General features: G+C 34.2%; 8 protein-coding genes and 1 long non-coding RNA gene across 13 annotated transcripts in view; 3 read left to right on the top strand and 6 right to left on the bottom strand.

Annotated features, from left to right (window-relative positions):
- The window catches only part of LOC111899798 (uncharacterized), a 2,275-nt gene extending 2,158 nt beyond the window's left edge, over positions 1-117 (bottom strand). For 2 of the 3 annotated variants that reach the window (XR_002853058.3, XR_008230343.1), the window contains exon 1: positions 1-117. This exon is cut by the window's left edge and continues 133 nt beyond it. The gene's annotated coding sequence lies outside the window, so the exon portion shown is untranslated. The other variant, XM_023895650.2, reaches the window with a different exon arrangement.
- Positions 118-7,173: 7,056 nt separating this feature from the next.
- LOC111899800 (probable E3 ubiquitin-protein ligase BAH1-like) lies at positions 7,174-9,278 on the top strand. Its single transcript, XM_023895654.3, has 5 exons — positions 7,174-7,539; positions 8,057-8,301; positions 8,395-8,649; positions 8,736-8,932; positions 9,012-9,278. Exons 1-5 carry the CDS (start codon positions 7,287-7,289, stop codon positions 9,115-9,117), a joined length of 1,056 nt encoding a protein of 351 aa, XP_023751422.1. The 5' UTR covers positions 7,174-7,286; the 3' UTR covers positions 9,118-9,278.
- Positions 9,279-27,897: 18,619 nt separating this feature from the next.
- On the bottom strand, positions 27,898-28,545 carry LOC111899914 (uncharacterized). Its single transcript, XR_002853072.3, has 2 exons — positions 28,172-28,545; positions 27,898-28,039 (listed from the first exon to the last, which is right to left on the bottom strand). It is a non-coding gene; the product is annotated as an uncharacterized LOC111899914 (long non-coding RNA).
- Positions 28,546-36,981: 8,436 nt separating this feature from the next.
- Positions 36,982-40,063, bottom strand: LOC111899801 (sucrose-phosphatase 2). The gene is made up of 8 exons (XM_023895655.3): positions 39,907-40,063; positions 38,888-38,971; positions 38,495-38,794; positions 38,313-38,414; positions 37,726-38,211; positions 37,448-37,634; positions 37,306-37,352; positions 36,982-37,233 (listed from the first exon to the last, which is right to left on the bottom strand). The coding sequence occupies exons 2-8, from the start codon at positions 38,945-38,947 to the stop codon at positions 37,141-37,143; spliced, it is 1,275 nt and encodes a 424-aa protein (XP_023751423.1). The 5' UTR covers positions 38,948-38,971; positions 39,907-40,063; the 3' UTR covers positions 36,982-37,140.
- A 2,184-nt stretch (positions 40,064-42,247) lies between these two features.
- LOC111899803 (calcium-dependent protein kinase 20) lies at positions 42,248-44,975 on the bottom strand. 2 transcript variants are annotated; one of them, XM_023895660.2, is made up of 7 exons: positions 43,809-44,973; positions 43,578-43,721; positions 43,356-43,508; positions 43,142-43,257; positions 42,899-43,066; positions 42,578-42,802; positions 42,248-42,496 (listed from the first exon to the last, which is right to left on the bottom strand). In XM_023895660.2, the coding sequence occupies exons 1-7, from the start codon at positions 44,470-44,472 to the stop codon at positions 42,422-42,424; spliced, it is 1,545 nt and encodes a 514-aa protein (XP_023751428.1). In that variant the 5' UTR covers positions 44,473-44,973; the 3' UTR covers positions 42,248-42,421. The 2 variants fall into 2 exon arrangements, with proteins under 2 accessions (XP_023751428.1, XP_023751429.1); XM_023895661.2 differs by lacking the exon at positions 42,248-42,496 and having other exon boundaries at positions 42,650-42,802; positions 42,895-43,066; positions 43,809-44,975.
- Positions 44,976-47,661: 2,686 nt separating this feature from the next.
- On the bottom strand, positions 47,662-49,889 carry LOC111899804 (myosin-binding protein 7). The gene is made up of 4 exons (XM_023895662.2): positions 49,677-49,889; positions 48,263-49,487; positions 48,117-48,160; positions 47,662-48,037 (listed from the first exon to the last, which is right to left on the bottom strand). Exons 2-4 carry the CDS (start codon positions 49,331-49,333, stop codon positions 47,926-47,928), a joined length of 1,227 nt encoding a protein of 408 aa, XP_023751430.1. The 5' UTR covers positions 49,334-49,487; positions 49,677-49,889; the 3' UTR covers positions 47,662-47,925.
- Positions 49,890-51,155: 1,266 nt separating this feature from the next.
- LOC111899802 (D-lactate dehydrogenase [cytochrome], mitochondrial) lies at positions 51,156-54,996 on the bottom strand. Of its 2 annotated transcripts, none has more exons than XM_023895658.2 (16): positions 54,498-54,996; positions 54,295-54,397; positions 53,954-54,103; positions 53,772-53,864; positions 53,577-53,691; positions 53,319-53,379; positions 52,947-53,045; positions 52,725-52,821; positions 52,578-52,652; positions 52,383-52,491; positions 52,203-52,312; positions 52,068-52,130; positions 51,878-51,957; positions 51,635-51,765; positions 51,504-51,547; positions 51,156-51,400 (listed from the first exon to the last, which is right to left on the bottom strand). In XM_023895658.2, exons 1-16 carry the CDS (start codon positions 54,773-54,775, stop codon positions 51,281-51,283), a joined length of 1,728 nt encoding a protein of 575 aa, XP_023751426.1. In that variant the 5' UTR covers positions 54,776-54,996; the 3' UTR covers positions 51,156-51,280. The 2 variants fall into 2 exon arrangements, with proteins under 2 accessions (XP_023751426.1, XP_023751427.1); XM_023895659.3 differs by having other exon boundaries at positions 54,295-54,394; positions 54,498-54,918.
- A 4,311-nt stretch (positions 54,997-59,307) lies between these two features.
- LOC128132106 (uncharacterized) lies at positions 59,308-60,149 on the top strand. The gene is made up of 2 exons (XM_052768147.1): positions 59,308-59,553; positions 59,760-60,149. The coding sequence occupies exons 1-2, from the start codon at positions 59,424-59,426 to the stop codon at positions 59,978-59,980; spliced, it is 351 nt and encodes a 116-aa protein (XP_052624107.1). The 5' UTR covers positions 59,308-59,423; the 3' UTR covers positions 59,981-60,149.
- A 4,923-nt stretch (positions 60,150-65,072) lies between these two features.
- Positions 65,073-66,300, top strand: LOC111899805 (uncharacterized). Its single transcript, XM_023895663.3, has one exon. The coding sequence runs from the start codon at positions 65,513-65,515 to the stop codon at positions 65,978-65,980; it is 468 nt and encodes a 155-aa protein (XP_023751431.1). The 5' UTR covers positions 65,073-65,512; the 3' UTR covers positions 65,981-66,300.
- Positions 66,301-71,569: the final 5,269 nt, after the last annotated feature.

Raw genomic sequence — 71,569 nt, 5'->3', positions numbered from 1 at the left:
GGGCACGACCGCACGAGCGTCTTATTTTTCATTCAGATATAACTTAGAGCTGGAGCATTCAGAGGTGGGTGAACGACTGAACAATTCAGAGATCATGGATTCAGATTTCAAAACCATTAAAAATTTTAGAGATAATGATTTAAATCAGCAAGCAGCTATATTCATTATACATATTTCGTCGTTTAACTATTTTTTGGTGTACAGTTAACAGTTAAACTTGTTTTTTTGTTTAAAACATAATATTATAATCGGTAAGAGAGGGTTTTTTCGCTTTTCCGGTGTCTTTTCAAACGAAGTATGGATTTTTCAGTCATCTTTTCCGGGAAAAATATATTTTTATGCGAGATAAGTTCTTAACACATTTTTCAGATTTCTTGTTTCTTTTTTTCTCTCTCTTTCTTATCTTATGTAGAGTTCTAAGATCTAGAACATAAATACAAACAAATTTCAAGCTTCAGATTTCAAGATTCATTTTAGATTTCAAAGCTTCATTTCATATTTCGAATAATAACATAAAAACCTAAATGATTTCAGAAATCAAGCTTTATTTCCTTTGTTTAGATTCATATTCGATTTTGAGGAACAAGAACCCACCTGTAATTAATTTTCGTTGGAGAACCAACATGAGGCTTCATTTTTCTTCTCCCCCATAAACACGCATATGAAAAACCCATAGATATCTCTGGTTAATGAAGGAAACCATCAATTTAGATTCGATTTTGGTGTTTTCAGTAAAAGGAAACATTGATTTAGGGCTTTTATGGGTTATACACACACAATGAACACAATAACAAGTTATGGGGTTTGTTTTTCATATTCGAGTTTGTTCTTCGTTTGTTCAGATTTAAGTTTTGATTTTTATTTTATTTTTTTATTTCTGATTTATGTACAAATGCAGCTTCGATTTTTCGATTCAGTGTGTGTATACCCGATGAGCACAATTGAACTAAAAAAAAACTTGAACTTCAAAACTTGAAAAACCTTTGAAAGCCTTGAATTTCAGAACTCGAAAATCTCTTGAAACCTTAGAAAATTGATATGAGTTTCAATTTATTGGACCTATGATGTAAAAACGATTTTAGAAATGGAGTTAAGGTAAGATGGTGTGTGTGTTTTCAAAGAAGTTTCAGGTTTGTTCCGGAGAAGGTGGCCGGAAAACTCACGTTTGTCGGGAAAGACAACGGAAACTGACAAAAACCCACTATACCCGGTCATACTTGTATAATGTACACGTTTCAACAAATTCAAGAGTTAATAAAACACTAAAAATAATTTAATGACCAAATATGAACAAAAGCTAAAATACCTTACTCTCTCAAGTTATTATCCCAAAATCTTAATAGAACCATATGGTGAAACAACACAAATCATTAAAAATAAACCCTTTACATTTGGATCTTACGCATGTAAGGTATCGTTAAGAGCATTGATTAGATAGGATTGGACTGAACTAGATAATATTAGATATAACAAATTATTTATATATCGTTTCGTAATACTATAACAAACAAAAACAAAATTTTAAAATTACTAAACTATCCTTCATACAAAATAGTATAAATAACTTGCCTAACAAATTTCAATAATTAACTAATACATCTATTATCTAATTGATCTAAAAGATCTGAAAATGATGCAAAATCAAAATTACACCAACATCCTATTAAAAATTAAAACCAAATCATTATCATACTATATTATAAAGGAAACATTTTTTTCTTTCATCACATTCATTTGAAATTCTCATGCATTTTTCCTTTCACCACATTCATTTGAAACTCTCATGACTTTTCATTTTTTTTCTAATAATAATTATAAGTTGGTTAATAAGATTAAATAAATATCAAATCTAAAGTGCAATCATATATAAACTAAATTTCAATATTAAAAGAATATCTTTATTTTTCCTTATAAAGTAATGTTTTTTTTTAACTTTTTACATATTATACTTAATGTATTAGTTTTAATATATATTTGGATGTAAACCATTATCATTTTAAAGCTACAACTTTTGAGCATTTTGTATAAAATATTTAAATTATAAACTTAAATATAACATTATGGGACCAGCTTAAATATAAATTTTAGTTTAACTTAAACAACCCAAATAATATTTTGTAAAAAGTTAAAAGTGATAAATTATAGTGTCTTTCTAATAATGATTATAATTTGGTTAATAAGGTTAAATATATATCAAACCTAAAGTGTAATTATAAATAAACTAGATTTTAATATTAAAATAGTATCTTTACTTCTACTTATAAAGTTATGTCTATAACTTTTAACATATTATACCTAATTTATTAGATTAAATATGTTGTTGTATGTAAACCAATATCAATTGAACGCTACAACTTTGGAACAGTTTGGACAAAATACTTAAACTGTTAATTTAAATATAATATTACAATGTCAACTTAAATATAAATTTCAGTTTCACTTAAAAAATCTAATGAATATTTTCTGAATAGTTAAAAATGATAAATTGTAGTGCTAAATGCAAAAACTAAATTATAATATCAATTTAACTAAAATATTTTTTAAATATATTTGTATAATCGTTAAAAGTTTTCAAATAAGTAGCTTAAAATAATTTACAATAACAATAGCTAAAAATAACTTTATATAAATGATTATATTGTTACCTTTAAAATCAAAAAACATTGTCAGATATTTTAAATAATTATAATGATAAAAATTAAAACGTTAAGAAAATAAATTAATTCTAACTAAAATATTTCCTAAAGATATTTGTATAATCGTTAATAGTTTTCAAATAAGTAGCTTAAAATAACTTACAATAACAATAGTTAAAAATAACTTTATATAAATGATTATATTGTTACCGTTAAAATCAAAAAATAATGTCTGATATTTTAAATAATTATAATGATAGAAATTAAAACGTTAAGAAAATAAATTAATTTTAACTAAAATATTTCCTAAAGATATTTGTATAGTCGTTAATAATTTTCAAATAAGTAGCTTAAAATAACTTACAATAACAATAGTTAAAAATAAATTTATATAAATGATTATATTGTTACCTTTAAAATCAAAAAACAATGTCTGATAATTTAAATAATTATAATGATAGAAATTAAAACGTTAACAAAATAAATTCATTCTAACTAAAATATTTCCTAAAGATATTTGTATAATCGTTAATGGTTTTCAAATAAGTAGCTTAAAATAACTTACAATAACAATAGTTAAAAACAACTCTATATAAATGATTATGTTGTTACCTTTAAAATCAAAAAACAATGTCTGATATTTTAAATAATTATAATGATAGAAATTAAAGCGTTAAGAAAATAAGTTTTAAAAATTTAATTGAAAATAACAAAAACTATAAATAACATTAAGTCATATATTATATTTAATTTTATTCATGAGTAACTCGCAGGTAGAAGTCATTCAAACAGTTGAAATTATATTTAATTTTATCATATAATTCAAGATAACCAATATATTATATCAATTTAGTATACGAATTATTATATCAAATTTAACAACAAGGTTATCGTTATATTTAAAAAAACATATATTTGTAAAGATTCCAACTATATAGGTGTTTCTGCGCAACGCGCGGGCATTCGCCTAGTATTTTCACCACATTCATTTGAAACTCCCATTCATTTTTCCTTTAACCACATTCATTTGAAACTCCCATGACTTTTCAATTTTTTCTAACAATGATTATAAGTTGGTTAATAAGCTTAAATAAATACAAAACCTAAAGTGTAATCATATATAAATTAAATTTTAATATTAAAAGAATATATTTTCTTCTACTTATAAAGTTATGTTTTTAACTTTTAATATATTATACTTAATTTATTAGGTCTAATATGTTGTTGTATGTAAACCATTATCATTTTAAAGCTACAACTTTTGAATAATTTGTATAAAATACTTAAATTGTTAATTTAAATATAACTTTACATGATAAACTTAAATATAAATTTTAGTTCAACTTAAACAACCTAAAGAATATTTTGTAAATAGTTAAAAGTGATAAATTGTAGTGTCATTCTAATAATGATTATAAGTTAGTTAATAAGGTTAAATAAGTATCAAACCTAAAGTGTAATCATAAATAAACTAAATTTTAGTATTAAAATAGTATTTTTACTTCTACTTATAAAGTTTTGTCTTTAACTTATAACATATTATACTTAATTTATTAGATTTAATATGTTGTTGTATGTAAATCATTCTCAATTTAAAGCTACAATTTTTGAACAGTTTGGACAGAATACTTAAATATAATGTTACAAGGTCAACTTCAATATAAATTTCAGTTCCACTTAAAAAACTCACAAAATATTTTGTGAATAGTTAAAAAAAAGTGATAAATAGTGGTGCTAAATTCAAAAACTAAATTGTAATGTCAATTTAACTAAAAGATTTCCTAAATATATATTTTATAATCGTTAAAAGTTTTCAAATAAGTAGCTTAAAATAACTTACAATAACAATAGTTAAAAATAGCTCTATATACATGATTATATTGTTACATTTAAAATAAAAAAAATTATTTGATATTTTAAATAATTACAATGATAGAAATTAAAATGTTAAGCAAATAAATTTTAAAAAAATTAATTAATAATAACAACTATAAATAACATTAAACCATATATTATATTTAATTTTATTCATGAAGACCCCGCAGATAGATGGTATTCAAAAGATTGAGACTGTGCAGTTTTAATAGATGTATATTAATATAATTCAAAATAATCAATATATTATATCAACTTAGTATACAAATTATTATATCAATTTAATAGCAACATTATTGTTATATTTAAAAAAACATATATTTGTAAATATTTCAGCTATATAGATGCTTCTGCGCAACGCGCGGACATTCGCCTAGTAGAATATAAATCATGACTTGAGAGATGAAAGACCTAATTGAAAACTAAATGGTTGGTGACAAGTGAACATACCCATCTTTATTGTTTTTGTTTTTTTTCTTACCGGCTCAACATTTACTTTAATCTTCACCTTTTTCGAATTCATTCATTTTTTCGTTTAAAAACTAAAAACTCCATTAAGTAGAGCTTCACATGAATTCTTGCTAATTCGTCATCTACATCCTTCTCGATCATCTTGTGTACAACCATAAAATAACCTTTCTTGAAGGGATCCCTACATGTATAGAAAATGAGAAAGACATTGCGATTCACGATCACGATTTCGCCTTCTAGTATTACTAGTAATGAAAGATGTTTTTTGTCGGAGAGTGGCAATCTTCATTGTTATTTCTCCTCACAAAAAGGGTAAGTAGACTTTAGATTCATGATAAGTAGCTCGCCTGTTCCAAGAGCACATTTTGAAAGGGCTTCATTGTGGTGTAGATGGAGAAGGAGGGTCACAAACGACAGTAACTGTGTTAGTCTCACCAGGGAAGGGTTGTAGAGCTTCATCACATAAGAGATGGGGTTACCGGGGAAGGTGAAAGGGAAGGGGTGGGTTGTAGAAAGGAGGCGTTGTTTTCTTCGTCATTTTTCTTTGTCCATATGTGTTCCATTTATTTGGGTGGAACTAAAAGTTTAACTATTAGTCTCATCAGACTTGGTCCAATATCATCCTTGTTCTCGTCTCATGCATCCTAAACGCCTCTAAAAAGTAGTTTATTTTTTTCTATTCCGTCTAATTCTACTCACCAAACGCTACCTAAAGGAACAATAACATATTCAATAACAAAGTTATGAATTATAATTTCATCTTAAATGAGGTCTAAATGACATGTTTTAATTGGATTAATAGTAGAGTTAGGATTAAGTGATATTTGACTATGGTACACTTAATTATATAATTCTTATGAGATATGTTGCTTTTCATGACTTTAAAACACATTGTGATAGAGAAGATATCCAAACCCCATATCAGGTGACACTTAGTTCTCGCGGTCGATGTGGGTTACTAGTGTATGTCTCTTCTCCCAAATATTATAAGGTTTAACATCCCCATCGAACACATTAACCAATAACCTAGCTCTGATACTATTTGTAACATCCCATATAGCACATACCCAAGGGTGCCTTAACGCATGGCCCGTATCAATTAAATGGGGCTAATTTTTCATATGTTTTATAAATTTTTGTTGCTAATTCAATGTTACTCCGTCGTTAATATGTCAAAAACATGAGGCTTCTGTAATGGTTCCGTCCCTAATGAATTTTGCTTAAATATATAAAATACATATATATATATATATATATATATATATATATATATATATATATATATATATATATATATATATATATATATATATATATATATATATATATATATATATATGTATTTAGGGGGCCATTTTTTATTATTCATACATACCCTTCAAAATCTACACAACGACCTCTTGTTATAAAGGCCACGCACCTAGAAATAATGACTCTTATGACTTTAAAACGGATTGTAATGAATAAAATATTCATACCCCTTATTAGTTACACATCTCAGTTAATGTCGGATCATGTGCAGCCCATCCGTCTTAACATGAGTGGCAACTACACCTTGTCCATGGAATTTTTTCTAGTGAAATAACCAATAATAGATAATATTGTAGTGTGTGCTATAGGAGATGTCAGAACATCTTTAAATAAATAAAATGTTATTTTCTAGACATTAAAGTATTCATTTCATAAAGAAATAGTTATGAAAATAATAGTAAATTAAAACTCTCCGTATGGTCATATAGTCATATGGGTAAATATTTTTGTTTATTGGTTTTTTTATAACTTGTACTATTTAAAGTATGGTTCACTCATTGAAACCGAACCTACATTTTATTTAATCCCATGTCAAAAAAGTGAAGGAAAAAAATCATGAGATCGAACTAGCTAGAATGAAACTGATCCAAATCAAACCGAGAAAAAACTGGTTGAGACCGCTGAGGCCTGTCCGACCGAACCGTATCGATCCAAAAAGCATGGAACCGTTATTAGCTGTTCTAGCCCAAAACCCAAATAACAACTGGGCCTACGGGCCATGGGGGCCCTACTTCCAAATTCCAGCAAAACGACAGATATACATGAAAAAAAAGTCAATACACCACCGCGTAAAGAGAAAGGAGAAAGTACACGATTCCTTACGACACGTGTACTGCATGGAGCCGTACCAATAAAGACATGCTTTTCCATTCTAACTCTTTATACCACCCTCTAAATCGTCTCTAGGGTTTCCTTTCCACCGCCCCCATTGATGATCAAGCTCTAATATTCTGCTGCTAAATCCATGTAATTAACCATCAGCTTGTTACGAAAATGAAGTTTGGATCCACATTTACGGAATATTTGCTAGGAGAAAAAGTGAGCTCCTTTGATCTCAACAAATGCTCTCATGTCGAGTACAAGAGGCTCAAGAAGGTCCTCAAAGTTTGTAGGCATCATTGTCAGGGTCTAAATCATGCTGACGCTAATAATGGCGCCAGCTGTGGCGACGAGTTTCGAGTTATTGAAGAAGATCGTGATCAGAACAATACAGTTTCTGATATCTGTCGCTATCGATCCTGCCAATGTACGCTTTCTTCTGTCTTCCCCACCCCTCACCTGTTTGTCTTCTTTCGTTAATCTAACACTGTCACATCACAATCAATTCGGCCATATAATGCGCTAGCGTTCCAAAATTTATCGTTTTTGTAATTTTTATTAGTTTTCACGTTTCCCGAAGGGCCCGTGGTTCACTAGATCAGAGATCCAGATTGAAGCCATGACGAGAGTCGTCGAAATGAGTCCAGTTTATAGCCCCTTTGCCAAAGAATTGAAGCTACTGTAACTAGTTTGGATGAGAGTGCTTCCTACTGTTGGTGGTGGGAACTGGGAAGTTCCATCCTCAGCATCAAAGTCTGATTCCGCGATTCTTAATGCATTTGTCCGTATTGTTTATAAATAGTAATCCTGCACTTTACACTTGCAGACTCTTATGAATTACCAATTTTGACATTACGTAAATTTTAAGAACAGATCCTGAATACGTGTCTTATGTATTGTATACGATTGTGATGTTTTTATTCATGATTTGTTTATGAATGTAGGGTGTGATCGAATGTTCTTCAGCGAGATAATGAAAGAAGCTTCTGATATAACCGGGTGTATTAGTTCTAGAGTCAGACATCTTGTCCAGCTTCATTGCAATACTGGTATGCAGAGATACTTACTACACTTGTTTCAATGTTTCAAAAATGATCAACAAGCACTCGTACTCGAAGGGCAGATGTTAATCGAGTATGTTATCATGAATGCTATAGCTCTTAGGAAAATTCTTAAGAAATACGACAAAGTAAGCAAATATCATATTCTTTCTTTGGATTGCTGTTTTTTCTTTTCTTTTCGGATTGATGTATTGCGATTATGATATCTGTTTGTTTTTCAGGTGCACAACTCTGTAAGTGGCATGAACTTCAGGTCTAAGCTGCAGGCTGAACACTTGGAGATCTCACAATCACCATGGTTGATTGAACTGGTGGCTTTTTATATAAATTTCAGTGAATCAAATGAAATGATCTGCAATGAGCTTTGCAGTTCTTTCTCTTGTGATCTCAGCGTTACAGATTCAGAACCTGTACTGAAATTGGTGCTTCCAGATTATGCAGTTCTTGAATACAATCTAACTTGTGCTGTTTGCTTGGTATGACTGTTGATATATCGAATTTATGAAAAGTTCATAGCTTAAGATTAAATAAATTGTAAAACGCTTTTACTCTTGATCCTCAGCATACTGTTTTTCATCCATACGCATTGAGCTGTGGACATATCTTTTGCAAGATGTGTGCATGTTCATCAGGCTCTGTTTTGATGTTTGAAGGGGTGAAATCTGCAAGCCCAAAGATGAAATGTCCAGTTTGCAGAGAAGATGGAGTGTTTGGTAATGCAGTACGCATGACTGAACTAGATTTACTTCTAAAACGAAGGTAAACAAGTAGCGTGTTTTATTGCAATAAATTCCTTGACATGTTTGCATTTTAAAGGAATTTTACTGAGCATTTGCAGGTTTAGAAAAGAATGGGAGGAAAGACTTGTTGAAGAACGCGATGAAGTTAGTAAGCAAACTAAAGAGTTCTGGGAATCACAAACAAGGTATTTTACAGGACTTTGATGCGCGATGACAATATTAGAAATTTAGAATCATGGTCAAGGTCAAGGTCAAGGAGTCACAAAGGCATCGTCTTCAAGAAAATGATAAACTTTGTTATATATATTTTTTCCTAGAAATTTAAAGCTCTAAATAATATAGAAAAAAAGGAAATGAATTTCAAATATTAATTTTTTTAAACAGAAGAGAACAAAGGGAATGTTTCAAAAATGGGATGTTGACTTAAAGTAGCCAGTGGAAAACATTCAACCGGTTGCAATGTCTTTTTATAAAAACAAAATAGGATGGTTTTTCCCTCAATAAAAAAAAAAAGGTAAGAAACCTAAGGTTTTCTAAAACTAACTACGGAGTATTTATCAAAACTTTATATGTATAATGGTTCTTTAGATCTTATGACCAGTATAATTCGATGGATTCTGTTCCAACAATCGTGATTTGGTTATAAAAAACTAAACTAATTTTTATTTCAGTTTTTACTAAAATACAACAAAAATCATACAAGATGTGTGTATATATGATAATATGATTCCCTTCAATTTTATAGAGAATATATATAGCTAGAAGGTTCGTGTATGAGATTAATTATTTAGAGATCTACTTTTCTTTCATATACCAAATCGATTAAGAGTTGGAATGTATAAGAAAAATTAAATATTATTATGTTTTTCTATCTATATTATTCATTTAAAACTGTGACAAATGTCCCAAGAATATTATTAAGAAAATAAAACTGAACATTAATCATATATATATATATATATATATATATATATATATATATATATATATATATATATATATATATATATATATATATATATATATATATATATATATATTCAGTTTCATTTGAGACCATTCTAATTTTGTGAAACCGTGAGACCAAATCTAAAAATAATTTTAAAATACAAAATAAATGGAAAAATCCAAAAAAAAAAAATTTAAATATTATTTTCGGAACTTCATTTAACTAAAAAAAATAAAAAAATCCCATTTTTTTTTGAAAAATACGTGAAATATTCTAATAGAATATTACACTGTACATGTTCTAAAAAATAATTTTAAAATGCAAAATAAATGGAAAAATCTAAAAATTCTTTTTTCAAATATTATTTTCGGAACTTGACTTAACAAAAAAAAATATAAAAAAAATCATGTTTTTTTTTTTTTAAAAAATACGTGAAATATTCTAATAAAATATTACATTGTACATATTCTAAAAAATAATTTTAAAATGCAAAATAAATGGAAAAATCCAAAAATTCTTTTTTTAAATGTTATTTTTGGAACTTGAATTAACTAAAAAAAATTTTAAAAAAATGCGTCTCACGATCTCACAAAATTAGACCGTCTCACATGAACCTAACTATATATATATATATATATATATATATATATATATATATATATATATATATATATATATATATATATATATATAAAGAAAGAAAATAAAAGGATATTTGATTTCTCAAAATATAATAGGACAAATAGTAAACACAAAACCTCATTAACTAGATCCTTTCTCAAAAACCTGAAACCAATATGGTGCAAAGTCTCGGTTGTTAAAAGTTGGTGAGAGCCGATAAATTTTACATATTGTTCTTGGTATTAGGGATGACAAAAATCCTCATACCCAATGAGGAACCCGAAACCCGCACCCGTTTTGACTGGGGAATCCCCAGGTTGACTGGGGATGGGGACGGGGATGTGGAATACCCGAATAAAAAAAGTGGGGATGGGGATGGGAATGGGAATACCCTTAATCCCCGACCCTGGACCCGTCCCCGACATATATTAATATATAAAAATAAGACAAAATTGCAAAAATGGTCGCTGTGGTATGCAAAATTTTGGGGTTTTAGTCCAAACCTCAAGTTTTTTGGATTCATGGTTCTTTTAGAGTGGTTTGTATGTGAAAATAGTCCCTCCGAAAATCGAAATGACTATAATACCCTTGGGGTGGGTCCTTTATTATTTTTTAATTGCTAAAATAAATATTAAATTTATAAAAAAAAAAATAAGGAAAAATGAAAAATAAATTCCCCAAGGGTATTATAGTCATTTCAGTTTTTGGAAGGACTATTTTCACATACAAACCACTCCAAAAGGACCATGAATCCAAAAAACTTGAGGTTTGGACTAAAACCCCACAATTTGGCATACCACAGGGACCATTTTTGCAATTTTGTCTAAAAATAATACATAACATATACTTATAGTATAGTTTATAATACATAAAATTTGAGCTAAGTAACTTAACTCATTAGTAATTAATTGGTTGAAATTATACTTTTTGCTTTTTCTTTTATCTAATTTAAACTCGTGTATATATATATTTTTTCTCTTTGGTTGATCTATTTTACCTTAAATATCAATCTGATAAATTTTTTTACTTGATTTTTGATGTATGTATTTAAATTTGGTAGAAAATTTATTTATATTTTTTCTGCAATTTATGGGTACTTATATATTTTATAAAATCATTAAACTTATGCTGGTAAAATTGAAATATTGAGTTTTTTCTTACGTAAAAGTTTGCATGTTAAAAGAAAAAAAAATCTTCGTTTCCCCGTTGGGGGTGGGGATGGGGGTTTATTTATATTCCCCGATGGGGATGGGGATTGGAATGAGGATTCGGGGATGGGGATGGGGATTGGGGTCCCCTATGTTCCCCGCCCCCGTTGCCATCTCTACTTGGTATATATATATATATATATATATATATATATATATATATATATATATATATATATATATATATATATATATATATATATATTAGATGTGAGACCCGTATATTATACGAGTTAATTAAAACAAAATGTTAATATAAATGATTAAATGGAAATTTTATTTGAATTTGAAATTTGAGATAATTGAAAATTATTATAAAAAAAACATGCAAAAAATAAATAAATTAAAATTATGTGTTTAGTTATTAAATTTGTGTGCTAAACGGGTAAATTATAACAAAATGCTAAACATAAAGGTTTAAATTGTAAATTTATTTGAAATTGAAATTAAAATTTAGAATTTGAAATTTGAAATTAATAGTCATTAGGTTTAATTTATGGAAGTTATATTAATGATATATTGGAAATAAAAAATGAAGTAAATGATAAGTGGAAAATAAATATATCTCAAAATTATGATAAAATGACATGTGGCCAATTGAATGAGAGAATGACATGTGACAAAATCATTTTTATTTATTAGGGTAGATTAGGGTATATATATATATATATATATATATATATATATATATATATATATATATATATATATATATATATATATATATATATATATATATATGAACCGATCTGTCAATCGGCTGCAACGTTTCTTTAATTTTTAAAACCAAGAGAATCATAGGTATTCACATAGTTACCAGATTCGCTCAAGTAGCCACAATCCACATACACAATTGCTCTGTACCGAACTGCTGTCAAATCGCTTTGGTACAAACTTCTTGGTGAACCCCAAAATTCATCCAATCGATCCCAATCGCGATTGGAAATGCTCCCAATGGCATTCCTAATATCAAAAACGACCGTACCTGAACTCAATTTTGTAGCATTCCCATCGGAATTTGGGTTTTACGCCGACTAACCGGAACTTTCGACCCGAGATAAGGCCGCGTTTTACAACGACTCTTCAATTTCTTTGTGTCGCTCGGTATGATGTGGCGATTTTTAGTCCTAGTCATAATTTCAAATTGTAATTTGCTCATATTTGATATTATTATATATACACCTTTACGATTTCAATTTCCATTGGACATCCAAAATCCAAAATCGCTTCCGATTTCATCTTTCTGGCTTTAAATTCTCCACTTTAATTTCCTATTTCTACTATTCTACTACAAATTGTGTATCTTGAATCCGATTGAGAAGAATGGCATTTGGAAGAAAAAAAATATTAAGGCGGACCCAACAAAAAATTGGACGTCAATTCGGAAAGTGATCATATTGAATGTTCAAGTGCTCGTCTAGAGGAAATGGTGTGGGAGAATCTTGATGATGAAGGTGTGGAGAATGAGAGGAAAAAGGCAGCGGATTAACTAGTTACTACTTACTAGTCTATTGTATTTTTGTTACTAGTCTAAGATATTTTTGTTATTGACGTTTGATGATGAAAACATGGTAAACTATTATGTGGTATTTTGTTCCTGTTTTGTAATTGGCAATTTTGTTATTAATTATTTAAGTGATGTTTCATGTTTGAACTTTGAAGTGTTAAATTGTTAAGTAATGGTATACATATATTTTATGAAACGTCTTAAAATTAGGAACACTATACTCGACTATACAATACACCGTACCGGCCCATAAGGTACACCGTACCGGTCCGTATCAAAATGAGCCTACCCCCTACCCGGTACACTACATGTCGCGATCTACATACCGTACAGTACCTTGTTCCCCGTATCGTACCGCGTTTCTGGTAACTATGGGTATGCGTTCTAACAATGATTACATTTTTAAACAACAAATCTAATCTACTCTTTAATTTTACTTATCTCCACGAAAATACTTGAACCCTCAAGAAATAAGGGCAACATCTGATACCGTTGGACTAGAATCCATTTGGATGACAATGAGTACATGATTTAAAAAAATTGAACTAACTTTTATTTTGATTTTCGATGTAAAAAAACCCTTCAATTTATAGAGAAAAGTTGGATTATTTTTTCCATTGACATGGGCCACATGGGGATGCGTGACGCCATTACTTTTGGTATATATATAGGGATGTCAACAGGACCAAACATACGTGCGATTAAGTGAAACCCTAATTTTAGGGTGTTATACCTTATATAAACCATATGATAGCCTCATTTGACCTTGTTTAACCAGCCTCCATACCTTTGAAAACCCTAATTCATCCATTTTCCTTGTGTGGCGTCTTGAGCCTTGGTTTTGAACTTTGGTGGGTTTTGTGCATTTTGAAGTGATAGAATAAGAAGTTGGAAGACTCATTCTTAGGAGGAGAGCTTAGAGATCCAGATTTAGCTCCATCTTTTGGTGACTTTTGAGGTACAAGGTCCATACCTTCTCTACTCTTTTGCTTTGATCTACTATTTAGCTTGTTTATGGTCATTTTGGACCCTTTTGGTTGGTCTTGATGAGCTAAGGCCGTTGTAGAAGCTAAACCTTGTAGATTTGGACGTTTTGAGGGTTCCTTATGCATAAAAATGCAAACTTTATGGTATTTATGGACTCATGCATATGTTAAGTCATTTGTTAAGCTCTTTTGAGCTCTAAGAGCCTCATTAAGCCATGAATGCATGTAAAGTTGCCAACTTTATGTGATAAACCACCTTAAGGAAGTCAAATATTAGTATTGGATGAAGTCTTAATAGATTAAGAGTTGAATAATGGAAGTTGGCCAAGTTGGTGGAATACGTTGGGCGTACAAGCTGTAACAACGTAAATTTTCAAAACAAATTTTTCATTTTAAAACAATCATTTTTCACAAAATAACATCAACATATTGTTTCAAATGTATTTATCACAAAAACATCTCCCCAGAATCCAAAACATAAACTCCTCAAGTGTGTACGGATCATGTTGGCGCCTTCCTGCGCTCATCACTGGTACCTGAAACACATCACACAACAACTGTAAGCATAATTGCTTAGTGAGTTCCCCAAAATACCGCATACAACACATACGCCACTCAAGGCTATAATACGACCCTCCGGTCGATGTGTCTCAGCGGGACTCTCCAGTCCCGTAGCTCGTTGGACCCCCTGGTCCGGTCATAGCTCGTTGGGCCCTCCGGCCCGGTCTGTATCGTTGGACCCTTCGGTCCGGTCTATAACAACATACAACATACACATAACACATAGCACATAATCTCATACATAACACATCAGACCCTCTGGTCTACACAATATACCACTCTAGGTAAAGTATAGTGAGAAGACTCACCTCGATGTCTCGGTAAGTATCTGACTCGGAATAAATGTGATCTAGTCTCCGCCTAATCACACAAAGTAATACACTCATAAATACAAATGTACTCAACCCTAAAAGTCAACAAGGTCAACGGTCAACTTTGACCGGACTCGGCGAGTGCACTAGGGTGACTCGGCGAGTCTATACGTGTCCACTGACTCTCTTGGATCCTCTCCTGACACGCCGAGTACCTCCCTGGCTCAACGAGTTCCACCTAGCATGAATCGCGGGGCCACCACGACTCAACTCGCCGAGTCTCAAGAACAACTCGGCGAGTTCCGGCTTGACTCAGTTCCCCCCGACTCAACCTGACTCACCGAGTCGTTTCCTCAACTCGACAAGACCACTCACTGAGTGAGTACGGGGAAATTTCATACTACTCGCCGAGTCTGTTCTTCAGACTCGGCGAGTTCATGCCATGCATAAACTCAAAACCACTTCTGAGGTCAGATCTGTTCCATACAATCATAGATCTGGCCTCCCCAAGCATGATAATCACGTAAAGTCCAAACCTTGATGCTCAAACAACATCTATTTGCTCATATATGATGTTTTAGCCGCATATCTCATAACCCTTGGTCAAAATTCACATGAATCCTCATAAAGCTTAAGGAATAAAGCTTCTCTGGACCTCTATGGATCCTATTTCAAGCCTCATCACAAATAGGGACGAAATGGACATCAAATCTAACCAACAAAGGGGTCAAGAAACCCTAAACCCCCATGTTCAACATAACAACAGAAAGGGAGCCAAAATATTACCTCCAAAGTGATGCTTTGAGCTCCAAATTCGAAGGATGTCCACCTCCCTTGCCTCCTCTTATCTAGAACCTCATTTGCCTTGCCAAATAATGCTTCAAAGGTTAACAATGGCCTCCTCTATCTCCCAAAACGCTCACGATCTCTTTAGGGTTTCTCTCTGGGGTTGGTGTCGGCAAATGACGACCATAAGCCCCTTTAAATAGGTCTCAAACCCTGGAAATTAGGGTTTCATTAAACAGCGTGGACTTGCCGAGTCCAGACGCAAACCCGCGTGCAAAACCGCGATCATACTCGGCGAGTTTAGACTCCAACTCGCCGAGTCTCCTCACATCACCCAAAAATAAAAGAATAAAAATAATACCTGGGAATCCGGGTATTACAATTCTCCCCCACTGGAATCAGAATTCGCCCTCGATGTCTCACTCTGCAAATAACTTCGGATGCTGCTCACGCATCTCACGCTCCGGCTCCCAAGTTAACTCTGACCCTTTCTGATGCTGCCACTGGACCTGCACCAGTGGCACCTCTTTATTCCTTAGGACCTTGATCTTCCAATCTCTGATCGCCACTGGTCTCTCAGCATAATTCAGGCTCGCATCCACCGGAATATCTTCTAGTGGCACTACTGCAGACTCGTCGGCTATGCACTTTCGCAACTGTGACACGTGGAAAGTGTCGTGAATCTGACCCAACTCTGCTGGCAATTCCAAACGATAGGCTACCCTGCCTACCCTCGCGATCACCCTGAAAGGACCAATATATCGGGGCCCCAACTTGCCCCTCTTCCTGAATCGAATCACTCATTTCCAAGGAGAGACCTTCATGAGCACAAAGTCGCCAACCTGAAACTCAAGCTCGGACCGGCGTCTGTCCGCATAACTCTTCTGACGACTCTGAGCGGTCAACAACCTTTGTCTGACCTGCTGGATCTGCTCTATCGTCTGAAGCACAATCTCGGTACTACCCATCACGCGCTGCCCTACTTCTCCCCAACAGATAGGGGTCCGACACCTCCTCCCATACAACAGCTCAAAGGGCGGCATGCCAATGCTCGGATGATGGCTGTTGTTGTAAGAGAACTCTGCCAAGGGCAAATACATGTCCCAACTTCCGCCGAAATCCAACACACATGCTCGGAGCATGTCCTCGAGCGTCTGAATCGTCCGCTCACTCTGCCCATCGGTCTGTGGGTGGTACGCAATACTAAAATGCAGTTTCGTACCCAATTCCTCATGAAACTTCTTCTAGAATCTGGAAGTGAAACGTACATCTCGATCTGAGACAATCGAAATCGGCACTTCATGCCGCGATACCACCTCTCTCACGTACATCTCCGCCAACTTCTCCGGGGAAGAGCTCTCACTGATGGCTAGGAAGTGAGCACTCTTTTTCAACCTATCCACAATCACCCAAATTGCATCGACACCCCTCGCGGTTCTTGGCAATTTGGTGATGAAGTCCATGGTAATCTGTTCCCATTTCCACTCGGGAATCTCTAATGGCTGCAACTTACCATGTGGACGCTGATGCTTGGCCTTAACCCTACGACAGGTCAAGCATCTCTCTACAAACCATGCGACATCCCTCTTCATACAGGGCCACCAATAATCCTTTTTCATGTCCAAAAACGTCTTAGTGGCCCCGGGATGGATCGAGAATTTCGATCGATGAGCCTCCTCCATCAAAATGGTACGCATCCCGCCCACGGACGGTACCTAAATCCGACCCTGAAATGTCATAAGCCCCCGGCTATCAGTAACGAACTCCGATACCAGCCCGACAACTCGTTCCCTCTTCTGGCTCTCAGGCTGCAAAACCTCAGCCTGGGCCCCTCGAATAGCATCCAAAATCGGGGTCATCACCGTCAATCTCAAACATACATCTCGCAATTTGGCGCTCTCCGCCCTACGACTCAGTGCATCGGCTACAACATTAGCCTTGCCCGGGTGGTACAGGATCTCACAATCATAATCTTTGACCACGTCCAACCACCTCCTCTGTCGCATATTTAGGTTGGGCTGATCCATCAAATACTTCAAGCTCTTGTGGTCCGTGTATATCGTACATTGAACCCCGTACAGGTAGTGTCGCCAGATCTTGAGAGCGAACACTACCGCTCCCAGCTCTAAATCATGAGTGGGATATCTCGACTCATGAGGCTTAAGCTGCCTCGATGCATATGCTATCACATGCCCCCTCTGCATAAGCACCGCTCCCAATTCGGATATCGATGCGTCACAATAAACCACAAAATCCTCCATCCCTTCCGGAAGGGCTAACACTGGGGCTTCGCATAACTTCAATCGAAGTGTCTCGAACGAGGTCTGCTGCTCCGGACCCCAAGAAAACGCAACACCCTTCCGGGTCAACTTGGTGAGTGGCACAACGATCTTGGAGAAATCCTTAATAAATATCCGATAATAGCCGGCCAATCCCAGAAAACTCCTGATCTCGGTGGGTGATCTCGGCACCTCCCACCTCATAACCGCCTCAAGCTTGGCCGGGTCGACTAAAATCCCCTTCTGGTTAGCGAGATGCCCCAAAAACTGGACCTCTCGTAACCAAAACTCACATTTGGAGAACTTGGCAGAAAGCCTCTCCGATCTCAGAACTCCGAGGATCTCCCTCAAATGCTCCTCATGCTGCTCTCTGGATCTCGAATACACCAGAATGTCGTCGATGAACACAATCACCGAGCAGTCCAACATTGGTCTGCACACCCTGTTCATGAGATCCATGAACACCGCTGGTGCGTTGGTGAGTCCGAAAGACATCACCACGAATTCGTAATGCCCATAACGAGTCCGGAAGGCTGTCTTCTGTACATCCTCCTCCCGCACCCTCACCTGATGATACCCAGACCTCAAATCGATCTTGGAGAACCAAGATGCTCCCTGCAACTGATCAAACAAATCATCGATCCTTGGCAACGGGTAACGGTTCTTGACCGTTAGCTTATTCAGCTCACGATAATCGATGCACATCCGGAGCGAGCCATCCTTCTTCTTGACAAAAAGGATAGGCGCTCCCCAAGGCAAACTGCTCGGCCTGATAAACCCCTTCCCTAGCAGTTCTTGAAGCTGCGATGACAACTCCTGCATCTCCGGAGGCGCAAGGCGATACGGCGCCTTAGCGATAGGCGCAACTCCTGGAACCAACTCAATACCGAACTCTACCTGCCTCTCCGGAGGCACACCCAACAAGTCCTCTGGAAACACATTCGGAAACTCACACACTATCGGGACCTCATCAACTGACTTCGGTCTCTCAATATCAGCCCTTGCATCCATCACATATGCCACAAGACCCCTACAACCCTGCTGTAGACTTTGTCTCGCTCTGGCGGCCGAACAAAATGCTGACCCCGAACGCGTATCCTCGTCATACATTGTAAGAACTCCCCCACTAGGGTCTCGAATCGACACCAATTGACGCTTGCAGTCTATCACAGCTCCATAACGGCTCAGCCAATCCATACCCACTATCACATACACGTCCCCCATCGCGATCGGGACCAGATCTATCGGAAACTCCACACCGAAGATCTCAAGGACATATCCTCGAATCACATCCGAAGCATACACAGCTCGCTCATCAGCTATGGAAACTCGCAGAGGCCGATCCAATGCCTCTCGATGGGTACTAATATGCTGACTAAATGCTATGGAAACAAACGACTGACTCGCACCAGAGTCAAATAACACCAAAGCAGGCACAAAATTCACAAGAAAAGTACCTACGTATATGATCATATAAGCATAAAATCTCAACTCAAATAAAAGAAGAAAAGAAAACACATACCAGCCACAACATCGGGCGGTGCGTGGACCTCCTCCGCGGTCAACTGAAACGCTCTCCCATGAGCCCTCGGGGCCTCGGCCTTCACTGGCCGAGCCTTGGTAGCCCTAGCAGCAGGCGCAGATCCCTGAAGAAGCTGCGGGCACTCGACCTTCTGATGGCCGGTCTGGTTGCAATGAAAGCAAACTGAGAATCCCTTGGGGCATTCCCTCGCGATATGCCCCTCCTTCCCACACTTGTAACATACCTCAGTCCTGCACGACCCCTCATGTCTCTTACCGCACTTCCCACACGTGCGGCCCTTCGCGCCCCCAGATCTCGAATCAGCGGGTCTAGCCCGCTTGGCTGCCGGCTGAGACTGGGCCGGCCGCTGATCCATCCTCTGAGACTCGGCCTCCTCCCTGGCCTGAGTCTCCAGCTTGATCTCCCTCTTCCGGGCATTTGTCTGGAGCTCAGCAAATGTCCGGTAAGTCGAGTTCGCCACGAACTCCCGAATATCTCTCCTCAGAACACCCAAATAACGGCTCATACGAGCCTGCTCAGTCGACACCTGCTCAGGGCAAAACATCGCCCTCTCATGGAACTTCCTGGTGATGACTGTCACTGAATCAGTACCCTGCTTGAGGGTCAAGAACTCCTGGATCAACCGTTCCCTCTCTACCGGGGGAGCATACTCCTCTCGGAACATAGCGGTGAACCTCTCCCAGTTCAACTCAGAAATCTCAGCCAAAGTAAAGTTCGCCGTCACAAACTTCCACCAATCCTTCGCTCCCAGGCAGAGCTGGTTCAAGGCGAACCGAACCCTCAAGTGCTCTGGACAAGAGCACGTATAGAAACATCCCTCGATATCAGAGATCCACCTCATAGCGGAAATCGGGTCCTGCGTCCCGTCGAACTCTGGTGGCTTCGTGTTGCTGAACTCTCGGAACAACAACAAGTTACCTCCCTGAGGTCTGGCAGCAGCAACAACAGCAGTAGCTGCAGCTGCAGCAGCCTCAGTCAACGCTGCGTACCGCTCATCAAAAGTCTCGATCAATGTGGTCTTGATGTCCCCAAACATCTCAGGAATCTCATCCCGGATGGCAACAGCCACCTCCTCATGAATCATCCGACGGATCTCCTCGTCGCTGACACCACTGGTCTCAGGTGTGTGTCGAGTCCCAACCATGATGTCTCTGAAATACAACAAAATTATCAGAGATTCGATCGAACATGCTCATACTCGATGACGCAACCCTACTTGTCCTCCGTCGTCCAAAAGATTCTTACTTGAAATGCCCACAGATCCGGTGTCTTCAGTAGTACGGGCCCAATACTACTGACCACACCGCACCAGCATTCACTTCAAGTCTTCCTCCTTGGATCTTGGATTACAAGTACTCTATTCTCATGAGCTCCTAACTGCTATCACTCGCCCTCAAAGCATCTCAGCAGCAGAAACTCCTAGGCTAAGGTATCACAAATCAGGTCACTCTAGTCCTAATATGTATACTTAGCCTACTCTAGCATGCATAATATAACATATCTCATAACACATAAAGTAAGGGTACTTTTGGGGAATTCGTCGTTCGGGCGCTGGCTGGTCGTACACACGGCTCTGCTCTGTTTGTCTCAAAACTCTGTTACTCTTTTCAAAAAATTTACTTTATTAAAAAAATTCTCCTCAATTCCTCAGTTTGAGTTCAGATACGCCCGAAGATGCATCTGAATCCCTCAATCCAAGGCTCTAATACCAACTTGTAACAACGTAAATTTTCAAAACAAATTTTTCATTTTAAAACAATCATTTTTCACAAAATAACATCAACATATTGTTTCAAATGTATTTATCACAAAAACATCTCCCCAGAATCCAAAACATAAACTCCTCAAGTGTGTACGGATCATGCCGGCGCCTTCCCGCGCTCATCACTGGTACCTGAAACACATCACACAACAACTGTAAGCATAATTGCTTAGTGAGTTCCCCAAAATACCGCATACAACACATACGCCACTCAAGGCTATAATACGACCCTCCGGTCGATGTGTCTCAGCGGGACTCTCCAGTCCCGTAGCTCGTTGGACCCCCTGGTCCGGTCATAGCTCGTTGGGCCCTCCGGCCCGGTCTGTATCGTTGGACCCTTCGGTCCGGTCTATAACAACATACAACATACACATAACACATAGCACATAATCTCATACATAACACATAAGACCCTCTGGTCTACACAATATACCACTCTAGGTAAAGTATAGTGAGAAGACTCACCTCGATGTCTCGGTAAGTATCTGACTCGGAATAAATGTGAACTAGTCTCCGCCTAATCACACAAAGTAATACACTCATAAATACAACTGTACTCAACCCTAAAAGTCAACAAGGTCAACGGTCAACTTTGACCGGACTCGGCGAGTGCACTAGGGTGACTCGGTGAGTCTATACGTGTCCACTGACTCTCTTGGATCCTCTCCTGACACGCCGAGTACCTCCCTGACTCGACGAGTTCCACCTGGCATGAATCGCGGGGCCACCACGACTCAACTCGTCGAGTCTCAAGAACAACTCGGCGAGTTCCGGCTTGACTCAATTCCCCCCGACTCAACCTGACTCACCGAGTCGTTTACTCAACTCGACAAGACCACTCACTGAGTGATTACGGGGAAATTTCATACTACTCGCCGAGTCTGTTCTTCAGACTCGGCGAGTTCATGCCATGCATAAACTCAAAACCACTTCTGAGGTCAGATATGTTCCATACAATCATAGATCTGGCCTCTCCAAGCATGATAATCACGTAAAGTCCAAACCTTGATGCTCAAACAACATCTATTTGCTCATATATGATGTTTTAGCCCCATATCTCATAACCCTTGGTCAAAACTCCCATGAATCCTCATAAAGCTTAAGGAATAAAGCTTCTATGGACCTCTATGGATCCCATTTCAAGCCTCATCACAAATAGGGACGAAATGGACATCAAATCTAACCAACAAAGGGGTCAAGAAACCCTAAACCCCCATGTTCAACATAACAACAGAAAGGGAGCCAAAATATTACCTCCAAAGTGATGCTCTGAGCTCCAAATTTTAAGGATGTCCACCTCCCTTGCCTCCTCTTAGCTAGAACCTCCTTTGCCTTGCCCAACAATGCTTCAAAGGTTAACAATGGTCTCCTCTCTCTCCCAAAACGCTCAAGATCTCTTTAGGGTTTCTCTCTGGGGTTGGTGGCCGCAAATGACGGCCATAAGCCCCTTTAAATAGGTCTCAAACCCTGGAAATTAGGGTTTCATTAAACAGCGTGGACTCGCCGAATCCAGACGCGAACTCGCGTGCAAAACCGCGATCCTACTCGGCGAGTTTAGACTCCAACTCGCCGAGTCTCCTCACATCACCCAAAAATAAAAGAATAAAAATAATACCTGGGAATCCGGGTGTTACAAAAGCAGGTACATTGCGTGTACAAGCCTTTAAAGCGAGTACGCCCTGCGTTCTCAGTAGTAGGCTTCTCGATATTGGGCCATGTTGGACTGTAGTTATCTTGGGCCTTGTTGGGCCATTAGAATTCTATTGTTGGGTTGTTTACAGTTTATTGGACTCTTTTGGTTGAAGGCCCATGAAAGGGATTTGGGCCCAATTTCGAAAATTAGGCCATATTTAGGCTTTTTGTGATTATTTTGGAATTTGGGCTTTTGGACAATTGGATTGGGCCATGGCCTTGGGCCAAGTTGAGTAAAGGGTAAAAAGGTCTTTTACGCTAGTTTGGACTCTTAGTACGAGTCGGGATCCAATTATTAATTGGATGTTATTTTTGTGATTTATAGCGCGATGATTTTAGCGGGCCAGCAGCCAGAGATTTATCTGTGAGATTTAGCAGTGTGAGGTGAGTTTCATCACTGTATTTAGCGGGTCGAAGGCACCAATGCCGACCCCTGATTATTATGATAGGATGTTATACGTATGCGTGACTCTTGCGTGTGTTATGTGTTGGTATGTATACCGAGCGATGCTCGATATCAGGTGAGGCCCGATAACAGGTGAGGCCCGATGACTGTATTGTATGATATTGGTTTGTGGATTTTGCATGTGTTTGCATGATTATATGTTTATATGTTTATTATCTATACCATGCGGGGCCTAATAAATGACAGATCTGTAATTCGAGCGATGATCGATGTCGGGCTGGGCCCGAGGCCGAGTGGGACTCGATGTTGGGCGAGACCCGATGTGGGGCGGGGGCCCAGTATGTATTATTTATGTATGGTATGTGGTATTTTGGGGAACTCACTAAGCTTTGGGCTTATGATTTCCATTTTATGTTTCAGGTATTTCTGGTTCAAAAGGGAAAAGCACGAGATGGTTGCAGAGCACACACCACTCGATTCTGCATTTTGTGATTTACTCTGATAATAATGATGTATCGATAAAATTTGATTACCTTGGTTTTATGACAATTATATGGTTACTGTTATTAATTTAAAAATGAAAAAATTTTAGGTCTTATTTTCGGGACGTTACTCTCTCTCTCTCTCTCTCTTTATATATATATATATATATATATATATATATATATATATATATATATATATATATATATATACACACACACACACACACAACCCCCCGCCCCCTCGCACGCGAGAGTACGGGATGGAAATACCCACTCCTGTCCCCCGGTCTTGAATATTAAATGGGGTTTAATCCTACTTTCTCCCCCACTCCCACACCCCAATTTAAAAAAAAAAATATCGTATGGAATTGAGGTCCCATGAGAGCGGTGTCCCACAAAAGTTTTTGATATCCCTAGGTATATGGCTTCTTTTTTACATCAAAATTTGGTTGGAAGTTACAAAAAAAAGGTACAAAACTTATAAAAATGGAGGATGAGAATGCAACACAAAATTACATCGACTTTATTCTTGAAAGCCAATACTTTGGTGCATAATGCATAGTTGTGTATAGGTGGTTTGGTTCTGTTTTTTTACCAATGACCATAACCAAATTATACCCTTGACAATCGGTTAATGTGTTGGTCTTAGCCACTGGGTACTGGTTAATAACGGTTAATGGTTTTGGTTATCAATTATTATAAGTTAACCATAACAAAAAGTATGTGTTGGTGATTTTAGTATTATCAATATGTTTTGGTGTCAAGATTAAAAAAAAATTAAATACTAGGTTCAGTTTCGAGACATGAGATGTATGGTGCATACTTAGATTGATAAATTTATTCTTGTCAAGTAGGGGTTCCAGGGTAACGCCTGGGGACAGGGTTCCCCTGGCAAGATCCAGGGAAGTGCCCTAAAACAAAAACGAAATCCTATGGAGGAAAAGGCCCAAACAAACATTTCCCACTAAAAGTAATATTTGTGTCATTATGATGTGATGTTGTTTTATAACATCCCAAAAACACTGATAAAAATTTTCACTCTTAAATCATCAAATTCATGCATCAAGTGTTCTAAAAACCAAATGTGATAAAAATGTATCTCAACATTAGAGTAAAACAATAGTCATCACTGCGGAAAATCATAGGGGAATGTTGTACAGTCAAGCCGGACCCTTTCCTTTAGAATTTGAAGCACCTGAAAATGTTAATCCACAAAACGGTAATCACAAACCTTAGCGAGTTCCCCAAAACACCACATACCATACAAATGGGCCCAACCCAACATATAAATGGGCCTAGCCCAATATACATACAAATAGGCCCAGATCAACATACATAAAAAGGGGCCCAACCCAACATACATACTAATGGACCCAACCCAACATACAAATGGGCCTAGCCTATCATACAAATGGGCCCAACCCAACATACATAGGCAAAAGTCATAAAGACAACTAGCATCCTACTCAGTATATTGAGAAGACTCAACTGTCTCTCGAAGTCAGCTAAAAACACAGCTTAATGCCATGAAAATGGTTATCTCAACTCAATGGATTTAGTTCTCAACCCATTAAGCCATTCATCCAATCTTTACGGAAAGCCTCCTATCGTCCAATAACACGTAAAGGTTGATGCTTTTTTTAACTATGCATGCTTATTGTGAGTCTAAGGCTCTAACTAGGTCAAACATAAAGAAAAATCACCAAAGATTATGTACATGGGTCCAATATACATTCAATCTCAAAACTTGAACCATATGATATACAATGGATCTCAATGATCTATAAAGTTATCAACTTTATAGAATTTTACCATTCGAACTATCTCATATTTGAAGAAAATGGGACAAAACCTTAGATATAGCAGCCTAGCATAAGAAAGTTTGGATCTTGGACACTTACAAAGGTCCAAAGATGCACAAAATGAAGCCCAAGTTAGCCAATACGGTGAACGTATTCTTGAAGAATGAAGAGTACAAGATCAAGTGCGTTCAAGTACAAGTTCATGAACACCAAGGAAATAGTGGTGAATCTTGATGATGATGATTTCGTTTCTCCACCTTAAGATACATTTATTTTTCCGTTTTTTAACAGAGTACTAATATTTTAATGAAATTCGTTTTTATGATTGTTTTCGTTTATTTTTCTATCATATGGAAGTACTATTTTACGAGAATGGTTATTTTTGGGTCGATATTCACGAAAAAAAATAATCGGATTCTAAGATTTATGATAATTAGTTGTTTGTTGTTGTTTTGTTGGTTTTTTATTGGTTGCAAATGAATGCAATTTTGTATTCTTTCAAAATCTTTGAGGCTCCAATGTGTTATTTGTATGGTTAATTCTGATCGAATGTATGAAACATCTATGATAGAATAGTTTCTTATTGCTTTTTGGTATCTTACTTGGAATGCAAAATATTAATTCTACCAACTAATTATTGGTACAATAAAGTTCAAAAATGAGTTTTTTTTGAGTTTTTTTTTTAAGTTTAATTTTTTCTTTGAAATATTCTAACAAAAATGTATGTATATTTTATTCGAGTATTATGAAGGACTATAAAGTTGTTTTAGTATCATTATACACATAATATTCTATTTGTTCTAGTACAATAATAAATATACATACAAATATATAAATATATTATGTTAGAATATATATATATATATATATATATATATATATATATATATATATATATATATATACACACACACACAAACACACAAAAGGAAAGCTGTTTTTAGATCCACACATACATGTTTTCGTCTACCCATCGAAAATCCAAAAATTCGATCGGTCTAAGCATTGATCTTATTTTGAACATGTCAACCACAATGATCACTGGTGCCTCTAAATAGTTTTTTAAATCATAAAAAGGAATCATATTTGTACCTTTTAGATTAATTGTATAATTAAAGTAAAAATAACATTAAACGGAAAATACATTGTAACTAAAAATAAATACATTTTAACTAAAAATAAATTATAAGTATATTCTTTGTCTATAATGATTTATCGGTATTTAAAAAAAACAATAATAAAGATAGTCAAAATACATTTACTGATATTTATCGACGAAGATATATTCCACTATTTGTGATTAAATCAAAAAAAGAAAATTAATACAACTTATCATTTTTTGTTGGAACGATACAATTATATTAAATGGTGGCAAATGGATTAAAATGTTATTAATTCCATTGAATATGACACTTATTAACATTTGATTTGGATATATAAAAGTATATTTAATTTCTAAAAATAAAAATAAAAAGGATAGCCAGACCATAGTAAAATGGCTACTACCAAATTCATTAAATAACTTGATATATAATTATATGTCCATTGCGGTTGAGTTTAGTTATTGCCATCATTAAACGGTTTAAGTCGTAGATACTTTTTATTTGAAAAGGAGGTAGTATTAAATGCTAACTTGATATATATCCATTGTAGCTGAGTTTAGTTATTTACATCATTAAACCACATAAGTCCTAGATATTTTCTGTTTGAAACGGAGGAAATGCCCTGTTGTTCATAAATTTTCTATTATAGTTACCAAAACCAAAACCTTACATAAAATTACTACATCAAAAATCATAATCCATAGATTTATAAACCGTCTACTTATTTCAAAAACTTAGTATTTATTGTGATTACATTCTTTCACATTAACATAATTGCATTAATTTAGCATTTAAGGGCGATATATGATCATTCAAAAAACAACGTTCATAAAAGCAAATAGATTTTGACTTGTCACAAACAAAAAATGCAGGAACTTGGTATGCATAGCACCAGTTACATGATCCGTATTGAAGAATGAACTAAAATCCCCCAAAAATGTTGGAGAAATAGTAAAATACGCCAAAACTAGAGTCCAATAGTGTCAGGTTTGAATAATCTATGTTATATATAGTATCATTTGATATGATTACAGTGATATGTCAAAATCATCGCGATTGGCTCCAAACGAGCCGGAAACCTCCATACATGCACCATGAAATTGAATTCATACAAGATATGCAGATCTACAGGTATCAACCTTAATAAATTAAAAAAGCCAAAAAAAAAAAAAACACACACACACACACGTAACGATACGCAACAGGACTATCATTAATCTCTTAACCTAAATTTGGAAAAAGCAGAGTATGATTTACCGCCGGCGAAGAAAAGTGCGGCGGCGTGTGGTGGCATACATTCACACATCAGCTGAAACCTGGAGGTTGTATGTCGGTCGATTCGATCAGGTGGTGGTGAAATAGAAGACAGGCTGGAGGAGAAGGTGGAGGATCATGAAGAAAGCGCATGATGCTGAGATGAACGCCACAACGTATACAAGTCGGAGAGCCATCGTTGACGGCGGATCGTAGATCTCAGATCTCGGTGACGGAGAGAGAACGATAGTTTTTTGAAATTGAAAATTGAAAATGTGAGGCAAGAGTGGGATGAGTGGTTGCTTTTTGTTTAGGTCGGTTATTGTTAATCCTACACGTGTCATTCAGTTGAAGGGTCTAACGAATCTCAGCGTCACATCCTCACATACTATTCTTACACTAGACGTTTCGCCAACTTTTTCTTTAAAGCCTTCTGATGTTCGAGTAATGGATAAATAAATCCGCTAATTATATGTTTATTATTCAGAAAATCATAAAAATAGTAAAAAATGACATATCAATTTTCAAATAACTACATGTTTTTTAATAAAATCAAGAGTTAAAAGACCTGTTTTTTATTTTTATAGTTTAAACTAAATTTTTTTATTTAAAAAAGATCCTTATTTTTTTCATTTTTTTATTTAACTGTTTTAGGTTTGCCAACAATTTTTTGATTTTACCTTTTTTGTATAAAATTCACATTTTTATTTCTTGAAAGATACATTCAATTTTTTTCCACAAAAAACACTTACATTTACAAATCTTTTTGGTTGTATAATATTTTTTCATTTTGACTTATGATTCCACTATTTTCATTGTAATATTTGTTTATGATGTTCTTGATGGGTTTCAACACTAAATCTGAATGAAAATTTTGATTTTTAAACAAACATAAAGGTTGTCGGTGCCTAAATTTTGTTGGAAAGAATACATATCAAAATCTATTTATAGGATGTTAAAAGATAATGCAGATGAACTATATTGACTTTACATCTAACTTTTTTTTCAAAATCAAACAAAAAACAACTTCCAAACTCCAATATGAGTTTGAAATCTAATTTCAACTTTCATTTTCCTATCAGAAACTTTCAATCTCGAAGTGTTTTGATTAATAATAACTTTCATTAAATTCCTCTAAGACTCCTTTTCCCCCTATTAAGAACTATATCAATAATACTAGAGTCAACGTATTCTTTAAATATTGTATTATTATTCAATTTCAATTTAGCATACATACGTATTTCTTAAATATTGTATTTTTATTCAATTTCAATTTAGCATACATACGTATTTCTGTGAGCAAATAGAAGGTTTTAAAGAATATAGTTTTGCAATCTGCTAACTAAAGGTTCTTTACATACTAATTTGAAATTAAATAATAATGCAATGTTTAGAAAAATGTGTTGATTGTATTATTATCGATATGATTATTACTGGGACAACATTAGTCCCAAATTAATCTAAGGATAAAATCACTTTGAAAAATGAAAATAATTCTAACAGGAAAAACCTAAAAGCATTAATTAAATTTAAAAAATAATTGGAGTTTGAACGATATTTTTTTGTTTGATTTTGAAAATAATTTAAAATGTCAAGTCATCCTAAACAATTGTTATTCACATGCTATTATCTCCAAGCATTTAGTAGATAGATTTTGATATGTGTTTTTTTTTTTTTTTTTTTTTTTTTAACCTTGGCGGCACTAGACAAAGAAGCAAAAATGCTAATAAATATGTTATTAGACATAAAGTCGTGGCCACAATCATTGTCAAACATATTAGTTTGAGCCATGCATGCTTATGTAATAAAGTTAATATTGGACGAGATAATAACTAGTATACATGTAAGATCATGTAACAAAATTGGAACATTTCTTCACAAAGGGAATTCGAGGAGACATGCTCTTTGGAATAAATAGAGAAATGGGCTTGGGATCTATTTAATAAGTCGGCAACGATGGAAACCCGACATTTCCCTTAAATTAAACGCAGGTAAATGTTTACTGGAGCAACGAGTTGATGCAACTAGCAAGTTCAAACGTACACTAATTTCACAATCTAGAGTATGTTTAGACTTTAGAGGTAAGTGACAAATTCTTAATGAATTATACATACATAGGAGTGGTGTGGGTCCAGTTTTGTAACTGCCCATCAATCCAAGGCCCACTTTTGTAAGGGTCCATAAATCGAGGCTGGGCAGTGAGCACATGGCTATAGTGGTTCTATAAAAAATATGAATATCATGTAACACGTTATGTATGTTAACTTCCAAAGTCTGATACTAGGAATCATGTCTTAAATGTTATAAGCCGCCATTGATTTTATTAGGATATTTTAGGCTTTTTTAAAGATATACACCAAGTAAAGGTTCAAAGTGAAATTACCTTTAATTAAGCATAACAATATTAGGTATTGTTGACAAAGTTCAATTAATGGATTGTTGAAATATAGATTTTATAATAATTTATTGTCCCGCTGTTACTCTTCAAGTTGTTTGCCTTAAGAACAATTGTAAATGGCCTTCTCATCAAAGGTTGATGGGCACTCGCGTTAGATCAGTGGTTCTTGTTTCAGATGTTGTCAATGGACCTCTGTATAAGGTGATGTTGATACCTTATAAACTTGACAATAACGATTATATTTTTTATGGTGGGAAAATAACAGTTAATGTTAGTGAGGAAAATTGTATTTAGAAGTTACTTTTTGGAGGGAAATATTCATGGTAGTTAGGTTATAACACCAACATCTTTAAGTATACAAGGATAAGAATAAGATGCATGTTTTCAGTTTTTGGGAGTCTTTTGATCTGTATCTTTTTCCCTCTAAGAACACAAAAATTCATCTCTATATCTGTTTTTCACTTATCCTCTAAACACAAAGGTGCAATGATGTTCATTAAGAATGAAAATATTTTTGTTGTATCATGGCTAATCTTTTTTCTATTCCCACGTTTTCTTCTCTCGTTACCCTCTGATTCTATTTAAGAAGAAAAAATCTTAAAATATATATGAGGTAAAAGTCCAAACACGATTTTGGTGTTTTAATTCTTTTAAATAGTATGCTTTTTGCAATTTGTTTGTGCACACAGTTCAAGATCCACACTTGAGTCCTTTCGTAGTTTCGTGCCCTAAATAAAACTCTCAAAATACAATATTTGTAATTAATGTGTACAAAACTACAAAATATTTGTTATAAAAATAATAATTTTAATTTTGAATAAAATTGTTGTAAATAAAACATATTGGTGGACGGAGTGAGTGCAAAATAGAGCGGGATGGGGCATCGGGTTTGACCGGTGTCAACGGAACACGTCTTGGTGCCTTAGGCTACACGGTATAGGTGCGGTTTGAGACCGCACTTCGTGCCACCTGGACATGGAACACCGCCCCCAGACGCGGTCTGGTGCGGTCGTGGCCGCAGTGCGGTCCTCCATAACCGTGGTTTCTGATTGGTTGAGGCTGGATTCGGAGGATTGAGCGCATTTAATTTTTTTTTCTTTTGCTTTTTCTTTCCTATATATACATATCAACTTAATTTTTTTTCACAACACAATCTCCTCTCTCTCAAAAAAAAAAAAAATTTAAAAATCACCACTCTCCCTAAAATGTCATCTTCTTCATCTTCTGAAGAATTTCAGACTATTTTTGATACCGCTATTGCGTGTGTTCAAATGGCGAAACAAACACACAACGTTGTATGTAACAACGCAACTGCAAGTTCTCAACAGAGAACACGAATATATATTTACAGAAATCGTGAAGAAGCCAATCAACTTTTGGTGCAAGACTATTTTGCAGAGAATGCCACTTACCAAGGGTATTATTTTCGTAGGCGCTTCAGAATGCTCAAAGGTTTATTCGAACATATAGTTGAAGATGTAACGAGGGAGTGTAGTTTTTTCCAACAACGCTTCGATGCTAGAGGTACACTCGGTTTCACTCCCTTACAAAAATGCACGGCCGCACTTCGTCAGTTAGCATATGGCATTCCGCCTGATGCGTTAGATGAAAGTTTTAGGATGTCTTCTAGACTGTGATTCAGTTTTATGGTCCAAAATATTTACGTAAGCCTACACGTAATGCCATCCTGCAATTGCAAACTCATCATGCTAGTGTGCATGGGTTTCCTGGAATGTTAGGAAGCTTAGATTGTCTCCATTGGGCATGGGAAAATTTTCCTACAACATATCATGGGCAATTTACCCGAGGTGATCATGGTCACCCAACGGTCATATTTGAAGCAGTTGCATCACAAGATATGTGGATTTGGCATGCTTTTTTTGGTTCTCCTGGTTCGATTAACGACATCAACGTTCTTAACCGTTCACCAATATTTAACAACATATACGATGGATCCGCACCAGATTCTTCTTTTCAAGTGCGTGGAACGCCATATAAGTATGGTTATTATCTGGTCGATGGAATCTATCATAAGTATGTTGTGTTTGTTAAATCGTTTTCAGCTCCACATGGTTCTAGACGAAAGAAATTCAAGAGAGCTTAAGAAAGAGCTAGGAAGGATGTTGAGCGTGCTTTTGGAGCTCTGAAGAAACGGTGGTTCATATTGAAAAAATCAGCAGCTTATTGGGGCGAGGAAAAACTTTAAGAAATCATGTATACATGTATTATATTGCATAACATGATTATTGAATACGAAGGAAAAGCGATATGTGCGTTTGACGAGGAAGAAACTAGCCCTGTCAAAAATACTCGTTACCCGAATTACTCGCCCGATTTTTTCGGGTAGCGGGTAAAATGGGTAGGGTAAATCGGGTATCGGGTAACTTTTTTCGGGTATTTGGGTAACCCGATTTTTTTTGGGGTCGGGTAAAGGGTAAATATTTTGGGTTTCGGGTATACCCGATTACCCGAAAATTTATTGAACAAATAATGGCCAATATCTTTTATTATTATCACACGTTATTCATCCAAAGTCCAAATCCCTTTTGGCCATTCCCGGCTCCCTACCTCCGTCGTTCTATTTTCTCCTAAAAAACCCTCGATCAATTTCATTCTGTGTTCACCGATCGAGTCTCGTCGCCAGTCATCGAGATCAACTCCGCTACTCCAGCCGATCGTCCCCGTCGCCGCCTCAGTCCACACCGGTCACAGCCTCGGTCGATTTCATTCTGTGTTCACCGATCAAGTCTCGTCGTCGGTCATCGAGATCAAGTCCGCTACTCCAGCCGGTCGTCCCCGTCGCCGCCTCAGTCCTCACCGGTCACAGCCTCGCAGCTCACGGTATCCTCTTCAGTCTGGAATCGAGATCAAATCAGCTTGAATGTAAGTGATAACCACCGATTTCTGAAATCATTATTTGATTTGTTTTTGTTCACCTGAAATCTGGCTCGTGCTTTTGTTTTGTTTTTGTTTCTATTTGAATTCTGTTATGACTTATGACTACTCGATGGAATTAGTAGTATCAAGAGTACATATCATGCATTGCATTTACAATTACATACACAGTTTAAGAATGGCAATTCAAGATTTCATGGAAATTTAACCTTCCAAAAACTGCTATTTGTACTAAATAATAACAAGAAAATTTATGTGAAAATAAATCAAGACAGGCACGTGATTCTAATGAAACAGTGAAAAAAAAGTGAAGTATATACCATGTTCATAAACAAACCCATCAAAACTGGAGCAACCAGGACCACCATTGAGCCAAAGAACTATTGGATCCTTAGAAGGATCTCTTTCTGAAAGCACATAATAATAATACAATTTTTTGCCACGGATTACATCTAATGTCACATACCTGTAAACCCATCAAACATTATGTTAGAAATTTATATTCAAAATTCATACAGAGTTTGAATTTATATTTTCAAACTAGATTTTTTTGAAAATTATGCTTAAAACACATTATTTAAAAATAAGATAATATGTTTGTTGCTCACATTTCTATTATATTGTTTATTGCTATTTGCTAATATGTTTTTTTTCTTGTTTTAGATGTCAACAACGAATGACTATATTGAAGTACAAGATGAGACGATTGAAGTTGACAACCCAACCAATGATCAAGTTCCACAAGAAAAAGAGAAAAAAACTAAGGAATTCAACCCAAGATCGAAAGTTTGGAAAGAATTTGAAAGGTATAAGGACGAAAATGGTGTTCAAAAATGCAAATGTAAGCATTGTGGTGGCGGGAATTACAAGTGCGAATCGGGTGGAAAGTGAATAGTCCCAGATTCCAGATTCTATCATTGATGGCAAGAGATGTGTTTGCCATTCTCGTCTCAATCGTAGCTTCGGAATCCGTTTTTAGCACTAGTGGGAGGGTGTTGGATCCGTTTAGGAGTTCTTTGACTCCTAAGATTGTTGAAAGTTTAATTTGTACACAAGATTGGATTCGGGGTAGCATAAGTGACACAATTGATTATGAAAAAGATTGGAAAGAAAATCAACAAATTGACAAAGGTAATTGTTTATCGTTCATTATTTTAATTATTGTAAATTTAATATATTTTCCTTTTAATAATAACGTTATTTGACATTTTTTATATAGAATTGAGCAAGATGAAGTAGTGAATGTGCAAGAAGACGAGTATATTTATGAATGTCTTTTGAAACTTGAATGTTATTATTTTCGTAATATGTAATGGATTTCTATGTTTTCTAGATTTACGACGTGACTTTTTTTTGGTAAATGCAAAATATATGCATATACATTGATATCAAGTAATTTAAATGATTGACTTTGGTTGTTATTATTTCTTTTAAGTATTTGTTTTTTAACATCTTATTAGATTTGATTAAATCGTTAAACGAATACTTGATATCTCAAATATTATTGAGTAAAAAATCTCAATGTTTAAAATTTGAGCACGATATACTTATTTCATTAAATTTATTTTTAGGTCCCATTAATTTATTTAAAAAAAAAAAAAAAAAAAAAAAACCCCGGGTAATACCCGAATTACCCTTACCCGACCCAATATCCGAATTACCCAAACCCGAATTACCCGAATTTAGTTTGGGTAGGGTAACGGGTAAATTTTTTAACATGAATTACCGAATTACCCGACCCGAATTACCCGAAACCCGAAAAATTTACCCGATTGACACCGCTAGAAGAAATCATACCAGAAACACAGCCAATAGAAATTGGTGGCGAAGAGTATATAAACAGGAGAGCAGAGATACGTTGCACTGAAACATTTCAGAATCTTTGCAATGACTTGGTGGAACACATTTACGGGGTTCAAAACATTAACCTTAATTTGGATCCACCGGATGACCCCGAAGACGAGTTCTCGGAGAACGACTTTATGTAGTTTGCTTTAGTTATTTTATTTATGTTTTTTAAGTTTCTAGGATTATTTAAATGTCATGTTTTTTTTTTTTTTTTTTTTTTTTTTTTTTTTTTTTTAACGCAATGTACGATTTTTTTTTTTAATTTTTAAGTAATGAAAAATTATGTTTTTTTTTAATTAAAATAGAAGTTATATTAAATTATAATAGTTAAAAAAAAAAAAAGTTTTATTAAATTAAAATACTTAAAAAAAAACAAAAAAATAAAAGAAATGAAAAGTGTGGCAAGAAACCACACTTGAGTGGTAAAAAGTGACATGACGCTTATGTGGCGGGGGAGGGAGTGCGGTTTCGGTGACACCACTCCCTCCAGCCTTAGTACCACACAAAAAGATGTGTATCCTGACCATTGCACACGGCTACTTCCTTTTCAACATTTTTTATAAAAAAAAAAGAATCTTACTTTATTAAAAAAAAACATATAAATAGTATAATTTCAATTTCTTATTCTCATTTTTTGTAAATATCATGAGAATTAGTTTTATAATTTTTACAGAAAAAAACAAATTAGACTAAATCCACAAAATATTTTCGAAAATTTAAGCAAAAACTTAGCGAGATGACCAAAATAACAATTATTTTCATTAGTATTTTACACAACCTTGAAACTTCACAACTTTCTCATACAAACTTTGTTTGAGGTAATTTTTTTTATTGTGTTCCTTGTAACCATGTCTATCCATAAACATATCATACTTGAAATTTAGATATAAAAAAGTCATACTTTGTTACCTCCAAAGTAGACTACTTGATAAAGCTTCACTAAATCTGAAAAATACAAAACAACACAAGGAGCATTTCCGTAACCTGTCCTAAACTTTAGTTTTTTTTTTTTTTTTTTCTTAAATTGTATGTATCCTGTTCTAACGTCACCTCCTCCATGAAAATCAACTCTCAGGTATCTTGTATCAAAATCACTGCAACTACGATTTTAAGTGATCACAAAACCAACTCTCCGGAAGCTTAATTGTCTGCATTTTATTTTCACTCATTTAATTACACAATCAATCATTGATAATGCTAGCTAGTATGATCAAACTAATGAATTCATAATTTTTTTTCTTTAACAAACGTTTCCATGTTATATTTATGGTGAACATATATTGGTTTGATTATCTATATTAATTTTTGGATTATTTTCATCAAATAGTTCTTAAGATCCTGTTTACAATTGTGTTTATTTTTAATGATCATCAAGCTCAATACATTGTATGTATTGTTGTATATATGTACTTTTATGCCTGTAACAATGGAATTGTTAGACTATTATGTATGTATTGTTGTATATCAATCTCCAATATCTAATATGTCAAGTTTAGCATTGATTTTAAAGTAAAGTTATTCAAATTCAACACCACTTGTAATGATGATGGCAAATATGATATTATACCATTCATTAGTATAAATGTTGGTGTAAAAGGCTTTTTTTTTGTTACAAAATCAATGCTTTACTAAATAAACATTATAACTTGTAAGAGAATATGTTAACAAGGTATGAACATGAAAAAGGAAGAAATCATATTATTTGGTATTTATGGCCTAAACAACCATTCCTTCTTAATACAAGATTCAACTTACTACATTTATTTTCAAAGATAAACATATATATATATATATATCTAAGATAGGTCAAAGGCGGGAAAGGCATAAAACCTTAAAGAAACCAATTTTTGTCATCACTCGTTGATCCATCCATCCATGTTTGGTGCACATGCACCCAAGTCAGCCCTTGTGAAGGTTTCACATCCTGCAACCAAACAACAAACATTTTAACATTGTCACACTTCATCTCAACAATTCTTCTCCCAAAAAATGTTACCTTTGAACTCAGTATAACTGTAGTAAAGCAACACATTTGCTCTTCACCTACAATTTACAAAAAAAGAAAAGAAAACCATGATGATGTTTCATTTTTATTTTCTGAGTGTAAAAATGAAGAATCCAAGATAAAGATGACACACCAGATTGCTCCAACTTCTTGAACTTCACGAGCCATGTGTTTGAATCAAGCTGAGAAGGGAAAACTTGATCAACCCAAATTCGAAATTTTTTCCCTTTTTTCTCCCCATAGCATTCTTCTAGCTTACCAATCACTTCATGAAGAGATTGCTCAACACCAAATGGACTAAAATAAGAACCAGATGAAGACTGCATAAAAAATGATACCACAAAAAAAACATGGAGTAAAAATACCAAAAAAAATAAATAATAAAACATGAGAAAAAGTGGCTCAACGTACACAAACTGCTTTCAAATTCTCCAAATATTGTTCAGGATTCTCAATATCACCACGAAACCACTTCTCAAGAAACAAGTAAAACTTGACTACTTCATATGCAGGGTCAAAATCGTCCAACTTGAAAAGGTCAGGTAAGGGTAGGTCTCTGGGTGATGTGTTTGGTCCAAGCTTAAAATGACCAATTGCTTGTATAATACCAGCTGCACATGTTTCATCTGCATGTATAATCATAGGGTTATTTTTGGCATTTTCAGCATACCACTGCAATAGTTCTTCTTGTGCATTCTTGACCATGACACCATGTACATCTGGAATGGTGAACAGCTCAGCATCATTCCCAGAATCTCCACAAGCCAGGGTGTTTTTTGGTAATTTCCCCTCGGCTACCATCTTTTTATGCAAATAAGCAAGTGCTTGTCCTTTTCCAGCACCTTGGGGTAGTATATCCAAATCCATCCCACCACTATATATTATTTTCACATCTAACTGAAAAAAAAAAAAAAAAACCCCATCAAATCGGTGATTTAATGAGAAAAAAGAAAACCCTTCCTGTATATAAGACTAAAAAACATCAAAAGAAAGCTCACCCCTCGTTTTACAAGAATTTCAGAAAGATTTTTCATTACTTCTTGAGCCTTTTCTTTCTCAACTTTGAAGCTAACTTTGTGAGGCCGTTGCTCGGTTTCAGACTGCAAAAAAAAGTAACAAACTTTTTAAAGATCAATTTGAGGGTATAATGAATAAAGTAAAATTTATATTTATATTATACCTGAAGAGTAAGTTCAGGGAACTTGCTTGTTTCTTCTGTTACAATCTTTCTGTCCCATTTATGATTCAAAACATCAAGCCAACCTTCATCTGGAACCATTGCATTACCATATGTTATCTCAGTTCCCACAGACAATATGGTAACATCAGGGGTTAACATGGGCTTTTCTTTTCTCAACTGCTTGTATAGTGTAGGTGATCTTCCAGTTGAGAATACAAGCAATGAATCATGACGATATTTAGCTTCCCATAAAGCATTAAACCTTAGAATAGAGAGGTTTTCAGGATCATGATGATCAACCTACAAAGCGTCTCATTTAATAAAATCTATAGTATATAATATATACAATGAATTAATGTGGAAGTTTCTGAATGAATGGATCCAAAAAGATACCATGGTATGATCAAGATCTGAGACGATCATGAGGCGTGCAGAACTCGTGAGCCGATTCATGATTGTGCTTGTTATTTAACCACCCTGTAAACCATAAAGCCACCTATGTCATTTAATTTGAAGGGCTTGACATATTCCCTCTAACCATGGTTTAGCTCTACATGTATTTTGATAGACATTGTTGGATTACCTATCAAATGTCTAATATGACCTTCAATAAAAACAAGATAAGCAGACATTGTGAACTAAAGAAATTATCAACAAACATAGGGTATTTGTTGTCTAAAATAACTTATTTTTTTCATTGTGTAGTGTCAATTTCTTTTGTTTTGCAGAATGCTAGATTTCTTTGCAAATAAAAGTCAAGTTTGATGGTTTGAAAAGTCAATAACTCAAAAAGAAAATATTGGGATTTGCACGAGAGCATAAAGTTACTCTCACAGGAAGTGAACCAACAAAGTTGGTTGGCATTTAAAGGCGATTACAACAGTTACTTGATAAACCTAGATTTCAATTTTCACTGCTTTTAGGCATACATTCGAATCAATGTAAACAGGTTCTAAAACAAACAACGCCGATATATGAAAGGAACCGTGTCCAGTAATTCTTATCAGCATATATGTTAGATCAATCCGGCAACATGCTCTGTTACAGAATCAACAAAAGGGGAAGGGATTTAAACCGAATGACATTCACGATTTCAAGTTATCACACTTGAGAGTTGCAAAATGATGTATCGGTTCCTAAATAGTTTCAATTTCCCTCTTTAGAATCCCCTCAGTTCATCAATCTCGATATGAGACACCCATTAATCAAAAGGTTTCTTCGATCTTGCGATAAAATAATGAGAGGGAAAATATCGTTCAAATTAGTTTTTAATCACATAAATCTGAACCCGCTGACAGTTACTGAAAAATCAAAACACATTTGTAGAGATTTCCAATTAACTAAAATCGATCTCCGATCAAATGGTTTTGCGCATGAGAAGGCGAGATTTCAAGTTGGAAGAGATTACTTACCAGGAGAAACCGGGGATTTTGAAACAGTTGATATGGGAGTGGTGATGGATGGTGGCGTCTTCTTTGAGATATGAAAGGATCGGATCGCAGTTGCTTGGCGCTTTCTGGTGACGAACGTGGCCGTTAAAAAGAAATCAGAATTCCTACAGAATATGCCATAAAACGAATTTCTATAATTTTAAGAAGTTTTTTTTAAATAATAATAATAAATATAATAATTTATGAGATACTTTTACGACACTTTTCTAAATTTATCAGATGATTTTAAATTGTGATATTCAGAGTTCAGAAGGTTAGTTTATCATAATCAGAGAAGGTTAGTTTATCATAATCAGAGAGAATAAGTGTTGTTTGATTCTTTATAAATGAAGGATTCATGATTCACGAGTAATCTCTTATTTTATCTTTGTATTTATATAATAAGTTAGATAAAAGTTTTCAATATGAATCATGAGTCGTCTCTTATTTTATCGTGGTTTTTTATAATAAGAAGATAAAACTTTTGAATCACTCAAACAATTCAGATTATATATAGAAGTATTTTGTTTGATTGTGTTTGGATGGAATGATGTTAAGTTACAAGGGTTAAATGGATATTTAATGCATCTATAATGAGACTATAAGAGCTTTTTGTGAGTTATTTTAAAGATTTTTTTACCCAAAAAAAACTAATATAATGTGAAAAAACTATTGTTGGAGTTTTTCAAACTTAAGTTTTTTCACATATATTTAACAAGCTCTTGCTTGAGTTGTTTCAACAAATTGGTGGGTCTCATAGTGATTCTACCAATTAAAAATTTGACAATTACACAAGACTCACTTGAATAACCTACTTGAAAGGCTTTCTTATTATAGAGGCAAACTAAGTTTTTTTATTTTTTTTTTTATTTTAGGTTTTTTCATGAAATTTTCTAACAAAAACCTCTCTTATTATGGATGTGCAACACTATGTATTACCAACATCCTTTGATACAACCCATTATATAAAAATCTATAAGAAATATCTTTGGTATTTTTTATTTTATTTTTTATGTGTATGACTTGCGTTAGTTGTTTAACAAATTTATTCCAAGAGAATGTGGAAAATGTAAATGTTATAAATAGTGAAGCATTTTTTTATTTTAATAGGATATTCATACTTGTATTGGAACATAGCACATGATTCTAAAATTATCAATTGTTGCATTTATTTTCAGCTTTTCTTTTTCTTCCCAAGAATGTATCTTCTTTTGCTTTGATATTTTGTTTTTTAAACTCTTAAGACTAATTAGTTTCTATAAATTAATTGTTTGTTTTTGGTATTTACATTAGTACATTACAATTAAAAGATATGTGTGTTTGTCATGTTGAAATGTGACATTTTTCAAACAAGCTTTCATTTGTACTATAAGTTCAATCTTCACCATCTTCTTGGTAATTTGTTAATATATGTCATGTGAATATATATATATATATATATATATATATATATATATATATATATATATATATATATATATATGTGTGTGTGTGTGTGTGTGTGTTATTAACGGTTTAGGAGACGCATCACAACTAATTTATAAGTTATCTTATGTTTTTGAGTTTTTTAAAATTATCATGTTTTGCAAATTAAAAAGTAGTTCATAAGCTGGTTGTTTAGAAAACTATTTTCAAAAGTCTTTTTTTTTTTACAATTCTTCCAAATATACTGTTAATAAATTATACGACAACTTGTTTTTCTAAAATACTCTTTAATGTTATTTATATTTTCTAGCTAGTTTATAAGCTAATTTTACCAAACACTATTTTTATCAGTTAGTTTTTTAGTTATCAATTCCTCTAACAATTAGTTTTTGAACTAATCTAGTAAACATAGCCTTAGTATAGAGTTGGTTACCAACTCGTTAAACTGTTATCTTTCTAAGTTCATAAACAAATTGTTTTAAAATACGTATGTTTTCCTATCGTCTCCAAAACGAAAATCAAAATGGAGCTTGACTTAAGATATAAACTATTACTCCAATATTGTTAGGGATTACAACTAATATATGTTAGAAAAGCAAATTAATTTCATCTACCTTTAAGATGCTTAGATTGTAATTAGAAAAATAAATCTTAATTGCTGGAAAATGGATTAAAACAAAAAACACATGGTTAAAACCTAAAACCCAACAACCTATGGGTTGAAACCAAAAAACCAATGCCAAAACCAAAAACCAAACCCAATAGGTTTCAAAAGCTGAATCTTGAATTTTTAGGTTTAGGATCGGTTTTTCCCTGAAACAACCTATGGTAAGTCATTTCTTAGTGTCATTGTTATTTTTTTACATGGATAGTCTATGTATTTTCAAAAGACAGGGACTTAATAACCAAGGTTATTTTATTTTGATTAAAATAAAGATATAATTACATATGGACGATTTACACTTCAACTTTTTAACAAGAATAATTTAAAAAAAAAAAAAAAGGAAAAAAACCTATAAGAATTTAACATAATCCGGTTATAAAGCTAACTATAATGATGAAGACGTTCCTCTTATGTTTTGATGCTCATCCCAAAATCACGTTCTTCCATCATATCCACAAATTCACTGTAATCGATCCTCCCATCCTATAACACCAAAAGAGGTTACCTGTCACAAATTGAGTCACAGAAAGATGATAAGTTTGAAGAAAAAGAACATGTGTGTACATTGTCCTGGTCGACTTCGTTCATGATTTCATCAAGTGGTATATCACCCAAACCAAATTTCTCACACGCCTGATGAAGCTCCTCTACGGTGATGTATCCACTCCCATCTTTGTCAAAATACGAGAAAGCAGCAAACAGATGATCCTCCTTCTGGATTTTATTACAGTGCAGCATCGCTGCTGTAAACTCCCCATAGTCTATCGTTCCATCATTGTCGATATCCGCCTGCAATTTAATTTGGATTCGGTTTAGGGTTTTTTTACAGTTTTGCAGGCGTTCATGGAAATTAATCAATTATTGTAGTTAATGTGAATTACCTACCGCTTCCATTAGTTTGTTCATGTCTAAATCCTTAAAGTTGGCGCCTGCTTTTACCAACCCTTCCTTTAATTCCTCTAATGTGATTTGACCACTGCCATCTGTGTCCATCATCTTGAACATCTCTTTCAATCCAGCAATCTCCTCTTCAGATAGACTCTCAGCAATAACCTGTTCAAATCACTAAACTAATCTTAATCTTTAAGCAAAAATGGTAAACATAATACTATATATAATAAAACTTACTTTTATGGCTATCTTCTTGATTCTGTTCATGGCAGAGAACTGCTTCAAGCGAGATAGAACAGCAGTATCAAGAGGCTTATCTGGAGCAACACCATCAGCTTGAATCCATGGGTGATCTACATTACATGAGAATATAGAATTGGAAACTCAAAATAAATAAAAAAAAATATAGTATATCCAAAGAAATTGGAGAGTTTAAATAGTTGATACTCACTCAGAACTTGACTTGCTGTCATCCTCTTTTTGGTATTTCTTACGAGCATTCCTCTAAGAAGATCTTTTGCACTTTCAGATATACTTGGCCATGGGTCTGATTCAAGGTCAAGTTCACCATTCAACACCTGCTGATATATCCCAGCTTCCATTTCTGTTTCAGACCACCTTTTAGATTCGGGTCGGGTTATTACTTATTACAGAAACATTAAGCACAACTCACCATCCCAAAAAGGTGGGACCCCACATAGTAGTATATATATGATCACACCAGCGCTCCAGACATCACACCCTTGATCATATTTTTTTCGCAGGACCTCAGGTGCCATATAGTAAGCACTCCCGACTGTATCGGTGAACTTTTCACCTGAATCGATGATACACTAAATATAGATTAAAAATCTCTTCTTTAATCGTGTTTATTTTGATCAAGGACTATTTTAGGTTCAAATACCTGGCTTAAAGAAGACGGAAAGCCCGAAATCGATTGATTTAAGTAGCGAATCTTCTTCCTCGCTGAAAAAGAGAAAATTTTCAGGCTTCAAGTCTCTGTGGATAACACCTAAAGAATGGCATGCATCCACAACCCCGACAATGACCCTAGACAGATCAGCTGCCTTCTTCTCTGTATAATGCCCTCGTTCTACGATCCGATCAAATAGCTCCCCTCCGGCGCAAAGCTCCATGATAAGATAAACCGCAACCGCATCTTCATAAGCGCCGACAATGGAGATCACATTTGGGTGTCCTGCCATGTGGTGCATTATCTGTATTTCCCTTCTAACATCCTCTATCTCCTCTTCCATTACCAATTTCCTCTTGGCGATCGATTTACAAGCGAATTCCTTTCCAGTGCTCTTTTCCACGCATAAAAACGTCGTCCCGAATTGACCTTGCCCTAATTCCCTACCCAATGTATAATGCTCCTTCATGTTCCCTGTTTTCCTCTGCAATATGGATCCATGTTGAGATCCACCACTAGAGACTTCCGGTGATACGTCCGACCCCTTGGCATTGCGACTCTTCCTATTTTTCTTAGTCTTCTGCCGTTTCTTAGGCCCCCCTAAAATCGATTCGAAAAACCCAGTTTTTGCGGGAGCGGCGTTTTTGTTTCCCATTCCAAATTTATACAGAACCCGAATAGCTACCCCGATTCAATATCGATGTGTAGATTTGCATCGGATGTTCTTGTTTAATTAGCAAATTTGATAATTTGGCAATGCCGTTGAGAAGGAAGTTTTGCGTTTCGATCTTACGCAATAAGCCCAATACCGCAGGTGAGTGGTGTAATTTTACTAGACGAATTATCAATCTCAGGCTCTTTCGTGGTCCCTGTAAATTCTTATTGAATATGGAACTCTCAAAATTAACGGAGAATGGAATGATAAAAGCCATTGATTAAATTATGTAGAAATTGAAACAGAACAAGTCAGAAACCCAAAAAATTCGCGTCAAATTGGGAACTGAAAGAGAAATGATATGTGGGGAAAGAAAAATAAAATGTAGGAGGAAAACATGGAGAAGATGGTTAAAATTGTGATCGATTTAGAACTTAGAACCTGAGTTGACTAGGAGAAATCGATGGCACCAAGTCCATATCCGTTTGAGATATGAAGAATGGATAGAGTGATTTGTAGAAACAACCCTTATTTTTTTTGTGTTGCAACTTTAACCTCTTTGTTTATTTGTGCTACACGTATGGGTGATACTTGGGCTGTCAAATCGGACAATCGTGTCGTGTTTTTGTCTAACACGATACAATAAAGTTTTATGTAATACGAACAGGACACGATACGATGTCGTGTTTCTTTTAACTAAAACGGAAACGAACCAATTATAAAACGACACACACGACAAAGATAACATAAAATAATAATTAGTTATTTAATTAATACTTAATCATGTATAACACGATAAACACAACACACACGACAAATAAATGCTAAATCGTGTCCATTTCGTGTCAAATTTTGAACACGAACACGACACGACACGACATCATGTTTTTTACACTTGACACGAATACGAATTCAAATTTTAGTTCCGACCCAATTTCATTTCTTGTTGTGTATTTTTGTCGCGCCGTGTCATAAATTGTCACACTTAGTCATACCGAGAAGACAATTTTTACAATATCTATTTGTTATTTTCTTTTTTCTAATGTCGGAGGTCAACATCGAAAACAGTCCTCCCTACTACCACCACTGATAGAGATTGTCTAATTCTTACACCATTTTTATGGAATTAGGGCAGGGTTAGTGTATGGGTCATCCTCATATGCGCTTGGTCGAGCAAAACGAGATTCAACCATACAAAAATTTGAAACACCTCAATCAAACTAAAAGTAAGTATTTTTAATACGACTCATGATCCTATAATTTGACGAACCCACTCTTATTTTTGGTTTGTTCTTGAACACATCAAATCAATGTTTGTTACTTTCGTTTTGGATTAATAAAAACATCACTATGCAATAGTATTGATGGGATAAATTATACGGTAGCATAACAAACTTTTCTTTTTTTTGTTTAAAAGGTCTCATGTTTATTTTTGGCTTTGTAGGGCTTAAAGATTTTTTTTTTTTTTTTTTTGCGTGCTTTTTGGACCTCTAAGCCATTGTAGTAGACTAACTCCTAGTAGTAGGTTTTATTGCCACACATGCATAGAAAACGCCATTTCATGTCCTACGTGTACTCCTAGTTAGCGGTTACTATTCCAAGCTTGCTCCCTGAGTTATGTTGGTTGTCTTCAAGTCGTCCCCTTTATCAATGGTGGGTGGTTGAGTACAAAGAAAATCTTTCACCCGTCGTGCTACATAGGACGTTTATTCACGATGATCTCGATAGATGAAACTCAAGGGCTCAACAGGAAGGGCTTTTGGTTTAATCGGGTAGAGGATCACATGGTTCGACATTTTACGTATGTGTAAAGTTAAGAGCATTTGCCAAAACACAGGTATATAGGGTTTGTACATGGTCTGATAAGCGTGCTAAGGTAGCGAAAGGTTTAGTAGAGATCATGAAAAAGTTAGTTAAACTCGTTAGGCCTTTGGTTGGTGTGAAAGACTTCATCGACTCAAAAAGGTTAGAGTGGATACGGGTTCATTATCCAAGGTATGGTATTCGAGCTCAGTTAAATGACATGGCTATTGTAATTAAAATAAAGGTTGATTTTATTATAAGTCAAAGTTGAGATTTAGGAATTTTCTAACAACCTACGTTAAAAGTCTAAGGAGTAGTTTGTAAGTAAGAGATAAGTCTAGTTATTTAGTGCTTAAGCATTTTTCTCTTTATAAACGCATTCAAGTATCAAGAAACATACTTTATTTGGAATTATTGTCATATTTTTCTCTGTTCTAATTATTCCACAAACAAAAATATACTCAATTCGGCACAATATCTGGTATTTCATTTGCTTTTAATATGCAAATGTGAAGTACTTGAGATTGTAACTCGAGAACCAATGCTACCTTCATCATCCTATTGAATTTTGATGATTTTCCTTTTTAATTTGCATGAACCAAGAGAGATCCCGATGGAATTATGAGGTCAAACATGCGGACAAATCCTCTGCATACAATCTCATAAAAATTTACCACTTCATCACCTTCAATGGACCAGGGTTTGACATCTTACCTTGAACACATGTGTCTCCCACTTGATCAATCAGTCATGCTGAGGACCGGTCTGCTCTAGGGTTCCTAGAGTTCTAGTTTATTAGTTAAATGATTGATTACTTCAGGGTCTTTTATCGAGGCAATTTGTTTTGATTTAGAAGGCTCAATAAATAGTTTGTAATCACGTTCGATTGGCGATTTAGCAGGGTTACAGTTTAGCAATATGTTGTATTTTGTTTGATGTTTGTAATTTCTCGGTTTTGGTTCTCGTTAGAGTAAAAAGATATCATCTTGTCTTATGGACATACAATATATATCGATAGCGGAACTAAACAAATTTATGTTAGTATTTATTTATATTTGGTTGATTGTTTAAATATTCTTTTGGAATATTGTTTGTTGGTATCTAGGTTGACTGTTATTTCAATCCTATTCGTTTTCCACAATCGTTGTTAGCATGTTCAATCAGGAACAAAAGAAAGAGGTGCCCAGTCAAGAGTGAGTACCAATATTTCCCACAAGACAGCATGATTGGTTAGAACAGTATGCAAAGTCCCTTCAAATAAAAATGGTAATCTTCGTTCATACCCTGTATGAGTGATGTAAATCTGCGATCACTTTTGTATATTTATTATGATATGATGTCAACTCACCCTTTAATCTCCCCTCTTTTACATTTCCAAGAATCCAATTGAACAAACACAAGCTAATTTCCACATTATATTCATGCATCAAACATTGCAATCTTACAAGCCAGCAATCTCCTACCACTACATATGTATCCACAACACTAATCAACATGTAAACCACTCCAATTCTCAACAAATCATATGCAAACCCACTTCACCAAGAAATACCATAAGAAGAAAATAATCGGAATTTTTTCTAAGAAAAAAAACTAAAAATCAAAGTGTGATGTAGATGTTCAAACCAGGTTTAAGCTCCAAACTAGAGATCAATATTTCAAGAACCGCGTTCTTGAAAGACACCTCCATTGCCCTATCTGAGGTCCCTTGTCTATCACCATTCGCAAGCCCACATTATTCACCGACATACCAAACATGTATCTGAAAAAAAAATGTTGTGATTTTGAGCAAATAAAACACTTAAAGATAATGGAAGAACAAGACAGGGAATGCAACTTACTTGCTTCGATGTGCTCTCCTCCAAAAAAGAAATGATGCAATCCACTGACCAAAAGAGATGAAGATGAAAAATGTAAGTAAAAGTTTCACCAAAAGAGCTAAAAACTAAAAAGATGTTTAACCAATTGTAGAAAGATATAATATTACCTTGAACAACATGATAAAGGAAAATTTCCTAAATATGGATGGCTTCTTAACAGGCATCCTGCTTGGTGGTGGTGCCATGTCTTTATACAAATGTTGAGCAATTTCTTTCAACAATACCAATTGTGCTTTATCAGTCCTCATGGATATCAGTGCCTGCTTCATGGATTCTCTATCTGCCTCAAGTGAATGAAGCCTTGCATACAACTTCTTAACATCTGTATCCCCAATACCACCATATGATGACTCATTTCTAGCATCATTAAGATCATCATATGTAGCAAGATTAGCCTTCGGATCATAATCAAAAGATGCATCATTACGGATAGTGTCAACAGTATATATCTCGCGTACTGGACTATGCTTAGGACTTCTCTCCAATTCATCAATCCTTTCTTCTATATCAGCTGTTTCATTCTCAACTTCTGCATCACCATGATGTTCATTCACACTGCATTTTAGAGGAGGGTAATTGTACTCAAATTGGTTCTCTAAGTTTGCTTCACTGCTATTAATGAGTGGTAAACCATTGTTGTCCCCTTCTATTTCAGATTCTGTGAGACCCAAACTCAACATCCTGTGTTTATATGCATGGATCTCACAAGTCAAAGCTTGTATGGTCTGTTCTTTTTCGTACAAGTAATCCTCCATTGCCATGAGCTCTTCTTGATCATGAGCCATCTTCTCCTCTGAAAAGCGTTTGAATTGGCGGGCTTCCATTTGGATTTCAGCTTTTTCACTCTGTAACCTCAAGATCATTGACATGGCCTCGTTAGCAGCTGAGGAAGCTGCATTTCTTTCCTCATCTAGTTCATCTGACAAATCTTGAATTGTTTGTTGTTGGTTACTAACCATCTCTCGAAGAGCAGCACATTCATTTCCAATGTCGACACGAGCCACTTGTGGAATTGAAAGACCGGGTATGATGAATTTATTGTCATCTATCTCATCAACTTTTCTTTTAGTAGTACGTATCCATGGCCCAATATTGTCAAGTTTTGCAGAACAACAATCAGATCCACAATCACACCATTTGACTACAGTCGCCGCAGGCTGCTCAATCTCAGATTCCATATTCAGAGCAGGTGTTCATCAAATCAGCCTAGAAGTAACAAAAAAAACACCTACCGATCGAAGATTCCTGAACCCGATCGTTTACAGTACACAAAGTTTCACTTCCCCGGCGAATTATAAGTCTACTGAGATAAAAGTAAACGACAACTGGACCCTGTAATTATCACACAACTTGAATCAAAACATAGAGCAATCGCGATCATGATTAAGAATTTAACAGCACGTACGTTTCTAACTACAAATTAAGGTCAACACAATCACAAGCTGTTACTGAAAAGGAAATACCATTACAATTGCATATAATCCGATAAGTTCTTGATCTAATTGAAGAAGATAATGTTACCTTGAACGATTTTTCACGCGGAAATCAAGGGCCCGTAGGGGGTCGGCACTTGCGCCGATAGCCAGAGACGAAATTTGCTGAAAAGTTTTATGTAGGAGGAAAAAGCGGGAGCGAATTCGTTCGTGAAAATCGTGGAAAATGATTGGGGAAAATTGGAAGTTAGATGGTTGAGAGAATACGAAACCCTAGGTTTTTTTTAATTTTTTTATTTATTATCAAATTTCTTTTGGATATTCGAAAAATAAAAAATATTACTTTCGGATATGTAAAGAAGTTGTGGTGGGACTGCATATAGTGATTGATTCTGTGTTCGTGGGTTAGCTGTCGGACAGTCGAAGTCTACAACTAACTTTTTCCTCCTTCAAATGTTTCTAAATACAATAATTTTATTCATTTTGGAACGTGTATATATGTTGATATATGTGCAAACTTATACTATATAATTAACGATATAGTTTTGATTATAAAATAATTCAAAACGTTTTTACTACATTCTATACCTACTTCAATAAATAATTAGTTTTTGAAGTATAACAAATGTCAAATTAATCGGAGAAAATGATTAACACATAATCTCAAGAAATCTTACATAAAAGCCTTTATTTAACTTATGTAAAATCAATATTAGACTGTATAATAGCAATCAAGTTTGCCAAAGTTCTAAAGACAGTTTGGATGGCACTTGAGTTTTCTCTTTCAGTTTTAACATGACGTTATTTGAAAAACAGAAGTAAATGAAAAGAAAGGAGGAGCACAAAGAAAGCAAAGTGCCATAACACTGCAGCTTTTTGTAACTCAACGGTTGGATGCTCGTGCAGGGGAGTGTAGAATACGGAACTCAGGAGACGTATGATACATACTCATCACTTTCATAGCTCTTATTTGAAATGATTATGTATTTAATTTGAATTGGTAACTATAAATGGTTTATTTTTATCTATTTATTTATAGTGCAAAGTGTAGAAAAGTACTTATTTTCTTAGTTACCTTTTAGATTTGGCCATATATCTTGTTTGTTTTTAGGTCGAGATTGAAAAAAAAAATGATGTCATTTATTTTTGTTTGAGTAAATGATCGTTGAGTAATGATATATTTCTCATGTTTTATTTGAAATAAAGAGGCAACGTCACTTATTTTTGTTTCCATTTGAACCTATACAATCGCATTTGAGGTAAGAAGATTGTAGATGGGATTAAGGAAATCGCATATGGGGTCTCAAAGAAAATGGCAGAAGGCCAAATGACATTTGTTATTTCATCATGCCAAAATGGCAAATTTTGATTTTTTTTTTTTATATATACTTTCGATGAAATCGTAATTCATCGGTCTAACTCCAAATGACAGAATCGAATACCATGAGGATTTCAATGGCTATATGAGTCATTTCTTAATGTTTTGGTTTTTTCTTGGAATAAGATTAAAGGATTATGCTAAATTTGTGTTTTTCTCTTATTTTTAATATTATTGTTCTAATCTCTATGCAAAAGTGGTGACTGATCATAAAGTACACAGCCCCAAGGCCAATTGAGTTTTCTTTGTTACAAATTACATGTCATGTGTTGTAAAGTATAATACTTGTAATAACCTATAAACAAGGGTCCATATTACAAGCAAATATGAGGTGGAATTAGCTTTCCTGGATTCATAATGCCATTAGGATCCAAAGCAGCCTTTATCTTTTTCATCGTCCTCAAATTCTCTGTTCCAAGTTCTTTCTCAAGATACTGCAAAAAATACAACCCATGAATGAAGAAGGGCATTTTAGACCATTTAACTAGCTAACAATCTTATTAGACTACTTGTTACAGTTGAGTCCTATATATATACCTTCATTTTCCCAGTACCCACGCCATGTTCTCCAGTACATGTACCTAAGAGGGTTACAATTTCACATGTAAATGTAGTTAAACAAACTAATAATTTAAAAAAAAAAAAAAAAAAAAAAAAAAAAATAGTACCTTCCATTGATAAAGCAGCATGAACCATAAAATTATTCAATCTTTCAGCCTCCTTACGTTGTTCATCGTCTGCTGGATCAAATAAAATCACTGTGTGAAAGTTACCATCTCCAGCATGAGCAATCACTGTGCTGTTAACAAATGTGTACAGTAAAAACTATAAATATTTCAATGAATTCGGTCCAAAACCTAAAAAATTAAAACACAGATTCATTTATGGACCAAAGATGTCATGTCACGTACCACAGCAGTGATGAAGCGTCTAGAACTTCTTTAGATTTAGAAATTATTTCAGCAAGATGTGATAAGGGAACACATACATCCTGAAAATTATAAAATATCAAAAAGAAGATAGATACCCTTTGACTTTTCTGGTCAACCATCATACATTTCATTGTTTCAAATTCAAAAGAAACAAGGTACAGAGATTAACTGTTGTCATTGCTTCAAAACCAGGTGCCATTGCAAAGCAGGCATACAGAGCTTCTTTCCTTATCTAGAAATAAAAATTCAATTAAGATACTTAAAAGGTAAAAAATCATCAAGAAGATTAAAGAGGTAAACTAACCTTCCAAAGTTCCTTTTTAGCTTGTGGGTCTTCTGCAAAAACAAAGTCGGACCCACGATGCTCTGATACAATCTTTTGAACTATAAGTGTCTGTTCACGTGTATATGCCTCTGTAAAACAGTAAATTAGCAATCTTGTTAAAAGAAATTTATTCATTTTAAGATTTTTTTTTTTAAATACCTGTGCCTATAAATTCAAACATCAAAGTTGGAAATTCAGGCAAGTCTTTTCCATTAGCAAGATTAACAGCCTTCACTTGAACCTCATCTAACAGCTCCACCCTTGACACCTGACAAAAACAGGACCAAAGTAAATAAAAAGTACTTATATATTATTAATATTAATCAGAGCTGAAAACTAGTGGAAGACACATACTTGTATGCCAGATAACATAGCTGCTATTGCCACATCAGCTGCATCTTTGACTGTAGGAAAATTACACATTGCCACCTGCAACCAATTGAATTCATTATCATATAAATATAAAGGGAGTTTTAAGTAATTTCAGTAGAATGAACTTACAATTGAATGCTCTGGAATTTTTTGTAGACGCAATGTAACTTCTGTTATCACACCCAAAGTGCCTTCACTTCCAATCATCAGCCGTGTAAGATCATATCTGCGTAATTCTTATGATATAAAAACCCACACTAATAATCTTTTCTTCATACCCACAATATATTAAAAAAAATGGGCTTTTTGTTATATATAAAATAAATGAACTATGACAGTTTTAAAACTCACCCAGCAGCACTTTTTCGAGCACGAGATGCTGTTTTAACAACTTCTCCATCAGCTAAAACAGCCTTGAGATTGATGACATTGTCACGCATGGTTCCATATCTACATGTATAAATTCAAATACATAAAATTAAAACCATAAATTACCATATTCATTTAATATTAACAAGTAACAACAACGATTCCCAATACAGCTGAAAGTAAAGAGGAGGAAGGGTAAGCAGGTGAAGACTGTAAGAATGCAGAAATAATGAAAATCAATACTAGCAATAAAGCAGGAAACAGATACTAGCAATACAAACTTAAAGTAAACTAAATGCAACAATTTTCATTCTTAAGATGTCTTATAATAAATACACAAGACAAAGTGTCTACCTAACAGCTAAAGAACCAGAACAACGCGTCCCACACATCCCTCCAATGGTTGCTCCAGGTCCTACTCAATATAAATGTATACACCTTAATCACCAAATACAGATAAAGGTGAAACAAGAATGATGGAATGTATTAGAATAAGTTTTCATATATACAAAACAGGGGAGATAAATGTACTAAATTTGCGCATAAATGACAGGAAAAACCATTTTAACATGCATGATTGCAACATATAAAGTGTAGAAAATAGAAACTAACCAGGGTCGAGGGGGAAGAATAGACCATAAGGTGCTAAGTATTCATTAAGCTCCATCCATCCAATCCCAGGTTCAACAACAACATCCATGTCTTCAACATGTAATGCTTTAACATTCTGTAAGTCAACATGTTAAAAAATCAACCAACAATGTCACAAGGTTGTTCATGGTTTCAACAAGAAAGAGTATTTCATACTTTCATTAAGGTCATGTCAATGCAGACACCTCCATTAGGAGATAAAGTATGACCCTCGATTGATGTAGCTCCACCATAAGGTACAATAGGGACCTGAATATGGAACATGAAAGAGCTTAATAGGGTGCAAATCAAAATATCTTTTAATACATTAGCATTAAATTCCATGCGAATGATCCAACCTTATGTTTGTTACAAGATCGGACAATCTTAGACACTTCATCTTCAGACCTTGGAAACACAACAACATCAGGGATGTTGACTGCTTTGTGAAAGCTGTATTGTGGTTTCCCATGGAAATATCTTTCGTCATAATCCAGTGTGATGTTATCCTGTTAAACGAGTGCAAAACACCCCTGTTGGTGTACATTTTGTAGCAAGATAGTTCACAAACTCTATTGAATAACACTGCTAAATAAATAGTTGGTGATAGTTTTGTAACAAAATCCATAGAAAGTAATTAGGGTTTCAATAACGCAGGAAGAAATTTGAGACATTATTAATGGACGATATGATAGAGTACTTGACATATGGTCTTGAGTTCAGTGATGAGCTCGGGTGGGACTGGCTTATACGAGCCCTTCACAACACGCTCCGTGCTATCTTTGCCCCCAATACGCCCACTTCTGGAATTGAAAGGTTCAAAAAATCCATTTCAGTAGAACCAATACAACCAATCCCCAAGTCAGAAATCATCGAAATGAAGATGATGAAAAACGGAAATACCTTTCCTGGAGATTAGGGGAATCGCATAGTGACGGGTTTTTCTGTAACTGGAGTGCAAGTGAGCCGCCGGAGATGGCGAGAACAATTGGAAGCAAATAAGTCCTCCATGATTGTTTGTTGCTGTTGCTCGAGTTGACTATGATGGTGTTCTCTAGAATGCGTGATTGAGATTGAAATTGAAATCGAGCAGTGTGATTGGACTGAACGAAGAAGTTTTGAAAGAATTTGCTGGGTTTACAAGACGATCGGGCACGAGAGAGCCAAGTGAAGAAAGCCATTGCCTTTTCGAGATGACTGCATCTTTGGGATAAAGTAAATCACTTAACCCATGATGAGATTTAACATGGAAAATTGAAATTGACCAACTTCAATGATTGAACAAACTATTGCACATGGAAATCGAAATCAACAATTTACCACCATATCCCATTTTTTTCTCCCTCTTCACCATGTATTATGGTGAACTATATCTCATTGACTCATTCCATGTGGTAATTTATGTTCGATAAAGTTAAAGTCAATCAATCTTGACATACATACAAATATGAATTCATTCAATGATTTGGGTTTGAGAATCGAGATTATATATAAATGCTCAACTGAATCTTATAATTGAGCTTTCCAAACTTTATGTATGTATTCAGATACAGATTATATATCAAATCGATCTAAAATCAAGATTGTTTTGTTTAGTATATTTCTAATGAACATTTAATTGGTTGTCCTTTATTGATCATAATATTGATGTACATATTTGAGCTATGCAAGCACCTAACTAGCTTTCGAGTTTAGCTCCCATGTTTGAAAGGGGTTGATCGAGCCATCAAATTGAATGTGGGCTTAAATTAACATTGTCGAGTCGACCTCATCTCATTTAGTTGTGGAGATTGATTACTTATGACGAGATTCAAGGGTATCACACATCATAATTGTGTTGTTGAATAATATAAGCACCAAACAAGGAGTGATGATATGTTCTAGTCTCACATCTTTTAGATGCATTTTCATTAGTCTATGTCTAATTTTCTAATATAGAAGCTCAATGTAATTGTAAACATCATTACGAGATCAATAATAGATCTCTCTAGTTCATTCGTGGAAGTACCATGTTTACCTTAATTGTATGAACCATATAGATCTTTTTTCTTTTTTCTTTTTGTTTTTGTATCTTTTAATTGTATGATTTTCATCTCATATGAATACCTAACAAATGATATTAAGGTCAAGGTTGTCAAGATCGGGATCATATGTAGGATCATTTTTAGGTTTGCAATATCATGATCGGGATCCTAAGATCCAACAAAATAAAACATAATTTTAATTTATAATTTTAAAACATGAGAAATATTTCAAACATTTAATTTTTCGTTCAAAAGGATAAAAGATGTAAAGTGGTAAAAAAAATCATTTGCAAAAAAAGGAAGGTAGGATCAGATCGAATTGCGATCCTACGTCAAATATGATCCGTTTGTGATCCGACTCGTTTTTCATACCTAGGATCGCGATCGAATCGTTTAATGACAACCAAACCCTAATTCTTTAACATCCTTTAATGACTCTAAACCCTTGCATAGATGAAAAACAACCATCAAGATCCAATTTTTATGACTTAAAATCCTCACAAATGACAAGATATGACAATCATAAGCTATGGAGTAGCTTTTAATCACAATAACCAAAACCATGGGCCCAAGAGCATGCAAAACTCTAAGCTAACCTATATCTAAAGCAATGAATCATAAATGTAAGATCTTTATATCTCCATAAGTTTGCAAAAGAGACGAAGGCTCTGGAGCTTCAAGTTTGAGCCACACCAAACCGCAATGATAGACTTCCTCCCATTCAATATACACCAAAAACACACACAAAAGGCTCAAACAAGCTCACAAGGGCTTAGGGTTTCGAAATGTCTGTTTGGGGAGAGTGGAGGTTGAGCATGAAAAGGCATCAAGGTACTTAAGTTGTTTAAATTAGGTCTCAATCCTAAAAAAATTAGGGTTTAGCAACAACACATCTACGCCCTGCATAGAGCATGCAATCCTCGCATGCGTTTAATGATCTACGCCCCGCGTACTCCTTATTTCTGCCCAACATAAGGACCAATTTTGCAAGAAATTTATGCTTAAAGCTAGAAAAGAAAAGTACCTAGGAAACGAATGTTACACACTTGAGGATGCATTGTCATTTGCTTGATACTGATAAATTATTTTGTGCTCGTCTTTTAAAATCATATTATGTAAAATGATACAAGCATACATAATATGAGCAAGCTTTTCCACTGCTTGAGGACGTGTCTGATGTTGTAGTATGTGCTAACACTTCTTGAGGAATCCAAACGCTCATTCGGCATCCTTCATAGCCTTTCTTAAAATGTACATTATGCGTTTTGGATTACTTGGACGTGTTAGCGTTTTCACAAACACAACAAATTCGGGGTATATACAATCATCATGATAATACCCATAATCGTACGTCGTTCCATTTACTCGAAATGGACAGTTAGGCGTGGACCCATCACAAAACCCATTGAATATGGGTGACATGTCTAAAACATTAATATCGTTGTTTAAGCTGGGAGCACCCAAAAATGCATGTCTAAAACAATCAAGGCATTCATTGAGCTGTTAGTCACCTTCTTCTTCTTGATTTCTTTTAACTTGCGCATATAGTACACCTTATCATCTTCACCCTCTCTCTTCTCAGCCATTTTCCTTAACATGCAATCTTTGGCAAAATGGTTCTTGCTGTGACAACAATTGCAGTCATATCTAGAGTCCCCTGCAAGCTTGCTCTCCTTCTTTTCATCATCCTTTTGAGAGGAGTTCTTCGCTTCATCTTTAACCTTCTCAGAGCTGTAACTTCCCTGCCAATTTCGGTTCTTGTTGACAGGAAATTTTCTTCTTGCAAACTTCTTCGGATTGGATATTATCAAAGCATATTCCTCGCTGGTCAGATCACACTCAGACATATCAGTCTCTTCCTTATCTTCTGGGATACTTTTTCCTTTTGAGACAAGAGCCAGAGATCCCATACCAGAAACTACTTTTGCTTCTTTGGTTACCATGCTTTCATGGGACTTGAGTATTGCCACCAATTTCGCTAGAGAGTAGGATTTGAACTGTTCATGTGCTTTCACAGTTGATATAACGACCATCCATTCTGGTCTCAGCCCATTCATAAAAGTTACTTTCTGCTCGATCAATTTCCACTATATTCCATGCTTGATCATCTTACTCAGGAGATGATTGAACCGATCGAAAGTCTGTATGAGTTTTTCCTCTGGTTTCTGTTCGAAAGCTCCAAATTCAGACAACAACAAGGTTTGTATGGAGTGTTCCAAATCTTCATCGGTCGAATAGAGCTCTTTCAATCTATCCTAGATTTCTTTGGATGTTGTGCATGAACCAACCAACCGAAAGGTGTCAGATTGCAAGGCGAATCTGATCATCCTCATAGCCTTTACATTACAAAGAAATTTGTCTTTCTCGTCCTGCGACATTTTGTCTACGTCCGCCACCAACTTGTTGTACTCCTTTTGGGACTTGACAGTAGTATTCGTTCCTGAGTGAACAAATGGTCCAAGCGTGATAGCTTCCCAGATGAGATAGCCATTGTCTTCAGAACCAACTACGTAGTCTTCGAAGTGATGTGCCAATACTTCATAGTCTTGAGTGTAGAGTATGGGTATTTTGGTTGTTGATCCAATGCTGTTTGAGATGTTGATGGGGTTTGTTTGCGAATCTTCGTGAGACATGGTGAGCTACTAGAATCAAACCTATAAACTTGAGATTAGGGTTTTATCAGAAACAGAGTTACCGTCGATATGAGGAAGACGACTTCTATTTATACGATAAAAGCGGAAACCCTAAAGTATTCTGAATACAAAAGGAATGTGTATTGATCACACAATCTCCTGCTCTGATACCAATTGTTAGAACAAAGTTCTTATTAGGATCATATGATTCTATGCAAGTTAATAAACAAGGACGTAATAAAGAACACAAGAATAAAGCTGAATATGTCGAATGATTAATGCTTTAACACCTCAGAAGAGTTCGATAAAGAACTTCGACTGTAGAGGTGTTTAGGGTTACAATATTAAACGTCAAAATCAACAACTTATCATGCATACATGCATGCATATTTATAGTAAAACCCTATTAGCTAATCTAGATAATCACTGACCTAATCTAGATAAACACGGATGGACAGGCCCAATCCGGATACAAAACTTAAGGCCCAAGACGCAACACAAACTGACTCAACAGAAATATTCTAATAGAATATTACACTGTAAATATTCTAAAAAATAATTTTAAAATGCAAAATAAATGGAAAAATCCAAAAAAAAAATTAATATTATTTTCGGAACTTGAATTAACTAAAAAAATAAAAATAAATAAAAAAATAAAAAAATGTGTCTCACGGTCTCACAAAATTAGGCCGTCTCATATGAACCTAACCCTATATTAAACAAGATCTAAATCATCGTATAAAGAAACCATTTGGGTTTTAAAAATGTTAAAAGCTAAAATCACAAATATATATATATATATATATATATATATATATATATATATATATATATATATATAAGAAAAAATAGAGAAAGGAAAAAAAGAGAGCTAAAACCAAACATTTGTGGATTGTGTTACCACCAAAATACAAAATAAAATTACTATAATTAAAAATAAATAAAATAAAAACTAATGGTTTTTGGATCCTTTGCCCCTCGTTCCATCGTCACCCCATATAAACCTCTGCATTCTCTTCTTATATCGTTTCTTCACCACCATTTCCCTTTAAAATGCTAAATTTTCAATTCCCTTATCATGGTTTTCCCTATTTTTCAATTCTTTAAACCCCAACAATTCCCATTTTTGTAGGTTTAGACCCCCGAATCGAAAATAATTTTGGACAAAAAAAATGGCTAACGATGCTTTGAGGACAGGGTTCATGACCGTTTTTGTTGTATCCGGAAGCGTTGTGCTTCTTGCTCACCAGTTTCATAAACACCTTCTTTCCGACTTTATGAAAAAGATGGAATTCGAATTGGGTATTTCACCTTGTGGACGTTTTCTTCTCTCTCTCTCTCTCTTTTCCCCCTTTTTCCAATTATATAATACATGTTTTGGGACTTATGTACATGAAACGTTTGATGGTAGATGTTAAAAAAGAAGCAAAATTAAAAGGATAATTAATCATTTGTATGATTTAAACATATTATTTAAAGGGTTTATATTGTTTCTGGATGCATGTTAGGTCCCACCAAGAGCCAAACAAAGAAGAAGGTGAGATTCTCCAATGAAGCATCAAAGGTTTTATCAGCCAGTTATAAAGAAAGCCAGTGGTCGAAGGTGGCAATGGTTGACATGGAGGACTTCTGTGGGGATAAAAAGAAATGCAGGAAGACAATGCCTCTTAATTGGCAGGTTATGTATAAAGGGATCATAGACTACAGGAATTCAATATATATCCAATAAAATCTTTTCTCATATCGGTGGTTGCCTTCATTGTGGTTGATGGTGGTGGGAATGATAGGGAAAATTGTGTTGTTTTCTTTTGTCTAATTATTTTTTCAATCTTAATTGATGTAAAACATTCACTTGCTACCATTTTGGCACAAGTATTGAAAGCTAAAATAATTTTATTGTTCTTTGAAACAAATATATATATATATATATATATATATATATATATATATATATATATATACTAGTCGTGTACCCGCGCAAAGTGGCGGCGGCGAATAATTTTTTGACGATGATTAATTCAATTGTTGAATAGTTTCATTACGGTTATCAGATTAAACCATAAAAATCATTAAGTATTAATCAAGTTACAAAATATTTACAATTCTTTAGTTCTTACAATCCTTAATGGCTGATAAATCTATTTATATGTTATTTTCGTGCAAATTGTAAGTAATCACTTAGATGTTAGCTCTAAATGATCATAAAATCTTAACTTGTTCCGAAACTTTAACCGGTTTCATGGGCTATGGGTTTGTAATATTCAACCTTATTTTCGGTCTATGTTGAGTTGCTTTTATGAACCTGAAACTTTCATTTTCTAAGTTTTGTATTTCTAGTTTATATTTTCACAAACAAAGACTCAAATTCTTATTTTCCAATGTAAAAGACTGCGTACCATATATGTAGGCAATAAAATAGCTAAATACACCCATATATGACATAGGTTAAAAATTACAATATAAGCCTTCAATAAAATCCAATGGTATATGCATGTAAAGCTTCACCGACAAATGGGTTCTTTTGGAAATAAATGATATTGTATGCAAACGACATACCATACTCACGTGATTGAAAACAATGACTTACGTATTCCTGATACTTCTATAAACATAGTATGATGTAGAAGTGTCCATGTTATATCCATATCCTTCTAGATAATACCAAACAAAGTTACGTATCAATTTGTTGGACCTTTTTAATATAAACTTAAATATTTGTTGGACCAAGAAAACTTTCTCTCATGTCTTGTACTATGTTACATCATTGGGACTTGATGAACGTTATAGATGAGAACCTTAACTCTAGAAATAAACATTGTATCGGGGAATACCAAGATGCTACACAGGGGATCATGCAAACTCTTCATCCAGGTAAAAAAAAAAGACTAACTGCTAGATCAAAGTTAGAAAAGAAAAAGATAAACACTCATGGAAGGCGAAGCAAGTGGAAGGTAAGTTTTAGGTTTACCTCTCTAAAAATTGACTTGGCGGTGGTGATAGTGGTGACAACGATGTTGTGCGTGCTACTGATGGTGGTGATGTGTGGTTAGATAAGCAATTGGTATGGCCATGCCCTTCTTGTCCATCTTCATCATCTGCTTCAGATAGTAAACTACAAAAGTTATTTAAAGAAGCAAACCAGCATGGTCATACAAAATGATTGATTCCAAATATCATAAAAGATATAGAAGGATGCATTCTAGGAATCCACATGCTGTAATATGTACCTTTGAAGCCCCAATTTTGCTGGCTAGCATATCCACTTAGTATTTTTTGATCTAATTAACCCAAAAAGGAAAGGAGTGGCATGTAGGTGTGGGTGTAGAGAGAATAAGAGAAAGATGGGTAAGTGGTTAAAAAAGGAGATGATGTTGGACGTGAGTGTTTAAGGGTGGTAGGAGACGGACACAGTAGTTGATTTGAATGGTTGAAGACGGAAGGAGATGAAGCAGGGAGTGGATTTGGACTGTTGATAGAGATGAAGCACGAGATGATGGTTGTTCGGTAATGGTGAAACTCGTGTTGACGGAGCGAGAGTGGGAAGCGGATGTGGTGTTCTTGTTAACGGAGGTAGTGACCGACGCATGAGGGAGGGGCGACAGGTCACTCTGTTGCAAAGTAAAAACCTGCATATGAAAGACAAATGTTAGATCTCTAGGGTTTGTGACTAAAAGAGGTGGAGCAGAGAGACTGAAAGGAAACATGGTAGGTGTGTTTTTAATGCAAACAAAGGTTGTACGATGAAATGGAAAGGTTGAGATATAATAGTAAAGGCCCAAAAAATGTTTATTTTAAAATTTGAATCCTAGAGAAATCAATTTATCATCAGATATCCCTATTCTAATAAAAGAATAATTTTAATATCCTTTTGACATGTGTCATTATATTAGGCTTCTTAATTAATACACTAGTTTATAACCCGTGAGAACCACGGTTATAAAATTAATTAAACTTTCATATCAAAAAATCAAAATTATTAATTAATTATTTTAAATAAACTATTACTTATGAGATATTTTCTTAGTTATATAAAATTATAATCATTAATTTAAATAAATACGTGAAGTTATATCATATTATAATATGTATTAATTTTATTTTATTTTTCAATTTAATGTTATTAATTTAATATAATTAAAGTGAGAAAATTTGAAATTTGAAAATTAAAATGAACAATCAATTATTAATTTAATGTAATTAGAGTAGGAAAATTTAATATTTGAAATTTGAAATGGATAATCAATTATTAATGTAATGTAATTAGAGTGGAAATTTAAAATCTGAAATTTGAAATTTATAATTAATAGGTTGACAAGTGGCATGATAAATGATATATAACATTAATGAGGAGTTCTAATTATATGACACTTGTCAATAGAAGATTAAACCTATTCTTTTATTAGAATAGAGATATTTTATTCATGTTTTGCCACGTGTCACCATATTATGCCACTAATTAATGCATATCACTTGTCAATCTATTAATTCTCCATTTCAAATTTCAAATTTTATATTTCTCACTCTAATTAAATTAAATTAATAACATTAGAATAAAATTAAAATAAAATTAATACAAATTGTAGTTGATATAATATTTCATATATTTATTTAAATTAGCGATTATAATTTTATATAACTAAAAAAATATCTTTTAATTATTAATTTATTTAAAATAATTAATTAATAAATTTTGAACTTTCACTAAGAAAATTTGATTAATTTTAGAACTGTGGTTTCCATGGGTTATAAACTAGTATGACATTATATGCGGATTTAACAAGACTCAATCAACATTTAAAGAGGTTGAGTCAAAAGTATGCTAAAATTAGGGAAATATATGCATTCGTTGATTGTACGTTCAGTTTAACAATTTAAACGATTTAAAATATAATATTATTCTATTGATGATTGATTGTACTTAAAGCTTAAAGACTTGAACGTTTTAAAAAATATTATTATTATATTAAAGTTATTTATAGAAATAGTATGATTTTTTTATAAAATAGTATATATATATATATATATATATATATATATATATATATTTTGAAGATAACATGTATTAAACTATAAATAGTCAAACTGTTTTATATATATATATATATATATATATATATATATATATATATATATATATATATATATATATATATATTGAAGATAACATGTATTAAACTATAAATAGTCAAACTGTAAAAGACACCAAAATATGTACTCCTAACTTCACAAAACCTAACGTGGATATAATGATCCAATAATTTTTTGTTAGCAATGTGCACATATGGATAAAGACTTAACAAACGGCATTGGATTCTGTCTACATATGATCAAAAGCTATGATTTTTTTTTGAACCATTGGACTTTATGAATGAGCAAAAAACCTTGTACTAGACAAACCATCGTAGTTTTATGTTGTATAATTGACAAAGTTATCTTATGTTTATGTGTAATTATTTTTTTGGTCCCTGTCATACATGATTTTGAGTAATCAACGAGTAATTAACCATACTCCATATATTTTTCATGATTTTGAGTAATCAACACGCTTGGTTTTTAATTCTTTTGTTTGGTTTTGTTGAGTGTTTAGTTGATATTAAAAATAAAATAACTATTATACCCTTACGTATTTTTATTTTAATTTTAGTATTATTTGTTGAATGTTTTTATTTTTTTATTATTTTATTTTATTTTATTTTAAATTCGTCTGATGTACACCCACCCCAAGCTAAACTAGACCAGATCGTTGTATCTTCTCTGATATGTTAAACCCTAAATTACCAAACACTCACTAAGGTCACCACCCTCCTTAACCGGATCGCTACCATCGTCACTACACACCTCCCATCCAACACCGTTCGTTTTCTACACCATCCACCATTGTTCCATTGCAACACCATCGACCATGGGTCGATTTCTGCATGATTTTTGCTATGAGGATGAGTCTTGAAGCATACTCACGACATTCGTTGGAGAGGCGAAGGTGAATCAGGCTCTCGAACCATTTGTGATTACATACTTGTACATTCACATATGGGTATGCCATTTGCAATTTCTTCTCTTCCAAATTACAAATTTTCATGCATAACTTACAAGTTTTAAAAACATAAACTACAAGGTTTTATAAAAACGATAATTTTTGAAACCATAACTAAGAAAATACAAACAAAAGAACTAAAGATTAGATAACATACATCATTATTAGATAGAAACTTTTCTTAGTAATCGGAGAGAATTCCTAAAGCTTTAAAGTATGAAATTAAAATTTTCTATTGTGGTTTAAATCCTTTGGGTTATGGGCTACGAAATAGCAGATGGGCCGTAAATCGGAATCCAGTAAGTGAAATCGCAGGCCACGTGAGTCAACTTGCGATTTCTTTGACATTTTTTTTTTTTTTTTTAATATTATTTCTTGACAAATGATTAAAGGATTAGGCTATATTTATCATTTACTCGTAGTATTACATTTGGTTTGATTAGTAAGTGTGTTCAAAGTTGGTTTTAAAACTACATTTCATCTCTTAAAAAGAACATCACCAAATACCAATTTTTGTCCCCGATTCCCAATGATTTACCATCTCGATGATTAAAAGCAAAAGAACGACAATATCAAATTAAAGAAGAGAGACGATTTGTCATCGTTGGGTGGTTAACGTAATCAACCATTTTGTGTTAATTGTAAGTGCATTATCATTTTGTTTTTATTTTAAAATATTTAAAAATAAAGTAAAAAACGACAATTTATTTTTCCATTAAAAAGATATACTAGTATATCGGTTACGTTACACGTACCACTTAACCCAAATGCACACATAGAGACACACACGGTGGCCCTATTTTCTTCTCTCATCCGACCTCACCCTACATATCTTAATTATATAAGTGTTTCTAGAAAAAGAAACTGATCTATCTGAGAGAGAAAGAGAGAGGAGTTGATAAAAACTCGCTGTGGCTTCCGGCGAATACGCTGATAAATAATATAGTTTTCCGACGATTTCGGAAATCAGATTTGTATCAGCCTTCTATATTTTTCTATAATTACTTATACCATCTAATCGTTTCCTCGATCCAATTGGTTCTTCGTCGTGATTTTGCCCTATCATTTTTATACCCACGACGAAGATCCCATATGGCCGGGAAATCTCCCCAACCCACCCATTCCGACGTCGTATAACCCGTTCGTCGGACGGTGTTTGATTCTACACGAAACTGGGACTTGGGAGGTGTGGATTTTGTCATTCAATTGATCGGTGGGTCTTGATTAATGGTCACGAAAAAACAACAGATCGCCTTCCACGGATCTCCAATGGAACGCCGGCAGTTTTTGTTAGATCCAGAGGAGTGTTCATCCCGTGGTAGTCACCACCGCTTAGCCGAGGTCGCCGGAGGAACCACAGCTGAATGTGCAGCGGTGGTCTGCTGCTTCCCCTGCACCGTCGTTAACTTTTTGGTGTTGGCCGTGTACAAGGTTCCGGCGGGTTTGTGCCGGAAGGCTTTAAGAAAGAAGCGGCGCCGCCGGCTCAAGAAGAAAGGGGTATTGATCCAAACTTCGCATGGCGTTGACGGGATCAGCATCGATGGGACGGAGTTCTCCCTCCATACGGCGGCGGCCGATCGGTTAGTTGTGAAATCGATGGACTCTGACGAAGATTTAATCGAGTTAGAAAATGAGATGTGGGAGACGTTCTACGGAACCGGGTTTTGGAGAAGTCTCTCTCAAAGGATCGATTGAAAATGATCCGGTCAGCCTCGTAGACCACAAACCTAAACCGCCTTGCAATTCATGCTTGTACTGTACAAGTCTGCACTCCCAATACAAACTAATAGAGCGTAAAATCCAGCTTTGTTATAAGTACATATTTACCCTCCCTATCCCATGCAAGATTCTTTCGATTTGTAGGAGTGAAAATAGGCAAAATCCAGAATTTGGGTTTGTTTTGGTTTAAAGAGAAAAAAAAAAGTTTTTTTTTTCTTTTTCAATTTTGAGTATATATATTCATTTGAACTTTTATGTTAAATCTTATATGAAAATGATTTGATGTTTTCGATCCACATTGTTCGTCTTCTATATAAATTTGAAATTTAGGCTTATTTCTCATATGTAACTAAATAGCTACATACGGATTCTATGTTTTACTAACAATATACATTTAATGTCTATATAAATCAGGCCAAACGATTATTTGGCTGTGATAATACCAAATTATTTGTTCGTGACATTGACATAATGGACTATGTCTCTTCTTTACAACCACGTGATGCCTTAACGCATATCTCTTCATAAATTCAAGTTAGAGTCTTGAATGATACTTTTTAGTTTCTGTACATGAGCCATGTCGCTATCCACACAAAAAAATAAAGATTTTTCTTTTTGTAAATAAGTTGTGTCACAAGTGTGTCACTGTCCCGAAAAAGACCTTAACAAAATTCAGCTGTTAAAAAAAGAAACCGAATTATTGATGCAATAAATGTTTTTATTGTTATTTTTGTTTAATGTTTTAATGAATTTCTTTTATTATATTGAGTAAAAGTTAACAATAGAGTTGTTAGTTTCTGAAGGGTCGAATGTAACTTATAAACTCCAATTTTACCAATGCAACAACATCGAGATTACAATGCACTTATCTAATTAACAAAATATTACCGTCCTTAATTCATCAATAATCGCATCTCTTTACGGTGGTTTTGTAAAAAGAAAAATTGTATTCTTTGTTTTGATTTTATATGACGACAATATTATAGGTGTACAAATTATATTTTTTTCGGGATCCAAATCAATTTTGAAGTCAGATCGTATTTGATCAACAAAGTCCAAACTAAATTGAACCCAAACCGGATAAGATCTTAATCGGATTTAAAAAAACCTAAACCCATAGGAACCGGTTAAAATAAAATCAAAACCAGATTGTATGAAACGGGTTTCAAAACCGATTTGAAGAAACATATATTTAATTATATTTTTTGACTTTTAGAATTAAAAAAATTACAATACATATTTAAGTCTAAAAACATAAAACAAAGCATATCTAATCCGAAATAGACATCATTGTCGTTATGGTAGCAGTAGTGGTCGTTTATTAATCGTTTATCGTTTAGAGTTTAGTTATTGTAAATGATGTAGCGTAATTATTCTTCGTAAGCGAGCTTTTCCATTGTAGATGAGACCAACATTCTCATAGCTATTTCTTGCTCTAGTATTTTTTGTTTGGCCTTCTCAATTTCATCTTCAAGTGGTGAAATATTTTGTATATTTTCTACGACATCCTAGTCTTTCAAGCAAATGCATGCTTCCATTTATATGGGGTGAGTTCTGTTTTTCTTGGAAATATTATTACCCTACCTATAACAATAAAAAATGGTTCTCAAAACTCCACAAAAATTTAAACGATTAGTAAATCAATGTGTAGTGGCTAGAATCGAAAATAGGAATTCATTTTATTTCCACCAAAGTATGCAAATTTCCTAACTTTATCTATTTATTTTGAGATGTATTAATTTTCCCCGACAATAGCTTACCTTGTCACATCTCATATATGTGGATGTGACAATATGTTGGTCAATATGTTGAATCTTAATAGTTTGCATATGTGCTTTTATTTAGCATCTGATCTTAAAGCGAACCTTCATGAAAGTAAGGTTTATAACATTGTGGTGGATAATATGGAGATTTCTAATCTTTCAAATGTGAGAACGTTTCTTTTCTGAGTAAACCACTTTTAATTTCTGGAAATTTGAAGCTTAAATATGTTTGACCCTCAAAAAGTGATACAGATGATCGTTGAAGCCATCACTTTACAACTGTCATTCTCATTTTTTTCAATCTTAAAAATTGTAGTTTTCCACATCCCACAAAAAGATGCACATTTTTTACCTTTTAAGGTCGAGTAGATTAATTTCAACTTTGATTTTCTTTTGAAACGAGATTACACCCTATGAGATTTTTATGACATGTGTGTGGCCTACCAATTTCAAAAAAAAAAAAGCATAGTACTTAACTTGATTTTCTCCTCCAACTTTCTACATCGGTAACTGAGCTTTCTCCTAGCTAATAAAATTTATTTCTATATGTAAAAAAGGAGGTATGCAATTTGCACTGTCTTATTTATCAAAAATTTTGGAAGGTATTCAAAGAAAATGTAATTTTAGGTGGGTGTATATAACTAGAGATGGCAATCGAGGCGGAGAACACAAGTGACCCCAATCCCCATCCTCATTCCCGAATTCTCGTTCTAATCCTCATCCTCATCCCCATCGGGAATATAAATAAACTCTCATCCCCACCCCCAACGGGGAAACGGAAATTTATTTTTCTCTTTTAACATGCAAACTTTTACGTATAAGTTTAAAGATTTTATAAAATATATAAATACTCATAAATTGCATAAAAATATAAAATTATTATTATTATTAAATATAAAATTGGGCCCACATGTCCTCTCTCTCTCTCTCTCTCTCTCTCTCTCTCTCTCTCTCTCTCTCTCTCTCTCTCTCTCTCTCTCTCTCTCTCTCTCTCTCTCTCTCTCTCTCTCTGATCAGTGGTGTTGTTGCTGTTGTAACCATCAAGAACCACGATCGGTGGCGTTGATCACCGTGAACTACTATCAAACCCCACCAAAGCTCATCCCACCTCCTACTATCTTCCTCTCGACGACCTGCTGCTCGGAAAACGAAGAAGATAGCAAGACAGCCAAGGGGTTGCCATCCACGACCATCTACCGCTACCATTGTTGTAGAGTTTCGACTACCACCGCCACCACCGGAGCCATTGCCAACGTTGCTTTTCATTCACGAAATTGACTATTTTCCGATCACCACCAACTCCTACTCCCTCCAGCCTCCTGCCGCCACAACCACCATCTCGCCTCCATCGTGCCGCCATCGATTTCTGCCCTCGTTACCACCTAACCCCACTGTAAGTTGCCCTCTCCACCATCGCAAGTTGTGATGAATGTCCTCTGGCTTCGATTGAACACAACCGGAATCGATTGCGATCGTTTTCCCCTTCATTCGAACTGCAACAAGACGCAAAGTAAAAGTCGATAACTATGCAAACTCTGTTATGTTTTAATTAAAAGAAACCCCCAAGATTTTTGACTTGTACAACTTTCCCCCTCTAGAGAGAGAGAGAGAAGGGGCCCCATATTTTTTATTAATAAAACTTTAACTTAAACAGCAAAAACCATAAAAAATGTATCAGAAGGGCATTTTAGTCTTTTCAGTTTTATGGGGGACCAAAAGTGCAAGGAAACTAGCTTAAAATGACCACTATTCCCAAAAAGTTGTGGTTTGGACTAAACCCCCCCAAAAAAATGCATACCACAGGGACCATTTTTGCAATTTTGTCTATTTTTTATTGGATTATTAATTTATTTTAGTTGATTTTTTTTAAGTTGTTGGAGTAATTCTTTTTTATTAAATTATTATATATCAATACATAAAGTTTTTAATATATAATATTTATATCATAATAAATATTATATTATTGGATTATTAAAATTTTAGTTAATTTTTGTAATTTTTAATTATTTTTTATTGTATTATTACTTTTAATTTCTTATTTTCTTCATATACTAAATGTTGTTTTATTGGATTATTAATTTATTTTAGTTAATTATTTTTTTTAATTTTTTGTCAAAGTAATTTTTTTATTGAATTATTATATATCAGTACATATAGTTTTTAATATATAATATTTATATCATAATAAATATTATATTATGGGATTATTACATATTACGAAACCTTATTTTATTGGATTATTAATTTCTTTTAGTTGATTCTTTTTATAATTTCTTTTTGTTGGAGCAATTCTTTTTTATTAGATTATTATATATCAAAAAAATATTATTTTTAATATATAATATTTACATCATAATAAATAATATATTATTGGATTATTAATTTTTGTAATTTGTATTTTTGAATTATTAATTTATTGAAATATTGCTTTTAATTTATTATTTTTTTAATATAATAAATATTATCTTATTGGATTATTATTTTATTTTGAATGTATACTATTAATTATTTTTAATTTTATTAGTTTCACCACAAAGTCGCCGAAATATGTAAAAGTATCGATTTTCATCGTCAAAAATTAGCAGGATCACCTCCAAACACCTTCATCGGAGGTTCAATAGATATCATATCCTATTCCACTCAGTGTTGTTAGTAGCCACCTGTGACAACCTCTTCATAATCTACTGGAATTCTTCATATCCCACATAATTCGCAACAAACCCAGATAACATTTATAAGCGATGGTGGTGACCGAGTGATGGTGGTGGTATTTTCCAATGGTTTCTCATTGTAAGCTAGATGAAATGAAAGTGTTTGGCAGCGATCCTAACGATTTCGATGATGAGAGACGACGATTTTGCGTATCCCATGACTTTGTGGTGGAACCAATAAAATTAACAAGAACTATTATTATAATCCGATAAAATAATATTTAGTATATGAAGAAATAATAAATTAAAAGTAATAATCCAATAAAAAATAGTTTAAAAAAAAGAAATTACAAAAATTAACTAAAAGATAATAATAATCCAATAATATAATATTTATTATGATATAAATATTATATATTAAAAACTATATGTATTGATATGTAACAATTCAATAAAAAATAATTACTTCGACAATTTTTTTTAAAAAAAGAATTAACTAAAATAAATTAATAATCCAATAAAACAATATTTAGTATATGAAGAAAATAATAAATTAAAAGAAATAAAAGAAATAATCCAATAAAAATAATTAAAAAAAAAAGAATTAAAATGTAACGTCCCAAAAATAAGAGCCAAAAATTTCATTTTTAAAACATGCACTTAGCAAAACGTTAGAAATAAAATGTTCTCCGATCATATCATTTCATAAAAGATATCGTATGTCTAGAAAAACATTCTATAAAACGTGATAATGTCAGAGTACAAATCCCCAGGAAGATCTCATAGTGCGGAATACAAGGCATGTGTGTGATGGGCCGCTACCGCGCCAGCTACTTCCTCTTCGAAGAAGAGGTACCTGAAACCAAAAACTGAAACTGTAAACACGAATCTTAGTGAGTTTCCCACCACTGTACCACATACCATATAATCACATAACATATATATACTGTCGGGCATATCTGGGTGCCCGACCTACCCCTTCGGTCATCTCGACCAGATACTGCCTAGCATATCTGGGTGCTGGCCTCCCCTTCGGTCCTCACGATCGGATACTGCCGGGCATATCTAGGTGCCCGACCTACCCCTTCGGTCCTCACGACCGGATACTGGGGACTATTTCACCCCCTACTGCTACCACATAACACATATCA

This window comes from Lactuca sativa, chromosome 2 (assembly GCF_002870075.4).
Source record: "Lactuca sativa cultivar Salinas chromosome 2, Lsat_Salinas_v11, whole genome shotgun sequence".
Lineage (NCBI taxonomy): Eukaryota > Viridiplantae > Streptophyta > Magnoliopsida > Asterales > Asteraceae > Lactuca > Lactuca sativa.
This window is presented reverse-complemented; position numbering and strand designations above follow the sequence as displayed.

Bases quoted from the DNA above. Each gene is read 5' to 3' on its own strand.
- LOC111899800 (XM_023895654.3), top strand. From the start codon at position 7,287: ATGAAGTTTGGATCCACATTTACGGAATATTTGCTAGGAGAAAAAGTG. The intron at 8,650-8,735 runs GTATGACTGTTG...CTTGATCCTCAG, and splicing joins TAACTTGTGCTGTTTGCTTG to CATACTGTTTTTCATCCATA. The intron at 8,933-9,011 runs GTAAACAAGTAG...GAGCATTTGCAG, and splicing joins GATTTACTTCTAAAACGAAG to GTTTAGAAAAGAATGGGAGG.
- LOC111899801 (XM_023895655.3), bottom strand. From the start codon at position 38,947: ATGAATCGGCTCACGAGTTCTGCACGCCTCATGATCGTCTCAGATCTT. The intron at 38,795-38,887 runs GTATCTTTTTGG...GACGCTTTGTAG, and splicing joins CAGATCTTGATCATACCATG to GTTGATCATCATGATCCTGA. The intron at 38,415-38,494 runs GTATAATATAAA...TTTTTTTTGCAG, and splicing joins TCCCTGAACTTACTCTTCAG to TCTGAAACCGAGCAACGGCC.
- LOC111899803 (XM_023895660.2), bottom strand. From the start codon at position 44,472: ATGGGAAACAAAAACGCCGCTCCCGCAAAAACTGGGTTTTTCGAATCG. The intron at 42,803-42,898 runs GTAGGTAATTCA...ATTAAATTGCAG, and splicing joins TGAACAAACTAATGGAAGCG to GCGGATATCGACAATGATGG. The intron at 42,497-42,577 runs GTACACACATGT...TTGGTGTTATAG, and splicing joins ACGAAGTCGACCAGGACAAT to GATGGGAGGATCGATTACAG.
- LOC111899804 (XM_023895662.2), bottom strand. From the start codon at position 49,333: ATGGAATCTGAGATTGAGCAGCCTGCGGCGACTGTAGTCAAATGGTGT. The intron at 48,161-48,262 runs GTAATATTATAT...TCTTTTGGTCAG, and splicing joins CCTTTATCATGTTGTTCAAG to TGGATTGCATCATTTCTTTT. The intron at 48,038-48,116 runs GTAAGTTGCATT...TTTTTTTTTCAG, and splicing joins AGGAGAGCACATCGAAGCAA to ATACATGTTTGGTATGTCGG.
- LOC111899802 (XM_023895658.2), bottom strand. From the start codon at position 54,775: ATGGCTTTCTTCACTTGGCTCTCTCGTGCCCGATCGTCTTGTAAACCC. The intron at 52,492-52,577 runs GTATGTGTCTTC...TGTTTTTGTCAG, and splicing joins CTATGTTATCTGGCATACAA to GTGTCAAGGGTGGAGCTGTT. The intron at 51,766-51,877 runs GTACGTGACATG...ATTTGTTAACAG, and splicing joins GACGCTTCATCACTGCTGTG to CACAGTGATTGCTCATGCTG.
- LOC128132106 (XM_052768147.1), top strand. From the start codon at position 59,424: ATGGCTAACGATGCTTTGAGGACAGGGTTCATGACCGTTTTTGTTGTA. The intron at 59,554-59,759 runs GTATTTCACCTT...GATGCATGTTAG, and splicing joins AAAGATGGAATTCGAATTGG to GTCCCACCAAGAGCCAAACA.
- LOC111899805 (XM_023895663.3), top strand. From the start codon at position 65,513: ATGGTCACGAAAAAACAACAGATCGCCTTCCACGGATCTCCAATGGAA.